Here is a 68600-nt window from a genome sequence, read left to right as displayed (position 1 = left end):
TTGTTGGTGAACGCCGGGAGCCGGATGCCGAAGTAGCGTAGGTAAAACCACCCTCAGGTCCACCCGGCGTTGTTCGTCGTCATCATGTTGGGGATGTACAAATTCTTCCGGGATGGGCGCAAGTGGAGCATCATTCCGCCGGCGCGGGCGAACCTCTTCGGCTGGCCCCGCACGTTCTCGATGTAGAGCTCGCCATGGAACAAATGGATCCATAGATCCCAGTGCGCCTCGATTCTCAAATACCCCTCGCAGACGTTGACAAAGATCGCCGCCTGCGAGATGGAGTTGGGGCTGAAGTTGTGCAGCTCCACTCCATAGTATTCGCACAGCGCCCGCATGAATCTGCCAATGGGGACGCCGAATCACCGCTCATGGAGCCGCACGAGGCTCACGACGTAGCGCTGGGGGAGATTCGGCTCGGTCTCCTCCGGCCGCGGGGGAATCCACACCGGACGCTCCGAGTTAATGTTCACTGGCAGCAGCCTGTCGGTGACCAGCTGCTCCAAGACCGCCGCGGTGGCAGTGGACCTCCCCCACGACAACGGCTCCTGGACATTTGACATCGCTCCGAACTGCCGGGGGACGCGAGGAAGCAAGATCCACGATGGCTAGGGTGCGCTCTCGCTCTCTCCTTCTTCCTCCTCTCACTCTCGGCTCTGGGCTCAAGATGCAGGGGAAGCGGAGAAGGCAGGGGAGATGAAGGCAAAGTGGCCAGGTGAGCCCAAACAATCCCCCTTTCCCACTTTTATCCATCAAGACGGGCGGATTCGCCGCCGCAGCCCGAATGCGGTAGATTTTGCTGTCACCGATAGCTGGGCCCCATGACCGTGGAGTCTCCCACGCATGCACTCGGCGATAATTATGGCGCGATAACCGACGGGTGCGGCGCGACTATAGCACTGTTCGATCCGTCAGCCGCCGCCCACGCCTCTTCGCCTACCCGAGGCAGCCGCCTGAAAAGGCGCGCCCCGCAACGCGCTACGCGTACTTGGCCACATAGCCCACGACTAGTGGGAGACTGGCGCACGCAACCAGTGACTCCGCGTCGTATAGCGAACTGTTACGGAATAGTCCCCCCGGGGATTCCTTACCGTCGAAGGAAATCAATTTTGAGGCCTTACTGATCAGGGGTTCGAAGCCTGGCCCGTCGAGGGTTCGACAGGCACCCCAGATCACCAGAGTCAGGGACTGCATGGATGTGTCGTACAAACTACCCTCGAACGCGGAGTTCGAGACATCCTACATAGTGTTCAAGGCCGGTCGAGGGTGCCTAGCAGGGGGATCCCATCGAGGGAGAGCATCGAGCCCTCAGACCCTATCGAACGGTTCCGAGCCCCGCCTAGCGAACCTTTGCGAGCGCTTTATGTGACGTGTCCACGGACTACGAGCCGACCCTTATAGAATGGGGCACGGACGTCCACTTGAACCACCTGATAACAGCTCACTGAAGCAGCCATAGCTCGCGGCCCGGGCATGGGTAGCATGGTGCGCTTCACCCCTCCTCCCTACGGAAGGGCGACGAGGATCGTAATAAAAGACGAGGGTCCCCTGAACGTCTTCACGAGGGCCAGGGCTCGGGGGCTCCTCGCACACCGCGGCTCAGGCCGCACCCTCGAATGGATCGACAACCGTCGATTGTGAAGCTCCACGTGTTTAGCCAAAACCCCCACTCTTAACGCACGCCCGCCAGATGGTTCAACAGGACCCCGAGTCACTACGCCAGCACGAAAAACACCGAGGCCAGCTGAATGGAATGTCGATGCCGGCTGGAAAGGAAGCTGAGCAGCCTCCCCAGTAAAGCAACCATGCAGGGCGACGTCTATAGCCCTTGGACGAGTGCAAACACTCCTCCAAGGCCTCGGGGGCTACACCCGTGGGTGCACTGATGCGCCCCCACGGAGGAAACTTCACACATTCGAGGATCGAAAACCTCTACAGGCCTGCTCGAACGCCCTCAGCAGCACGGCGTCGACGTGCCCAGCGGCGGCACCATGGTGCTCGAGGCGACTATGATCTGCATGGGCAACTCGGAGTGGCCACCTCACTGCTTCTCCAGCGACAAACCTTGACCCTAGATCAGGCTCCTCCAACAATGCTCCCCAGAGCACTATTGTGCCCCCGCCGGGCAAACCAAGACTACCGCGGTCAGTTCCCGAGTCACACCCTCGGAGGGTTAAGCCTCTACAGGGCTGATGCTCACCTTTACACCCTCGGTCATCCTCTCCGCGAAGAAGAAGGAGACACCATTGCTCTTTACAAACAAAGATTACAAAGGGTTACTGGCTCGAAGCCATCGAAAAGTACAAACGCATTGCCACCTACGTGGCAATTTTCCCTGTCTTAGGGAGGAGCGAGCGCCGATGAAGAGCACCGAGTCCTTGGCCGACATTACGACCAAGCTGCTCGGGATTGCGAGGAGCAGCCCCAAGACCGCACGGGTCCGAAGGGATGCCCTTCTCGCAAGATTTCTTCTAGCGTCTCCTCCACCGAAGACCTTGCGGGGGGCCAAGCTGGCGGACAGCACCCTCTGCACCACCTCCCCGAGAGCGACATTGTCGCCAAGAGGGACGATGCAAAGAACGGCCACCAAACCTAGCGCTGACGCCATGGTCAGGCGTCTCAACGACCCTTCAGGCTGAGGGACATCGCAGAAGCAGGGCCCCACAGGCCCAATGTTCTTCTGCTAATCCCACTGAAGCCGAGGGACGGTGAGCACACCCTCTCCAGTTTTCCCCCGCCGCTCGCAAGCATTCTTCTAGCATCAAAGCCTAAAGAAGCCAGGCCACCCCATCCAGGGGACGGCCGTGAAAGGCAAAGGGACACATTACGAGACTTAGGCGAAGCTAGAAGTAAGAGCAGGGAAGTTGGAGAGGAAAAGGAGTCCGATGTCCCCTATTCATAGCTGTGTCGGGTGCCAAGCCTTAAGCCTGTCGCAGGGGGGAGGCTTGGACCACCCGTGATGGTGGGGCACCCCACGAGCGAAAGATGCCCTCGGTTACCGTGCCGAGATGTGACCAGACACGGCAAAGCCGAGCCCATGGACGCTGAGCAGCGCAGCATTTGCGCTGGCCGACTGCCCTCGAACGGTGCATCGCAAGGCAACCACGAAAAGCAGGGCTGAGGCCCTGAACGCGGGACAGCGCGGCATTAGCACCGGCTGCAGAGCAACAGGCACCATCATAACCCTGGCCTGCTCAGCACGCTGACGCGTCTCATCACCAAAACAAGACAAGAAGGGGCGCGCGCCTCGGAGTACTTTTTCTACAGGCGCACTACCCCGACCGACGAGTTGTCATGTCCACCAGGCAAGTGACTGGACGCGCCCGGCGGGAACGCGACAAGGAGAAAATTGCCAAATACCCTTTGGCCGAATCCCCTGACTCGACCAAAGGCTCGGGGGCTACTGTCGGGTACCATGATTAGGGGTACCCTAATCAGGGGACTAAAATCGCCCTAAAAATGCAAACACATGTTAGGCAACCGGGCCCACGAAGGACTACAGCCTGCTTCCAATCTGGAAGAAAGGAAAGGACTCAAAAAAGCCCAATATGCAGTCCACATACACAGTACGGCCCATCTGCACCCCCTTGAACCCGCGGGGCAATCTCCGCCTTGCTCGAGGACTCCCCATCGAGGCCCTCGACCGCGCCCCGCGTCTCCGCCTTGCTCGAGGGTATCGACCCTACCCTCGGGGGAGCAGAGCGTCTCCGCCTCGCTCGAGGGTAGCGACCCTACCCTCGAGAGAGCAGATTGACTCTGCCTCGCTCGAGGCCACCCCTCGACAGGAAGGACAAACGGCCCTTCCGCTCACCCGCCCGCCGTACGGAGGCATTAAATGCCAACCACTCCTCCACATCGCCTGGGTCAGATGGCGTCAGGCTGCCATTCCCCACAGTGGTTGTGACCGGAGTCCTGTCCGCCAACTCCGGTCACTGCTCCGCCATTCTGGACACTGTGGCGATACTGTGGGAACCTGCGATGCAGAGCAAGACGTGCTCGGCACTGCTCCAGCCACTGTGCTGCCAACTCCCCATACCTCCTTCAAACTTTCCCCTCCGCGGAGCCCTCGAACGGCATGGGCACGACCCTCGAAAGCGGCTCCGGCCTTGACCAGTACAAGACCCTGGCCTGCAGGACCCTCGGAACGTCGCCACGCCATGCCACGCCTGGAGGACGGTACCCTCTACAGCAACGACCACGCCGCCCACTGGAGCTACAAGGATGTCGGTGCGATCTCCGCAAGGCCAAGGACGACGCCCAGGACTACTGCCACGCCAGACGCCATACCCCACAGTATACTTTCCACAGTGCTCGACCACTGCACCCCCACGATTCGGGGAGAAGACGACGACTTCCACGATCTCCTGTGCATGTACACCGCCCCTCCTTGTGTCTATAAAAGGAGGAGGCGGGCCTTGTCTTGGGGGTCGGTCCATCCGGTAGAAAACAACACTCAGCACTGCTCATAGAGCCCAAACGCTCTTCTGAGCCCCGATATTGGCACTCGTCTCAATCAACTCCTCCTCTAGCAGAGACTTGGGAGCTTCCCTCCCTCTCTCGCCTCGCTTGTACCCCCTACTACAGGCACCCCCGGTGCAAGACAGTACAGTGCTCTTGCACACCCCTTTGCTGGACGTACGGCCCCACGGCCAGAACCAGGATAAACCCGTGCGTTACTGTGTTGCCTCTTGCATCAACATCTGGGACGAGGAACACGCAGCATCATCACTAGTTGGGTCCGGACCGCCGGGTCAGGACGCCGACAGTACCGGGTGAAGGTTTCACCCGGTCCCAAAGTATTGTTGGTCAAAATATATGAAACCTGGGAAGAGGCGCGCGTGCCATGGTTAGGATTCAAACCCACGACCTCTTGCCTCATGGGTAGCTCCTTTACCATCTCACCTACACAACAGTTGTGGTTGAGAAAGAGATATTTTCTTTTGAAGTAACCCGTGGAGCACCTCTAGGTACTGGGTGGTTACACCACCCAGTACCAAAGGCTAGACAAAGATATCGGGTGGTGTTATTACCCGGTACTAAAGGATTAGTACCTATGTCTAGCTTTTGGCACAGGGTGGTGTTATCACCTGGTGCTAAAAGATCTCCTTAGGCTTCCATCCACTCCGGTCTTCTTCAAACTAGTACTTTTGAGGCGGACCTATGACTTGTTTTCTACTAGTGTAAACGACTTTTGTTTATGTACGAGTATGAGCATACTAGCAGCGGCATTATTGTACTAGCAGCCATGCTAACCATAATGTTCATTCAAGAAGACTCATCTACGATTGATCCACCTTTGTTGCTGCCAATGTTTTCTCCATCACCATCCATTTCCTCATCTGTTTTCCGAGTATCTGTGTTTGAAATCAGAAAAATGCATCTTAGCTTCTTAAGCTATCTCAACACATCTTTCAAACATTAGCTTGTCCTATCATTCTAGAACAGAAGACACATGCATACCAAGATAACAAATCTGAACTGATGGTTTATAATCAATGTAAAGATGAACATATATATGGTTTCAAAAATACTATAAACAGACAACCCATTATTACAACAAAACAAATAAGAACAATAATCACAATATATGAATATTTAATAGACAGAGCACATTCATAAATATACCACAAAAGAAAATTTACCTTGAACAACAAGGACAATTCAAGCCTCCTTGTGTGTAAGCATTTGGTTGACGGCAACACAAATCCTCGGTACACGAGCAATTAAACCTGTACCACGCAAATAATTCACTATCAGTTGTAGTGATGCTCATCTATACAAAACCAGAAACTGACAATATTTTTTATTGACTAAATCTGAGTTGGTTTAAGAAGCTTAGCAATTTCATGTGTTACAGTAGTGCACACACAAGTCAGTGTGCAAAATAGTAAACTGGCAATCTCACATGCACATAAATAAGAAAGAAATTAAGGCATGGCATCTTAATAAAGGTTAAAAGTACTTGTCTACCTGCATTCTCATTCATATTAAAGCTGACGAAAAAGAACTAAAGGCTCTTTCTAAATCAGATTCTCCATCTTTGCCCAGCAGCTGCTCCATTTCCTTTTACGCCGTCACAACTGAAATTAGCACGGGGAAGAAATATCAGTTCAATAACTTTGCTGTGGTGAAATAAAAGCCAATATACAGAAGTTACTACTATGCACAATACTACCTGATCACATCTCATGTGTTGGCTAGACAACAGCTTCACACAGGCCAGCCAGATCTAGAAAAGAAAGAAAAATAATAAGAAGCTACAGAAAATTAAGTCATATCAGTACCAATTAGCTATAGAAAATGCCGTGCTTTTAGGAGAGGAGATGGAAAAAAACTGCTAGATTAAGCGTCAGAAAATGACCATTCTTCATATTTTCAGATTTCCTATTCACTCTGTTCTGTTGGCTGCTCCACCAGCCATCCAACAGTAGTTTTCTCTCAAAAAAACCAGCACCGGCCACCAGCCGCAGTTAGCCGAACGGAGTGATTGAATCCTTTCGATCTCAGTATGAAAGCACACAAGGAAATTTCCATGTGAGGCTTCATGGTACCATAAAAAAAATTCTCGGCACACAGAAATATTTCAGTTTCCAGCAGTGATTACTCCAGGCCAAACGGCAGACACGAGCCGGACGATGTGCCGGCAGCCGAGGGAAGCCAGGCTGTGTTCGGCTAGCTATGACTGGTGGCTCGTGTTGATTGGATGCGAGAGAAAAATAATGTTTGTTGACTAATACTGATTTGGTGTGAGAGAAAAATATTGTTGGCCGGATGCAGGTGAACACAGGCTGATCAGTACAGGCGCGCCGGACGCAATACAAGTGCTGCGCGCCGGAATTAATGACGAGGCTACCCTGGCTCCTCGCCAGATCCTGCATGCCACACCCACACGCCGAGGGCATTACGGGCAGCGCGTGGGGAGGTTTCCACGCCCACACAAGAAGTTCGCACCCGCACCCGCACCCGCACCTCCACCGCAACCACGACGGCCGGCCGGCCGGGACGGGGCGGGGCGGCGCACGGCCTCGAGCTCGGCTCGACGTGGCACCGGCGGCGCGCCGTCGCGGTAGGTGGCAGTACGGTTGCGGATTGCCCTCCTCCTCGGCTGCTCCTGCCTGCCCGATGTGAAGTGGACTGGCCGCTGGCGGCGGGTGGGTGCCGAATCATTCTCGCTTTCGACGTGGGGCCCGGGCCGGATGACGTATCCGACCTGCGAGTTCTGCTCCGGGACGGCCGCGTGCGTCCCCGTAGGCCGTAACGTTTTGCTGTTGTAGTAGCCAACGCAAAAATTTTTTTGCTGTAGCCACCTCCTCGTGGCGCCAGTGGACCAGGAACTCATCGTTTCGGTCCTCAGAATTCCGGGGATTTTCGCGCACCTCCCGTGGCATTGCCGAAGGACAGCAGCGTGCGCTTTGCGTCAACGATGTTTCCCCTTCTCCAACGTTGATCTCTAGTATTCCCCTTCTCCCACGTTGATCTCTAGTAGTTCTCTGCCTTTGAGTCTTTGACTAGTGCTATCGGATGTGTGCTCGCACTGCTCTTATATGCTGCCTCCTTAGTTTCACGAGATGGTCCAAGTCCAATGGAATCAAAATCTTGCCCTCGTTGGGCCATGTGAGTTCGGCCCGGTACATTGATTTTTTTTTTCATTTTTTCACCTCTACTGTCTTCAACAATATACGAAGGCATGAGAAGTGAAAGTTCCGACGCACTTGATCTTTAGTGTGATACTTGCAATTCAGTTCGAGCTCATTCTATACGGTACACATTCATTTGATTGAAGATAACCGATGAACCCGTTTTTCAATCCTAATATTGCTTTCTCCTTCCCGATGTTTCTCCTCCCGCACGGTGGCGAGCTCCACCTCCCCCAGACACCTTTGAGTTCCGGCCTGCAACTAAAGTTTCATGAAATCAGGAATGGGACGGGGCAATTTCTTCCTGATGTCTCAAGGACTAACCGTTCGCCGTCGTATGCACTAACCGTTCGTCGTGCATGCATCGTATTAGTGGTGATATCGCTTCCCCCTCCATTCATGGACAACATCCTTATCGTAACCTTTTTTTTAAACATGAAATCGATCCTTATCGTAACCATGAGCAACCTAGTAGACCGAAAGCGAATATCCAACACCAGAACCCAAAACGTCGCCATTAGCTTAAAGCCCTAGACACGACATGAGCAAGATCAACACCACCTACCACACCTAGTACGCGGTATCCTCCTCGTCTCTTTGTTTGCGGCGCGCATGTGCGGCGAGATGGCCAAACAGCAAAACTTCAAGGGCTAAGGCCGTTTGTTTAGTTCCAACGCAAAAAATTTTTGCGATGGAATCTTACTAATTTGAAATAGTAAATAAAATCTATTTACAAAACTTTTTGTATAGATGGGTTGTAAATCGCGAGACGAATCTAATGATGCTAATTAATTTATGATTAATTCATAATTAGTGGATGGTTACTGTAGCATCGCTGCTACAAATCATGAATTAAGTAGACTCATTAGATTCATCTCGAGATTTACAGCCTATCCATGAAAAAAGTTTTGTAAATAAACTTCATTTAATACTACCTGCATGTATCAAAACATTCGATGTGACATATTTTTTCGTTTACAAATAAAGATCTAAACAATACCTAAACTACAAAAGCAAATAACCAAGGAATGCCACGAGAGAGAGAAAAAAAAGAAACAAATGCATTTTAAACCCCCCGCATTTATTATTCTTCCTGCTCCTCCTCCGCTAGGCTCCACCGCCGCCCGCGGCCTCGCCTACTCCTACTCGTTAACGCTCACATTTCCCACGCCACACTGCGCCTGCTACTACTCCGTAGTGCCGTCCCGTCCCGTCCCAGCCGCCTCGCTCCTCCGGCTCCGTGCCCCCACCTCGCCCCGCCGCCGCCGCCCGGGGAGGCTTCCGCGACCACCCTGCTCCGTCCCCGCTGTGCGGGCCCTGCGGCTCGCGGCGAGCATTCCGGGCTCCGGGTCGCCGGGGCCCGAGGGTTGCCGCGCGGATCTGAGCCCGCCGGGTCGGAATTCGGGCGAATAGCTGGCAGCGGGCGTTGGGTCGGGTTGGGTTGGCGAGTTTAGGCGGGTTTGCGCGGTGGGAGGAGTTTGGGGGAGGAAGAGTTGGTGAGGTCGTCGCTGGGTACATGCGCATGCGCCCCGGAGGCCTCTGCCGCCGCCGCCGCGCCGTCGTGAGGAAGCGATGATCGAGCAGTTCGTCAACTTCGTCATCCGGCCGCCTCGGTAATCACCCTATCCCCCCTCGCGTGTGGCGGGAATTTGGTCTGCTCTAAGATGCAACTGCAGGTTGGTTGAACTTTTGGCGGCCGTTACGCCATAGTCAGCGACGGTTTGTAGATGCAAACGGATGGATTTTGATTTTCTAACTATGTCTACGCAGCGCTTATGAAATTCTGTTCTTCTTTTCCACCAAGGGCCGCACCCGAACTTCATTACTTCAAGAAGTAACGAAATTACAGAAGTATCAGTTCATAGGTTCTGCAAAGAAAAGGAACGGAGTAACCAGCAGTTTGCTGGCCCGACCAAGAGGCTGAGGAGCCAGAGTCTACAAAGCGGGGGACACAGCCACCCAAACCGAAACAAGACCAAAAACTAAGCCAACAAAGACTACCACCAGCCGGGAATGCAGAGGGCAAAAAGTACTGAAACTATCTCCTGCAGAAAGAGGGAAGCCAGCTCGCGTCTACCGAAGAAGAACCAAGCCCGCGTCTTCAGGGGGAGCTTCCTGTGGGTGGAAGGACAGAGCAGTGTTCTTTAGAGCTTCAGCACCCATCATCAGCTCCAACTTGCCTTGGGGCTTTTGCAATCCTGCCCAATAAGAGAGAAAAGATGATGCCAAGCAGATGATCTCAGTAGGAGATCGACATTTCTTATCTTCAAAACAAATAGAGTTTCTTGTTCTCCATAAAGCCCAACAAATGGCTGCCAGACCGACCATGAAAATCTTTTTATGATGAGGCATGTATTTAGCAGCCCACACCCAAAATTGTGAGAAGGATGGTCTACAGTCAGCTCCAATTACAATAGAAACTAGACTCCAACAGTATCTGGCCATTGCACAACCAAAGAAAAGATGCTCAATAGTTTCTGGAGTACTGCAAAAGGAGCAAGTTTGATCTCCCTGCCACCCTTTTTTGGACAAATTGTCCTTAGTGAGAATAGCATTAGACTTCACTAGCCACATAAATACTTTAATTTTCAGAGGGATTTTTGCCTTCCAAAGATTTTTATTTTTATCTTCAGTATCAGCTGCCCATAGAGAAGCATATTGGGATTTGACTGAGAATTGACCATCTCTTTCACCCAGCCACTTGGGATAGTCTCTTTCATTTGACAACGCACAGGGAGCCAACATATCCCTCAGCTTTCTCACGCTCTCCTGTTGTCTCTCATCTAGCCATCTTCTAAATGTCAGGTTCCAACCTCTATTTGCAAAAAGGGCTACTGATCCTGTAGTCTCATTACATGTCAAATAAATCTGGGAATTTCTCTTTGAGAGAGATCATGCCACACCAAGAATCCCTCCAAAAATCAGTAAACTGTCCATTTCCCACACACATTACTCTTCCTTTCAGATAAATGTCCTTTATTTTCAACAGATCGTTCCAGACCGGCGAGTTCACTGGTTTTACTTTCAGCTGTGCTATATTTTTATCCTTCACATATTTTTTCATAACAATTGTCTGCCAAATTCCCTGGCAAGCCTCCAACTTCCACCACCACTTACACAGAAGGCTGACATTCAATTTCCAGTGATCTTGGATGCCCAACCCGGCTTTATTTTTTGGCCTGGCTGCTTTTGTCCATTTCACTAGATAGTATTTCTTTTTTATTCCACCTCCCTGCCAAAAGAAACATTTTCTTGTTTTGTCTAACCTCTTGTGAATTGTTTTTGGTAGCATATACAAGGACATACTATAAATTGGTATACTGCTAAGACAAGAATTCAGCAGGGTTAACCTCCCCCCAAAGGACAGTGAATTCCCCTGCCAACCTCCCAATCTTTTAGTAAGTTTTTCATCAAGATTCAGCCAATCCTTAATGTGAAGGCGAGAACCACAAACCGGTACCCCCAGGTATTTCATAGACCACTGTCCAACTGCACAGTTGAATAGTTCTGCATATCTCAAGGATTTTCCTTCATCTTGCGATATCATAAGCACTTCACTTTTTTCAAAGTTGATCTTAAGACCAGACAACTGTTCATAGAGATAAAGCAAAAGTTTCATATTTTGAGCTGTGTCGTCCTCATCTTGCAGACATAGAATTGTATCGTCCGCATATTGGAGAATTGCAATGCCTTTATCAACGTAATCAGGTACCAGGCCTTGGATTAGATCGTTTTTTTGGGCCTGTTGTATCATTTTTGCTAATGCATCAGCTGCAAGGTTAAACAGTAAGGGAGACAGAGGATCCCCTTGTCTCACACCTTTGCCACTTTGAAAGTAACTTCCCACAAGATCATTTGCTTTTACACTCAGAGTACCCCCAGTAACCACCAACTTAATCCAACGACACCACTTTTCACAAAAACCTCTCTGCCGCAGGAAGCTAAACAGGAAGTCCCAATTTAATTTATCATAAGCTTTCTCGAAGTCTAACTTCAAAATAAGCCCATCTTTCTTTTTAATTTTGGTATCATGCAACACCTCATTAAGTGCCATTACTCCATCCATAATGTTTCTTCCTTTAATAAACGCTGATTGGCAGACGTTTGTAATTCTGCTCATACAATTTTCAAACCGAAGCATCAAGGCTTTGGTAAAGATCTTGAAACTCACATTTAGTAAACAAATGGGTCTATACTGTTGAATTTTGGTTGCTTCTTTCAGCTTGGGTATGACCGTATGAGGGTGATAACTCCATAATTGAGTCTCCCCAAATCTAAATTGTGAATTTCAAACTCCAAGAACATATCCATAGTATCCTCTTTGATAATCTCCCAGCAGTTTTGATAAAACTCCACTGGAATATGATCTGATCCAGGTGCAGAATTTTTTTCCAAAGAGAAAATGACTGTTTGTATCTCATCTAAAGTGAAAGGTCTACAGAGGAGATCATTCTCTTCCTGTGTCACTTTATCTTGTTCATCCCAACATGATGAGTCTAGCTTAAAGGTAGGATTTTCTGAGGGACCAAAGAGATCTTTATAGTACATAGTAGCATGTTCCAAAATCTTTTCATCTTCCACTATGGATTCCTCATCTTTTTGTAAGCAAAAAATTGTATTTTTCCTCTTTTTTCCATTAGCCACTTTCTGAAAGAAGGCCATATTGTTATCACCTTGAAGCAGCCAATTCAGATTGGACCTCTTATGCCAGTATTCTTCCTCTTCTTCCAATAATTTTTGCAACTCCGTTTGAATAAAAGTTTTCTTGTCTAATAAATCTGCAGGTAAACTGGAACTTTCCTCCATCTTCTCTAGTTTGGTTAATTCATCTTGTAAGAGATGTTAAATGTTTGTATCGTCGGACTTGTCCTTTCAAATTCAGTCCCCACCCTTTGAGGAATTTTTTAACTCTATTTATTTTTATGTACCATCTCTCTACTGCAGAGCTAGCTGTGACTTTTCTCCCCCAAATTTCCTATATTTTTGGTAGAAAGTCCTGTTTAAACCAGGAATTCTCAAAACTGAAGGTTTTGTTCTTGATTTTGTCTTGATCTGTACACAACAACAGAGGGTTGTGATCAGAAAGGTATCTTGGGATCTTTCTCAGATTGGACAGAGGGAAGAGAGATTCCCAGTTCTCGCTCATCAAACATCTATCAAGTTTTTCCAGAGTAGGATCCTCATGATTGTTGCTCCAAGTATATAACCCACCATTCAAAGTCAAGTCCCTTAAAGCATAGGAGTTGATAATTAAATTAAACATGTCAGAGTACCTGTTGGGTCGAAAGTTTTTATTTTTCTCATCACTGAATCTTAAAATGTTAAAAGTCTCCCCCTAGCAACATAGGGTCTTTGTTTTCAGAACAAATTTGAGCCAATTCAGTCAAAAAAACTTCCTTTCCTTCATCTTGAGCTGGTCCATAGACATTTACCAGACAAAGGTTTTTCCTCAGTTTTTTGTCAAAAACTTTCACCATTATAAAATAAGTGCCTGTTTTAGAGGAGAGAATATCAAATCTTTCTGTTTTTATTCCACTTAAGATTCCTCCAGATCTACCTCTAGATGGAATCCAGTGCCAGACATATTTTTGTTGAGGATCAATTTTTCTAAAAAAAGCTCAGAGGGTATCTTTTTTGATGGTCTCCTGGAAGCCCACAAAATCAGCCTGGAATTCCCATAGTAAATCTTTTACAAAAGTCTGCATACCTTTTTTTGCCACCCCCCTACAATTCCACATAATGCCTATCACAAAAGTCTGCATATTCGTTCTCCATAAAGCCTCTAGATGAAACTCTGTTCTTCAAGTACTTGAATCCGTGGAGTTAATTGCAACCACTGATGTTACATTAGGATTGGAGCAAACAGTCTTTTCTTCTGCCTTGCTATTGCGAATTCTGTACCGGGTGTTAGTTGAGCAACTGGCTCATCATAATCGCATGTACTTTAGTGGCAGAACCAAACTGGCCTGCGTTAGTAACCGAAAATGGCTTTTGCATCTGGTTAACATGTGCATTCATACCAACTGCACCTTTCTGAAACAACTTTGTGCCTTTTCATTAAAATGCAAGATAAAATATATAAGATCGAAAGCTTTCAGGTTTTGGTATCTTCCAAATTGTTTTGTCTCTGTTTCCTGGTCTGTGGAGATTAACTGGCAATGCATTTACAGTGCAGAGTACAACCCAGACCAGTATTTATGGGAGACGGAGTTTACTCTTGCCGGAAGGAAGTACAAAAGGCTAGATTTGGAGGCAAGTAAGGGACACAATTATGTGGATTTTTTAGTGTCATTCATTTGTGAAGACTTGGTGCTGACTATCGATATCATTGCATGCTAGCCTTATTCTTGTACTTGTATGTTGCAGCTTACTAATGAAAGAGGTCAGACATTAAAATGCAGCCACTATGTTCCTGCTGTCATACCGGAAGACACTGCCCTTCCGTGTGTTATCTACTGTCATGGGAATAGGTACGTACATTTCTTGACTTTGGCTCGTGCTATTAATTTATTTATTCATAAACTGCTCTGCTGATCAGACATTTTAATCATTCTGATCAAATGGACTTTGAAGCTTTTACTTGTCAACAGTAGTTAACGCTTAAAGCCCAGTCACTATTTTGGGTTTATGTGCTAGCTATAACTTATGAGCTATCAAGATAAATGCTATTTCTGTTTACTCTCATCAATAGCCATTTTGACTCATTTAACAAATTTCTTCATTAATTTGATGCAGTGGATGCAGGGCAGATGCAAATGAAGCCGCTGTAATACTTCTTCCGTCAAACATCACCCTCTTTACGCTTGACTTTGCGGGATCAGGGCTATCAAGTGGAGAGTATGTCAGCCTAGGTTGGCATGAGGTGCATAGTCATTATATTTATATAATTATTGCAGCATTCATAGTATATTTTAATTGCTGTGTTCTGAAAAACATTACTATTCCGGTACTCCCAGAAGCAGGATCTCAAATGTGCGGTGTCCTTTCTACGTAATAATAAGCAAGTTTCTTGTATAGGCCTTTGGGGGCGCTCAATGGGTGCTGTTACAAGGTAGCTACAATGCTTTTTTCTCTACTTTGTCTCAACATTATGTTGGATTATAGAAGAATATCTTTCTTACAAATTGTGCATCTTAAAGACTTTGTACCGGCCATTAAATTGTTTCCCTCTTGGCCTTTCATCTTGATACTTGCATTCAATTAAGAAAGTATCTTTAATATTTAGCTCTTCTGGTATAGTTCTGTTTTGGTAATTCATCACGATATGTGTCCATATATTTGATGCAGCCTGCTGTATGGAGCAGAAGACCCCTCAATTTCTGGCATGGTTTTGGACAGTGCTTTCTCCAACTTATATGACTTAATGATGGAGCTTGTAGAAGTTTACAAAATACGAGCCCCTAAGTTCACGGTATGATTATCTTGTGCGGAATGTTTGGTTCTCTGTTTTCATTAAAGTTGCATTTTATTGCTGCAATTTATGTGTTTTTTATGATGTAATCATAGGCACAGACATGTATTTTAATATAACAAATGTTCATAGTAGGCTTGTTTGTGTAACCAGAAAATTATACTGTTTAGCCTTTTGGGATGTCCTGCAGCTCTGTATATTCTCTGTAGTGTAGACCACTAGGGTGCATGATCCTAGTGTTGATGTCCCATGCAGTATTTTTTCTAATCCTGGCACTATGAATTTGCTACCTGATTTCTGTTCACTGCTGCTGGTGTTCCATGACATAATGTTTGCTTGTTGTAGGTTAGAAATGATTCACCAAATAGGAAAAGTGCTGCTGTTAATTCGTAAATATCCATAGTATAGTCTTTCCTGCTTCGTCTTATGTTCAACTGCTCACTGTCTGTTGCTATATTATCATTTGATGGTTGTTGTGATACATATATTTTCAGGTTAAGATGGCTGTTCAGTACATGCGACGCGTCATTCAGAGAAGAGCTAAATTTGACATAATGGATCTTAATGTTGTCCAGGTTCGTTTCTATAATAGAATTTCAATCACTGAAGAGCCTGGTAAATTTTTTTTAATAAACTGGACTGGAACAATTTGTTATAGCTATGGTCATTGATTAGGACAATAGTATGGACTATGTATGTCCTATGAATGAATGCTAAGGAATAGTTAGAAAATGTTTATGGTTAGCTTAGACCTGACTTGATTAGATTTCAATTGGATGACTTGAATGCAATACAAAAAGAAAATGAATGTTTCATTGTATGCGTCTTTTTTTTTTGCCCAAGTTAAGCTTCACAATTGCCTTCGCTGTGAATACTAACATTAGACAAGTAGAGCATCTACATGAGATTGATTGAGAGTTGAGACACATTGTTTGTAGCATAAAATCTCGTGTTGTACTTGCAATCTTTCTTAGTTCTTTTAAATCTACATGCATAATCAATTTCACCTTTCAGTCGAACCCATAGGATCTGATTAGCCTCTCTTTCTGGGATTATTTTTGGCTTCACCAGTTTGCACCAAAGACGTTTATTCCTGCATTATTTGGACATGCATCGAATGATATGTTTATCCAGCCACATCACACAGAACGTATTCACCAGGCATATGCAGTAAGTGTCTCTCTAGCTTGCTTTAGGAAGGCTGACCAGTACATACATATCTCATATCTTATAAATACATTCTCATCAGTGGTGATTGCTCCTGCTGAAGGGCTTTGTCTTGCTGCCCATTTTGTTGACATTTTGTATTTCTCTGCAGGGGGATAAAAATTTAATCAAATTTGAGGGTGATCACAATTCCCCAAGGCCTCAATTTTATTATGACTCTGTTTCAATATTCTTCTATAACGTTCTTCACCCACCTCAATTTCCTTCAACATGCTCTGATAAATTTGACAAGTATTACAACCTTGGTGCTTTTAAGGGTGGTCCTGGTACAAATGAGGTATTTTTTCTCTTCATTTCTGTGTGAAATCTTCTGCCTTGTGTTGTACGAAGCTCTCCTAGTAGGTTACCTATACATCTACTCGAATTTTCAGAGCTTATTGTATGAGATCATCAATGGTCTACGGGCAGCCGGCACTGATGCAGGCAGTTCATCAGCTGCTACAACTAATTTTACAAATGGTGTGGCTCTTCTTCCTTAATTATCATGCGTAATACTTCTAAGTAGCTGTTTCTTCCCTGCTGACTTCTTTTTCATTGTTTCAGCTACAAAATCAGTAGTTGAGTTGCTGACAGAGAGGGTAAATCAGCTATCTGTCAAAAATGATAATGACTTGGTAAGTCAATTGTTGGTTGTTTTCCCTCTGTTACTTGAGATCTTAACTTAGATATCTCCACTTAAGTGCAGGATTTCCTTTTGGATGAAAATCATAACCTCACTCAGATGGACAGCAACACAACTGAGTGTCATTTAGAGGTAAAAGCAGATCCTGCATAGTTTATTTGCCCAAAAGATAATCACCTTCATGATTTCTTTACTTGAACTTAAGAAATTTCTTTACATGTTAGGATAAAGCAAACAGACAAACTGAGGAGTGCTGCTCATACACCAGCTCAAACAGAGAGAGCTGGGGAAGATGTTCTTCCTTGGGCGCAGCTAGTGATGGATCATCTTCAGGCGAGCAGCCTGGGATACCCAATCATAAGCATAAGGTACATTTCTTAAGTTTGTACCATTTGGGTGCAAGCAACTTTTCTGTTTATTTGCTACTCAAATTAATATGCTATTTTTCAAACTCGTGGTGTCCTTTGACTTGATCTGTGATCCAGTAATCATAATGATCTTGAATCTCATCATCTTCTCCCAAAATGTAGAGCATGACTCTAAGGGCTTTAGCAACACCACTGAGACGGATACGAAGGAAGCCTCTCACGATCCCAAAGGAGAAGAAGAACCGGTCCCTATGGAAGAGGCTAAAAAAAGAGAGGCAAGAGATGGGGGAGAACTTATCCCAGCGTCTCCGGCTGTGTCTCCAAGGCCAGGCTCGACACAAGAGAACCAAGTCGTCTTGACTACTGTGAATACACAATTAACTCGGGCAAATCTGCTATGAACTCACTGATGATTCACCAACAAGACTGCACCCCGACTTAGTTCCTGACATTCAGCACTGATCATGCTGTGTACATTGGTTGAACATTGCTTAGAATCTTCTGTCAGGTCATGGATTGTCCCAGCCCCAGTGTGTGTTAACTGCCAATCTTCCACATTCGTTCCAATTTAATCCTGTAAATTCCATGGCTGTAGAATTGTGCTGTGTGACTTGTGGTTGGGGAAGGGGCGTCAGTGCATGGCTTTCAGGATTTGTGTAGGGTTTGAAGGTCGAGTTGTATCGATAGAATCTCTCATTTCGATGCTGCTCGGTGACTCGTACTGTTGTACCTGGCGTGAAATGGTCGGTGAACTGCTCATTCTTCGCATTTGCCTTTTGTCACTAAACCATTCTCTCTGATTGTGCGAGTGAAGATAAACGTACCTTTCCCTGTTTTGCAAACTTGAATCACCAATCTTTGAATATCACTTGAAAGTTCTCTTTTTTTTTCTTTAACTCGAAACATCCGTGATGCTCTCCCAAAATTAAACTCAGCATAGTACGCTGTTCGCTGTTCCAGTACTTTAGACCATCGCGTTTGTGTTGTTTGCGAGTGTCGTTCCTCTCGGCCATGTTCACATACAAATTGCAATGCATCCGTTGCCTTTGTCGATGCATGATGAGAGACAGCGACATGGCCCTGAATTCCCTTCATGCTGGACTCCAAAAGCGTACTAGTTCGGCGTCTCGTCACCAGACAATTTTGACCCTCGAGTCTCCAGGAGCCGAGGGTGTCACCGTCCACAGCGTCCACGCCGGCAGGCGGCAGCGTGTTTGTCTCGGCAACGGCAAGTGAAGTCATCGCCCCGTTGGTCATCCCAACGCCCAAGCGACAGCGGACGCTCGTGTCGCCGCAGCGAGCCAGCGACGCCTCCCCCAACCGCCCTCGGCGCCGGCGGGCCCAGCATGTCAGTGGTGCGGAGCCACTTGTGGACCCCACCTGTCGGCGAGGCAGTGGCCCACCGTCCCGCACGCAGCACGCTGCTCAGTGCTCTCCGCACCGGACCCTCTCCTCTCGTGCTCCGTTTCTCCTGCTGCTGCTGACTTGCTGTCTTGCTGAGCCCAGCCGCGGCTGGAATCGAATAACCAGCCTGCGAATTCCCTCCCCCCGAAGGCCAAAGCTCCCACCTTTCCCCCTCGATTCCGAGCGCCAGCCCGCGGGACTCCGCGCGGGAACCACGTCGCCGATCCTTCCTGCTCTCCCCGAAACCGGATTCTCCTGGTGCCGCGAGGCGGCGGCGGCGGCGTCCCAGGCAAGCGCTCCTCGTCTTGCAATCTTTTTCTTTTCCCCCCACCTTCCCGCCGCCGTTTGATTCCACGCTAGCTCGTGTCGATCTTCTTGAGCGTACGCAGCTTCCTGCTTCTTGATTTACTTTTGATGGAATATTGTTGTGGTGCTCTGAGAACCAAGTGGCTAGGATTCCCCTTTCCTCAGGTGGAATCGGGAACACCTGATATCCTTTTTTTAAGATACTCTGTTGTTTCTTGTTGATGTATATGTTATCCGATTCCATGCTTGCATATGGATATGGTGTGTGATTACGATGGTGAAATCCTGTTCTAGTGATTCAATCAGTTTGTTCGGAGTTCAGAGTTTCAGACAGCCTCTTGTTCTTGTTCAGTGTCTTGATTGCTTCCACTACTTGCGTTATAGTATTGTGCTACCTGGAACAGCTGCCATGCCTGAGCGATGATGCTTAACTCGGTTGCTATTCATTTTCAGATTTCAGCTGCTCTGTGTGTAGCAGATTGGGGACTTCTTTTACTGTTTTTTTTTTGGGGGTCAGTATCTGAACTGATAGCATGGGGGCTGTACTTGGACGGCAAGACACCAGCAAGCGGAGTTTCCATGGTTCAAAGCTGGAGGCGAGGATGGTGGGTGCCATGCAGCAGAGAGCGTTGCATGGAACTACACTGAAATCGTTCGATGGTATCGTCATGAAGTTTCCCAGAATCGATGAGAGTTTTAGGAAATGCAAGACTATCTTCGAGCAATTTGGTGAGTCCTACACCTTTGCCTGTGCTCTGGACCACCAGTCACTCTTTAATATCCTTTCATGCATATAGTTTGTGAAATTTCAATGGGGGCAATCCTGTGATGGGGGTGATGGAGCATATCTTATCAACAGTATTCTCAATATTCAGAACCAGACCTGACAGTTTGAGTAACCCATTAAATGCTGTTTTACATATAAGTTTCTATTTATTCATTTAATAAATCATTGTACGCATAGCTCCTAAGCATTTAAATATATAATACATGTTTGTAGCTTGGAAGGTAGAGTTATAGAGAGCTAGAGATATCCAGTCTCTACTTTGTACTTCAAAAGAAAGCATGTATGACAGGCAGTAATCAAAACGAGCCATGTGGAAGAGAATGTTGTTCTCTGATGAGTACTCACTAACTGGTGCTAATTAATTTGGGCTTTATCTGTTTTTTTCATATTCTCACTCATGTGTCAAGAAGTGGATTGCCTTTTCATTTGCAGATGAAGATTCCAATGGTGAAATAGATAAAGAAGAACTGAAGCATTGTTTTCAGAAGCTGGAAATCTCATTCACAGAGGAAGAGATATGTGATCTCTTTGAAGCTTGTGATATAAATGAAGATATGGGCATGAGTTTCAATGAGTTCATTGTCTTTCTGTGCCTTGTTTATCTTCTTAATGAACCAGCTGTCACAGAAGCAGTATCCTTCATAATTCATATAATAGCAATCTGAATGTTTCCTTAGATTTATTGTTCACATCGTGTAGTGTTGCTACGGAGGCATGCAAATGTTATTTTAGTTGGTAGTTCGTTTATAGAATTAAATATGCCTCTTACTGGCACACTTTAAGATACCACTGCACTGTATCAACAGAAAACTGTTTTCCATGAAATTCTCATCACACTGTAAGTCTAATTGGGTTATATAATTTTCAGCACATTAAAAAAAGGGCGTACCCAGTGCCGTAGGCTTCCCGCACTGTGCGGGGTCTGGGGAAGGGTTGTTTTTAAGCCCCAAATTTTCAGCACATTGTACATGTGAAAATTCCTGCATTCAGGTTCTACTTTAGATCTTTTATGCCGTTTCTGTCAGGCGCTTTCCTGTTCCCTTGACCTACTTCACAGAAAATAAAAATGGGACTAGGAAATCTTGAGGCAACTTTTGAGACCTTGGTTGATGCATTTGTCTTCCTGGATAAGAACAAAGATGGGTACGTGAGCAAAGATGAGATGATCGAAGCAATAAATGAGACTACAACTGGAGAGCGCTCATCTGGGCGTATAGCCATGAAAAGATTTGGTGAGTTTTCCATTTCTTGGTAGCTCCATACCATGACCTACTAGTCTTTGTCAAAGTTCCTTTTCGTGAAGTGAACCACCATGTTTTCTTCTGGTTTGGACGAGTCTCTGGTACCTGCCCGTCTTTGCTGAGAGAGAAAAGAGGTAGAATTGGGGGGAAAGTGTCTTTAAATCAAAATGCTTCTTGCAAAAGAAAGGCATCTACTCATGAAAATGACAAACTTCCTAATGTTTGTTCAACACCTCTAGTCATTTAAAGTTGTACTTTACCTGTTACCAAATGGTTTGCAGCAATCGTCCCTTATTATAAAAATACAGTTTTATAATTTCAGTTGGTGTTGTGAAACTCATTGTCGTTTCCCAATCCTAACATTTACTGATTTACCCTTTTTAAATGGCACCAGAAGAAATGGATTGGGACAAGAACGGCATGGTGAGCTTCAAGGAATTTCTGTTTGCATTCACTCGCTGGGTAGGGATTGATGAAAATGAGGATGGCGATGAATGAGGACCGAGTGCAAAGACTGGTTATTGTTCAATTGTTAGGACCAGATCAGCCCTGAAGTGGCTGGAAATGAATGACAGAGGAAAGGAGTAGTCGGTGTTCATTGATTGCTTGTTCATCTTTATGTTTATGTTTATGTTCTTAATAGAATGCCTTGTATGTCCGAACACTGGTATCATGGTACAGTTGCTATCTGTTGCATCGTTTGTTACAGTATATACGTATTAACGGGACAGGAAATGAAAACCTCAATATGCCAGTCTCCTTTGCTAGAATGATTGTCTATAGAGTGGGCTGGACTTGTGCTGATGAAATGAGTCCATTTCTATAATATTTCTTCCTTTTAATCCAGGTATGGTTGTACTGACAGAACAGAGGATTTGCACTAAAAAGTTCTGGAATTCTTTTTTCCCCATTTGAGTTTTGGAGCACTGCCCAAACTGAATCACATTGTTCCATTGAATGAATAAATACATGACATACAACATAATACCACATAATGCACGGCAAACATGGCAGAGTTTAGAACATCCGTCTTCAAAGCCGGAGTCTTCGGGCTCAGTTTTCCTCATAAACCAGATCAATTGTTTCCTTTTAAGTGAAATGAGCTCCATGTCCTCTTCGAAGAGGTTCTTTGAAAAAACATCCACCTCAGAAGAACATGAGACCAACAGCTCTACCAGAGATCTACAGACACTTTTTTCACCATCCAGCCTGGCACGTTTTTCGTTAGAGGGAGAAAAAATAGTAGCCAGTACAAACAAGAGCTTTGGAACAGGGGTCCAGAGCTCTAAACACAAGATCTACAAAGACTTGCAAACAGGAACTAAAAATTGTGCAGACTCAATATGGAGACCAGTGTCACAACCATTCTTCTGGCCTCTAAAAAACCCTACTCTTCCAGCAACATCTCAATTACTGGTTGGGTGCAAATGGGAACCAATTTAAACCAGAATTTTCTCCAGTAGCGAAGTTAGTGTTGTTAGCTGCTGACCCCACAACACAGCAATATGTGATCACATAAATCAACAAATGGTCAAATATTGTATAGTTTATACATATAAGCTATAGAGCTCAGCAATAGATGTAATGTCAACATAAACAAAGCCCTTCCTTGAGAAGTCATTACCTCTGGAGTCCTGACACTCCAGGCAAGGCACCCTTTCTATTGTGCTGAAACCTACAACACACAGTGCGTGTGTGTATACTATAAGTTGGACACCTCTCTGGTATGTCAACGGTCTTGTTGGGTCAAACCTATACACATGCTTCGACTCATAGCATTCATGCTAATTGATGCTTATTTTCAATACTGCAATTATTAGTTATGAGGTCTTTTAACGCCCTTAGAAGTTGCTCCTCCTATATAAGATTTCATTTCATCCAAACAATTTTTTGTTCAAAAGTCACATGTAGACTGGGAGTAAAAGTCTATCTTTAGTCCCGGGTGGTAACACCAACTGGGACTAAAGATAGACTTTTAATTTCGGTTAGTGGCTCCAACCGGGCTAAAAAGCCCTTTGTTCCTAGGCGTTGGAACCAGGACTAATGTTCATATTAGTCCAGAGCCCAATATCAGCTGTGACACATGTAGAGGATTAAAGATTCGCTATGTAGTAGTGCATATATACAATAATTATTTTAGAGTACTTTATTATTAAAAGACACATGTTTAACACACATAGGTCCAGTTTGGAACACGCTAGCGCTCTAGCGCGCACATTTCCCAAAAAAACTCAAATGAATGGAGTACTAAATGAAGTCTATTTGTAAAACCTTTTAGGGATGGGTATAACTTTTCGTGATGAATCTAATGACGGTAATTAATTGATAATTGACTACAGTAAATGCTACAGTAACTATCCTCTAATCATGCAGTTAGAGGCCTCATTAGATTATTCAGGATTCCTAGCGCATGGGTTCTGAAATTGATTTTGTAAACTAACTTTATTTAATATCGTAATTAGCGGTCAAAGTTTCTTAGCACTCACTAGCGCACAAAACCAAACAGGACCATCATACTCTTGCCATGCATGGGTCAAGCAAGTTATAAGATAGGTGGACACTGACACGAGTCTAGGACTCGGTCACTCGAACCATGTGACCACGTGGCAGCTTCCACTGTAGACAGCTTAGGGACATTACTAGCGTTGAAGTCGCCCAGTCCTATGGCCGGCTTGATACGACGCTCCATCCCGTGGGTGCTTCAGTTCATTATCACACGCGTAACAGTGCTCCAGGTGTACACCTTTGGCTTCCGTGTCCATCCTCATACGCCCACCTGCCACCATCTCATGTACATGTTAGTTAGACAACAACTATAGTATATAGAAAGCAAATAAACAAAATCAAATGAGCAAGGAGAGACTAACCAACTCGATCTTCCTTCCCTTCTAAGGAACGAAAGCACGTCAAAGTTTTCAAGCCTCGCAGATTCAGCTCTGCAAAGAACAGCTGCTCCTCTGAACAACCATCTTGCTTTGCCCTGGCGGTGAAGTTGACATGGCCGTAATTACCACTACCTTCAAACATGTAACTGCTCACTGTGGCCTTTACAAGTTCATACTTCACCTGATAATTAGATGCACATTAATGTTCAGCAGCATGTTAATTGAAAGGCGCAAAATTGTGTAATGATCAATAATTGGTGGGGTTTATATACACACACATACCTCGTTGCTTGGATCATCGTTATGACACTGCAGCGCGATCTCTGCAAACTCAGTTGCCTGACGAACGGCGAACCGAGGCTCTACGCTGTAGTCAGATGAGTACATACCGTAACCCAAGTCACCGGAAATAGGAGGCTCGTCGCCTTCTTGAATTGGTTGGAATGATGCATCCATACACGGACTTGCTGTGGAGCTGCTCTTAGCATTGTTGTAGCATGCAGCCAGCTCTCGATTCACAGGATGTGGCGGTGGCCCATATTCGCCGAAAGAAAAGGTTCTGGAAAAAAAAACAGAGAGAGAGAGATCTAGTACGTCAGTTTTGCCACTATCTATCCCATTGCTAAATCACTGCGAACCTGACACTAGCCTGATAATAAGCGATAGCGGGATTCAGTTACTGACCTAACGAGTGGAGGGTAACCATCGGGTGGAATACTGCATGACCCGGGAGATGTTGGCGAATCAGGCTCCTCATCATCCACCAGTAGCGTACCAGCAGTACTGTTGCTCTGCCTGCAGAGATGCATCAATCATGACGTGCAAATTAAAAATATCATCAACAATTTGAAAACAATGAAAGTCTAAACTTTTCACTTACAGAGAAAGAGTGAGAGGAGATGGAGCAGCAGGTGGTGGCGAGAGCGATGAGCCGCCGCCGCCGGCGGCGGCACCATGGCCTGATGGCAGAATCTTCATAGCCGCCATCCTCTCTTGCACGAGGGCACCCTCCTGCCCCGACTCGGCGCTGTGGTCTCTCCGGCCAACAAGTGCGGAAGCAGCAGCAGCCGGGGTCGATGCCTTTGGCTTGTCCATCAATCAGACAATCACGGCGACTGGTCCAACGCGAACACGGAATACCCCAATTAACAAGCTGAAGAACGTAATTAACTGGGAGCGGCAGTCAGTCCATGACACTCCCATCGTATTTAGGGGACAATTAGTTAAGTACTGGAACAGGCCAGACTACCAATGTAGGAGAAAAAAAAGACCATGGAGTTCAAGCTATGTTTGTTTTACCTAAATGCATGATCAGTAACTGATCGAATCCCATCCCCTACAGGTACGACGAGAGTCGCTCGCTCATGTATTTGGCACTCTAAAGGCTAGCTAGTAGCTGACTTGTCCGAAATAAAGAAATGCAAAAATAATCTAAGGGCAGATAATGATCGTAGTTGAACTTCTCCACCAGTAGCCGTACATGCATGAATCCCCTGTTTTTCAACTGATCGCTGGCCGTTCACGCGGAAAAGCAGCTAGCTGCATGCGTGTGTGTGTGTCTATATATATATATATATATATATATATATATATATATATATATATATATATATATATATATATAAACACACCTATGTATATATGTATATAACTATATATATATTTATATATATTATTAGGAGCAGCTAACGATTCTTCGCCGTGCGTCGAGCAGGGCATCGCGACGCTCTCGGACATCAACGGCATCGGCACCCACGCCCTGGACCGCACGGTGCTGGACGAGGGCGACAGAAGGATCTACTTCCACGTCACCTACAGCGGTAAGATGCCGGACAAGACCAAGAGGTTCTTCTTCGCGGAGCTCGTCGGAAACCGCGGGGCCCAGAGCGGGTCGTCACCATGGTCACCGAGCTGCGCCGAGGGAGTGCGCATCACTATCACTACTAAATACTGCTGCAGCTACAATCACTACGTGAAAAAAATGGGCTAATTCTTTCTTCTTTTATTTATTTCGTTCTGTTGATTGATCTGGCCAGATCACACAGTCAGTAACTGCACCTTCTGCACGGGGATGTGGCACCCGACTGCCGGCGGCTTTACCGGATACACGGCCTAGCTAGCTACCGACTATGTGTTGCTCCAGTAGCTAGGTACTACGTCGTCCACAAATTGTTAGCATGTTTAGCACAAATATTAATCTAAGCTATATGTTAATCACACATCGATCGATCTTAATTAATCGTGTGTGTTTTTGTTGGATTGATAAACAGGACCAGCTAATAAAGTGCTTGTGGATCGGCGAACAGCTATATATGACTAGCTAGGGACGGTAAATGGACAAGAGTGGTAGAAAGTTTAAGAATCAGGCTCAGAAAAGGACCGCACACCGAAATTTTATTAAGGGCTGAGTTGAATTATGAAAATGTATCATTAGGGTTATGGTCATTGCCACCAGATACGACTCGGATTAGGATTACAGTAAGCTTTTTATTTATTTAAATTCACCACATGCATAGTGTTCTCTGTTCTATCCAGTCCATATGACCATAATGTTAGTCTCAGTTTGTTACTCCCTCCGTTTCTAATTGTAGATTGTTTTACCAAATTTAGATGCATAATTTTTGCTATATATTTAGACATAGTGTTTATCTAGATGCATAATTCGAAGAATAAGTATTAGCAGAGACACGGTGCGTGAGAGGGGAAGCAGGGTGTGGGGCCGAGGCCTGCGAAGATGGGCCGGCCCAATTGAGTTCGTGGCTTCAACCCATGGAGCAAGACTTTTTTTTCTTTTATTTCAAAAAAAAATGCCCGTTTCAAGAGATTTGCAAATGAAGGTGGCGTGGGCACCTACACCAAGGATAGGCGGGACTCGTCGGCTGGCTATTGGTGACCCATGGATCTTCCTCCACGCACTAGCCTTGCCCTTGAGCCTTTGTACCCTTTTCGTCAAGATCTAAGGTCCACTTCTAGTTCCAGTGGTGGTGGATATATTCTTTTGTATGATCTTGGATGGATAGTTCCCACTTCGTGAAAAGTGACGGTTTACTTCATCAAGGTAATAGCGCAAATGTGGTTAATGTTAGGCTTCGTAAAAAAGTTTGAGTTTTGATATTGTAGCACATTTCATTATTATTCGATAATTAATGTCTAATCATTGACTAATTAGACTTAAAAAAATCATCTCGTATGAAACAGTTATACTGTGTAATTAGTTATTTTTTCAACTGTATTTAATGCTTCATGTATGTGTGTGAAGATGCGATGTGACAGAAAATTTTTTGAGAACTAAACATGGCTTTAATCGACAGTCGTATAAAATGATGGAGCAAGAAACATCAAGGCAATACTGCAGTGTTACACATGGGCCACACTCCCCCCTCCGGTTATTATAAGGCCTTCTTAGCTGGAAGGAAGGAATCCAATGGGCCCAAAACTCTCACGGGCAATAATGGGCCGATTGATGTCCTCCGCCACAACGCCTGGTCTCTTTCGCTCTCCGCCTAAACCCTCAGTCCCTCACCGCTCCCAGATCGACGACCTCGCCGACTCCCGCCATGAGCGCCGCCGAGGCCGCCCCAGCCGCGGCGGACGGCGGCAAGGAGCTCGTCCACCCGCACCCGGACGCCGCGCTCACGCCCGACCAAGGAGACCCTGCCCTCGTCTCCTCTCGGGGCAAGGTCAGGAACAATCTGGAACGACAACGCGATCTTCATTCCATACTTCCATGCTTCTTGTGTCGCCCTTTCTCCCATTTGCTCCTCTTGCTCTTTCGGTCCGGCTGATCTGATCTGGGGCTCTACAACGCGAACGTGCACGACGGGGACAAAGAAAAATCTGAAGATGATTCTATTAATAGATCTAGTTAAGGTACCAGTTTTGAGTTTTGTACAATCCACGGATGGCGGTGTTTCACACTTTCACTTCTGTCTAGTTGTGATAATGGGAAAAAGGGAAGGCCCAATGGAGTTTCTTGTTTTGCTCCTAAACAAATACTTAGTTCTGTTCAAGAATATACTAGAGCGCTGATTTGTTGCTGCAATGTATACTGAATAAACAATTCGAAAATTTAAATACATCAAACAAAATATCACCGAGTCATTTTGTATTCATGATGATTAGGCTTTTCCGTTGTCCATGCCTGCAATGGAAAATCACTGTTTGCACCAAATTTTGTTACTAAAAAAACAATGAGAACTCTACGCGCTAATGTCATCATCAGGCACATTTATTAACCCTAAATTTTAACTGATTATGATATTCACTAACATTTCTGGAAGCAAAGTACTAAAGCTAACATAAACCCTTAACTAACACTTTTCTTCATTTCATATGCGTAGGGGGCTAGCTTGTTGTGAAGCAGGAGGAGAACTCCCTGAAGATCTTCCTTTCAGGCAGGAGGTCGTTGCAAACCAGTTGGAAGATCTACAAATTTCCTCACCTCTCGATCATGACATACTGTAAGTTCATGTCAAATTCTCATGCAGCAATCCCTGTTTTCTTGCCTTCGCAATGACATCGCGTCACTTAATATTTGAAATGCAAGTACTTTGTCTGACAATCTGAAGAAATTTCAAATAGTACTCCTTAATTGAATGATATGCATCATTTTTTTCATACTCATAATGCAAATAGAATTGGAGTTTGAACCACTAATTAAACACTTGCTTGGTGATATCCCAGTAATTTAGTAAATTCACCAAGATACCTACATTCCATCCATCTTTATTGTTTCATTCTCTGTAAACATTTTTCTTAAGGCAAAAAAAATCAAGAGAAGGCACACGATGTACGCAGAGAAAAGGGTGAAGACACGCTCTAACAATACATTTACGTAAAATCATGGTCGTCCAACACTCATGGGGCTCAGTTTGCTTTTATCGGTATTGTGTTTAGAGCTCATTCAGTGACTAGCTGACCACTCTGTGTTGTTAAAAGGAAAATTCAAGCTAATACTCTTGTTGGCCAGGAAGAGGGAAAGTGAGCTCTGGCACTCTTGGACTTCTTGATAATACATTTAACAGCCAGTTACCAATCGTGCATCAATGTGTTACAATAATCCACACCACAAAGAAGTTCCCACTTTATTATAATTTTTAAAACTCATGTTATTCCTAGTACAAATTTTAATGTGCCACATTGTTAAATGAGGTTAGGGTTGCCTATATAGTTACAAGCATACCATTGTTAGAGAAATCAACCCTATCCTGCCCCGATCACTTCAACTTGCAACCTGCACTATTTGACCAGATCTTCCCTAATTGATAACTGACAAGCAATTGTGGTTCATGATTGGTGTAACAAGCCAGAAAACACTAGCATACCCAGCATCTCCATCATCATGTCCCCCACCTGCTGTGTACTTCTCTCCACTAAGGTTGGTAATTGAACATGCTTTTCCTATTCTTGTATTATCATTTCTCAGCTTGAAGCCTTGAACCCGTTTAATTTGTATCTCTATGGTCTAGTGAGCTCTATAATGGAACCTGTTTACTTAAGGATTTTATCTGTCTTTTTCTGCATCCTCAACTTTTCAGCACCTATAAGCCACCGCTCACAATGCCTGGACATTGAGAGTTGTACTATGATGATCTCATTGTCAAATTCACAAGTCGTGCTATGGAAGCATTCAAATTAATTCAAGAAAAGGAGCCTAATTTGGTGTTTATTTTTCGAAAGATCCTGAACCTTGCGGTTCGGCGTATATTAATAAGAAGAGAATTGATCCTGTTTATAGGTAAACCAGGCCCAAAAACCGCACAAACGAATTACAAAACCTACAACTACAGCACCTACAACTAGCAACACCGGCCGGTTGGATTGGGACATCAACCGGGACTCACTCGACTTTGGCTCGTCGGATTGGGACATCGACATGAGCCACAAGGTCGGATTGGGACACCGACCCGAGCTACCACAACCTACACTCCGCCTGGTCGGATTGGGACATAGACACGAGCCACCACAACCTACACTCCGCCTGGTCGGATTGGGACATAGACACGAGCCACCACAACCTACACTCCGCCCAGTCGGATTAGGACATCGACCCGAGCCACCACAACCCTAAAGAAAAGAGAAAGGAAGGAAAAGAAGAAGAAAGCCCTTTTGGAAGCCGCCAACGCCGAGGCACCTCTATGCCGGAAAAGCTTGACATTGCCTTTAAGAAGGTCAGGACGACGAAGACGTCGTCGATGCCAGCCCAAGAAGGGTTGGGCTTTCACCCGCCACATCCGACATGGAAAACTGACGCCCAAAACATTGGCCACAGACGAGAGCAAGGTCCGAGCCAAAGATGCTCGACGTCGCCTTCAGGAAGGAAATGACGCCAATGGCGCCATCAACGCCGTCCCAAGAAGGGATGGGTTTTCACCCGCATCGTCATCACGATGATAAGGCGGCCGGCGTCACCAACCAACTACGATGGTGTTGTTAGCGAGCCTCCGCACAGCTGCAGCCAACGACGCCACCACGGCGACACTAGCAAACATCCGAGCAAAACCGTTGTCAGCACACGCCACCACGGCGCCGCCAACACACCGCGGCGCAGGTAGACCAGACACCGCCGAGAGCGGGGCGCCGAGCGCGGCCGTCGCTCGCCCTTCGGCCGCCAAGGCCGCGGACGTCGTCGTCCACACCCTCGCCAGCAACGCACCGCCGCACGCCAGCTGCAGCGAGCGCCGCCGCGGCCGGCCCCGCAGTGCCGTGCCCTGTCGCGCCAAGCCGTGACCGCCGCCACCGCCGCACCTAGCAGCGCCAAGCCGCGCAAGGCCACGCCCCGCGCCCCACCACGCTAGGTCGCGAGCGCCGCCACCAACGCACCTCCACACCAGGCCACGAGCCACGCCGCCGCTGCCGCACCCCGCCCCAGGGAGGGCAGATCCGTTGACCGGGAGTGCGGATCTGGCCGCGGGCTGCCGGGAACGGCCGCCGCCGCCACGGACAGGCAGCCACCAAGAGAGGGCGAGAGGGAGGAAAAGAGAGGAGGAGGGAGGTTGGAGCCCCGCCGCCGCCTTCCTCACGGCCGGCGGCGAGACATGGGAGCCGGGGTTTGGGAGGCGGTGGCGCCCGGGGTAGGGTTCCGCCCGAGCCGTCCCTGGAAGGAGCGACTCGGGGGTCGTAATTTGGAGTATCAATCGATTAAGTTTGCAGAAAGCTCGGTAGAACATCATAACAATGATCCAAACAATGAAGTATGTCATAATGACGAACCTTGCACTTTGTCTTATGTTGAATTTATTTAGAATTTCTACACCCAATTGTCAGGTGAAGTACAAGCTTATCAAGGCGATGGAGAGCAGATACATGTTTGAGTCTGACAGTGCCTATGGCCATGTCAGCTTCATGGCAAGGCCAATGAAAGATGGTTCCAAGGAACAGCTATTCTTTGCATAGCTGCGTCTACATGGAGAGATGACATTTTTGACGTGCTTTTGCTTCTTAAAAGAAGAAGATCAAGTTGGTTAGTTTTGTTCTCTGTACCTAATCTCCTCTTGTATTCAGTTTGTGTATGATTTTTTCACGTGAAATTTGAGAATGGTTATTTCACTTCTTTCCTTTTGAAGCCATTAATCAATCTGTATGTTAAATGGTGGAAGGTGGCCGTATGGAGATGTGTAGGGAAGGCAAAGGTATAAACCTAGAGCACTGCTACGCCTGTGGAGATGCACTGAAACACCCAAGAGATGGAGCATCGTATCGCGCTGGCCATCGTATGAAGCTTAGATGCTATTAGTGTCCGTGATCAGTGTGCGTTTGATAGCTGGGGTATCGCCTGATCAGCCGATGTTCAATTAATGTGTCAATTCTTCCTTTTGTTTATCAACTTGCAACATTTAGCAAACAACAGTGTGTACATGAACAGTTGGATGTGAATATTAGAGAGAATCATGGTGCAGTTTTCATTTTCTTCCTTTTTTTGGAAGTCGGGAGGTGAGACCCCTACCTAACTTGTTGTAATCATGCAGAAAACTGTGCAGATGCACATAAAAGAGCTGGAACCAAAAATGAGACCCCAAAGAGTACAAAATAATACAGACAAACATTTGTCTGTATTGTAGTTCTATTTCAGCTTGCTGTCTTCTTTCTTTCAATGCAGGAGATTATCACTTCCCATATTTTTCTTGCCGTGTTCTTCCATAGCACCAACGTTGCAATGCAGTTTTGTTTGCTAACTGGTTCTGGTGTGGTGATCCCACCAAAAGTCCTCCTGTTCCTTGCTAACCAAATACTCCAAGCTATTGCTATGTCTCTATTGGTCAGTGCTCGGCTTGGAGACGACAATGCTGTATTCATTTCAATTTGTGGGATCGTTGGCAATTGTAATCGTGTCCAGAATTGATTTACATGCAGGCATCTGAATAACTTGTGGTGTATCATTCTGACATTGTCCGCGCTGGTGTGAGCTTATTCATTTTACCATGACATACATGTTGTATTGATCCATCTTACCCAACGGAAGTTTGGTTGTGTGCCAATCTTGTTTTGCTGCTCGATATTTTTTATCCCTAATAAACCACCTTCAGTTAGCGCCGGTCACACGCAGGTTCCCATGCTACCATACAGATACAGACAATCCCAAGATACTGTGTCAAAAGTCTAGTTTCGTTTTTTTTAAACAAAGGCGGGAACTCTCGGTTACGATGAAAGAGTTTAGGTACAAGAAAGGTCAGCCCAACTAGAAGCCAAACAATGACTTCGTGACGCGGTGGCGAGGCTGAGGGGAGGAAGGAGCGGTTTGTTTAGCTTTCAAAATGCAATCTGTGCAACAAACAAGCTTAGTGTAGTGCTCAGCATTATGCACTGACTTAAAGTCAGCTAAACGCGCTCTCACCAAAAACTTTGATTTTTCATAACAGTTTGGCAGTGTAGTGCATCTCAAGAGCTATGACAATTGATACTTAGCGAATTTAAAACCAGACTGCACTATTTAATTCCCTATGTAAAAGTCAGACCTCTTCATACTGAATTGAGCCTGAAATTATTGCTAAATCCTGACTGCTTTCAAACATAGCAAAGCACACATCAATTGGTACCAAGTGACGTGATAGCTCAATTTAGTGAACTATGCAGTACTTCAAGTTAGTTTTCATGATAATAGCCTTTTTTTTCAGGTTTACTGTGACTCTTGGTGCGGGGCGATGCATGCTCTTGTGGAGCCTATTGAAGATGCATTACAGACTTGCAGCCTATTGAAGATGCTTTACCACCTGGGCCAATGCTTTACAGACTTGCAGCCTATTGAAGATCTACAATCTGATCAAACATACGGCATGAAGTCAGGCATTGCCTTCTCACCTGCCAATTTACGTTGGGGATTTTGTGATTCTCTATAACAGGTCATCATTTGTTTGCATATTCCAGTTCATGCTTAAAGTACTTAATTACATGAAGGCCAGTTGAAGCCACCGGAAACTAAAAGCCAGATATTGGTGGCTTTCATTTGTTTGCACGTTGCAACTCTGTGTAACTATAATGACCAGAACAAAGTTACTATTAGAATGGATAGATGATACTATAACAGGAAACTTTATGAATTGGAAACAATTAGTACAAAGCTGGAATGGGTTATAACTATATTTTACTAGTTTTTGTTTAACTGTGTGCCCATATCTCTGTTCAAGCACATTAATTTATTGTTATGGTTATGAAAGGGCGAGCGAAGAATGTTCTAGTTCTACTGATTGAGAGGTATCCACTCCAGCTCCAGGTCCACCTCCCCGGACTCCACGTTCTGTAGCTTCAACGAGACCTCCTGCTTCACCTTGCCATTGACGACATTGACAGGGCTGTCCCTGGCAAGCGCATTGTCCGGGGACTTGAGCCATTTGCCGATCTGCATGTCTGCGAGCAGGTCAGCATCACCGAACGCAGTAGCTGCACTGATCATCGGCTGCAGGTCAATTTCAGCCTCACCCATTTTGTCGTCCTTCGATAGCATGTCATAGTCAAACACTTGCTGGTTGCAAAAGGGATAAATAGAGTTTATGAGATGTCTATATCAATGTAATTTTGAATCCAAAGTTTATTTGTGGCAAAGAGTCTAACAAGCTTGAGAGGTCCATATTGCTGAGGAACTGACAGCTTAAGTTCTTCATTCCAAACAGGATTTAGATTACGCTTAACCACTGATGTCTTTGCTTTCTGCAGAGAGCAATACTGTTATCAGTTAACATGAATACATGATCTGAAAGAGATGAGGGTAAACAATCAGGAATCTATCTGACGAGGATTGTTCAAATTGGTGAAATGCAATACCTGCTGCCCTAGGGTCAGTACAACATAGGGGTCACTACTTATCAGGTCTCTTACAGCTAATTTAGTCCCTCTTATTACTTTAACTTTTAGTATTCCAATAAACTCAACCATGCCAGCCTGCAAAATATATAAACCTAAGAACGTTAAAATAGCATCATGACATTAAATGTAAAAAATTGGCAATCTTATATGGTTAAATTTGTAATTCCAGATCAAGTCAGACTTACCTCACTGTTGAAACTTGCAGAATGTGAAGCATTGCTGACCGTATGTTTTCGAGAGTAGGTAGCCTCCAAAGAGCTGTTACTAGAAACTATCCTTAGTCTTGGCTTCAGAAATTCTTGCGACTCATACTTGGACCTGAGAGGTTTCAAAAACTAACAGTGTTCGCGGTCCCATTACTGTATATCAGGTAAAGGTTCTAATGGCATAGGAAGTCTCTAATTTATACTTTCGTTGGATGGCAAGATCTTTAATGAAGTGTAAATTAGCTATTCCATATTTGAAACTGAATAACTAGGTAAGGTTGTCATTTACCTGATAAAATCAGCTCTCTCTTCCTGGCTAGAATCTGGATGCGGTTTGTGATAGCCCTCTGGAAGAAATGCTTCATATATAGCATTAGCGTAAGAGTTTCCACCAACTTCTATCATTGAGTTAATTTCATCATCAGTCCATTGATCTAGAGTGACTGACAGAACCTGTCTCAAGCAGATGTTTGTTTCAGTCAGAATTCCTTCATGCTGTTATAATGCATAACAATTATGAAAAAGGAGTGATGCATTTGCTATTGTGATTTTAAATGCATAGCAATCATCTAAATGTTCTGCTTCTATTAATAAGCCTGCTCCAAAACTTACTGCAATATGAAAACATCACTAACATACTATGACTGAAACAATTAACAATATTCTAGTTGCGATTAAATGACCTTTGAAACATGTGTCCCAAGGCTTCTGTGAACACCAGAGCATTTTAAGCATATGAATACTCCTATATTAGCTGATCTGCAGGTGCAAAGAAAGTTATCATGCAAGGAGTCAACAAATCAAAGATATCAGTATAAGATTGACTAATAAATGTGTAACACTGGCCAATGCAGAATTACACCCAAAAAGATGACAATCAGGTTAACTCTAATTTTCAGATATATGTCCCGGTACTACTTCATATGAAGCCTTGACATGTGAGAAAGCAGTAGCAATTTGAAGTCAAGACTACTTACGCCCATTTGGGATCAGGTGCACTGCAGTCAGCACATATGAGGTTGTCGCTTTTGTGCATCAACTCTCTGAGCTTCCTCATCCCATCTGAATTGGAGAAAGAAAACATGAGCCTATGGCTATGAATTACAGTAAAATGTGGGACAAGCCCGCAATGGATCTGAACAAAGTAACAAACTATCAGAACAAGTAACAAGTAGCAAGTTGCAATGACTCCTTAAGTATTTGTGCCTGGTTAACAATTGATGTTTAGTAACGCACTCAGGTAAGCATCACTGAGCAAGTGAATATTGCTCAGTCCAACTCTGCTTCATCCAAGATATTGCTTTCAGGGGCAGCAAGGGAGAACAGTGCAACTCTGAGGAGTGGCAAGAAAGTCAAATGCAGCTCCGCCCCCGCCTCACCTGAGGCAGTCCTCCTGCTCTTTGCACCGTCTCCGCTGCTCATCTTCGCCGGCGCCGCCACGAAGCTCTGGCCTCCAGCTCGACAAATGGCACTCGACACTGCAAAAGCGATTGGAAACAAGTAAGCAGCCACGAGGCTATCTTTGCGGTTCGCGCAGAATGAAGAGGACTCTGACCAAGAAATCAAGATGCGGCCGAAAGAAGAATTCCCCAATTCCTGAAGCGGCAAGAAGTGGATTTGATGGCGACCTGTAGCTCCCGGTTCCCCTGGCTGCGTGCCGGGGTTTAGATCTCCAGAATTTCTCCCCCGCGTCTTCCCAGGCGATGGTCTGCCATGAGTAGAGCAGAGCACGGCACGGGGGCCTCTGTTGGTCGCCTACCAGCCTTCGGAATTTACGCTTTGGACTTTGGAGGTTAGCCATAGACCAGAAAAAAGCAGTATGAAAGCGCTGCCGGCTTCTTTTCAAAAAAGAAAGAAAGAAAGAAAGAAAGAAAGAAAAGAACGCGCTGCCGACACCGGAATGGATTTTTTGATAAAACTGTTGACACGAACCAATTACTCTTGAAGTTACAGATCTTATTAGTAGTAGAGACCAAAACTTACTAAAGATCCCTCTGTAGTGGGTTGAGAAGATTTTTTTTGTCTAGCAAATAATTTATTGGTTCAAGTAATATTTTTCAAATCTAGGTAGCTCTACTAATTATAAGAATAAAAGAAATTGTTTACCCTTGTATGTATCTGCTAACCACACGTGCTTACTACTTTTCATTCTCATGGACTACCCAGTAGTTTACCATTCATTTGTGGAAAATTTAAATATTTGCCATCATTACGGATGACACTTCTTTAGATGCCATTTTTAAAAATGCTCCTACGTATTTGCCACCGCATGCAGTTGAACTCCTACGCTTTTGCCATTTTAGAGCAACTCCAACAGACTAGCTATTTTTGGCTCTCTATTTGACTCTCCATCTAACTCTTTAAACATATTGCTCTTCATATTAAGAGGTATATTCTAACAGACTCTTCATTTTTCACTCTCTAAAACCCAACGGCACCTTCAATTCTCCCACTCCACACCCACTTACACGTGGGTCCCATATGTCATACTCTTCTTTCTCCTTCCTTATCCTCTTCACGAGCGCGCGAGTTCCTCTGCTCCCCTCCGCCCCCTCTCCCCGGCGGCGGCGCCCTCTGCTCCCCTCCGCCCCCTCCCCCAGCGGCAGCGCCCTCCACTTCTCCTCGCCGCCCCCTCCCCCGACGGCAGCGCCGCCCTCCTCTGCTCCCCTCCGCCCCCTCCTGCAATGGCGGCGCAAAGCTCTGCTCCCCTACACGAGCTCCGGCGATAGCGCGACCTCCATGGGCTGCGCGAACTCCGGCGTCCGCGCGAGCTCCAGTGACAGCGCGACCTCCAAGGGCTGCGCGAACTCCGGCGTCTGCGCGAGCTCCGCGTCCCCCAGGCGGCAGGCGGATGGGCGCGGCGGCGGCGGCTTCACGGCGGCGCGGTGGCAGAGCGGAGCAGGGCATGGGAGGCCGGACGTGGCGCAGGACGTGGGGCCGGGGAGCGACGGCGCGAGCGAGGGGATGGCGAGCCAGCGCCGCGCGGAAAAGAAAGCGGGGTGTGGGGAAGAGATAGCGCGGCTGATAACGAGGGGAGGGGATGAAGAGACTGTTGGAACAAATTTTTTCTCCTCTTTCTTTAAATTTACCTAGCCAAGTCAATATACATCTTCTTTTGGAGTTGCTCTTAGTTGAGCTGGCACACCACGCAGTCAGCCAAGGTGGCCGCGCATCTCCTCCCGCTGCTGGTTCTCCTTCCACCCACTCGCTGACATGTGGGCCATCTTCAACCTTTTGCTTGGGCCACGCAGCGAAGGAATGGGGCCGGAATAAAGAAACGGCGGCGGGCGGCGATGCGGCGCACGCGGTGGCCAGAGCGCCCGGGCGCGCCGGCGTGCCGGGTGCCGAGCCCCAGCTGTGGGGAGGCGCCGGCGCGCGAGGCAACAGCAGATGGACTGCGGCGCCGCATAGGCGAGCGCGGAACCAAGCACGCGCACTTCTCTCCTTCCAGGCTTGCACCGGGAGGGAGAAAGGCAGCACAGTCAAGAAGTCAACGGGCGAGGCTACCTCGCTGCGGCACACCGCGCCATGTCGGAGCTGCTCTTTATTCAAAAAAAAAAGTCGGAGCTGCTCAGCTGCTTGACTGGCTGGCAAAAGCGCAGGAGTTCAACTACATGCGGTGACAAATATATAGGAGCATTTCTAAAAGTGGCATATGTCCTCATTTCTAAAAGTGGCATCTGGAGGACATCTGTAACGATGGCAAATATTTAAATTTCCCTTCATTTGTCCTGCATGCAATGCATGGATTGATTCAGTGGAACATAAATGTAGCTAGAACTCATCTACATGGAATGTTCATCTGCTATTCAGTTTCACTATGAGTAAATAACATCCTTTTATTGCATGGTCTTTATCCCAGAAATAATATGAAGGCAGAAAGTGGGACATGAAATAAAGTTACACACTAGGAACCAATTAGTGTCTGGACAAGCACGCCGAAGAAGCTTACTCTTCTAGCAGATTCACTCTGTTCGCTGGGCTGGAGCTGGAGCTGGTGGCTGGAGTAGTGTGAGAAAAAAATACTGTTGGCTGGCTGGTGGCTGGAAGCTGGTGCTGGAGCGGTGTGAGAGAAAAATACTGTTGTGCTGGAGGCTGCTGGAGCTGCCGAACAGAGTGATTGATAACTTTTTTTCCTTCCCTCTTCTCTCTCTCCTAATCTGCAGAGCTCGAATGTAAACACATCACACTCACCTCAATAAGGCCAGTGTTAATGGAAGTGTTATCGACATAGTTATCAAGGCTGAAAACTTGAGTGTCATAGTGATGACATTCCTCTCACATTTCATGACACTCTTCTCTCCTCTCTCTTTATACTATTAGTACATGTTAGCAAATTTAACACTCATATAATACTTTTACTGAAATTGGCCTAATGCAAGTTTATGTTGACCTAGCACTACTTACCACAACCCGTTCAAGGAGAAAAAACTCATACAACAAAATCCAAGGAGTGCTACATCAATTAAAAAAATGTCATGAAGCTCTCTACTCGTAGATTGACAGTATCTTTTTTGTTTTAAACATAACTCTTTTATTGTAAGTTTAGGTTAACCTAGCCTTTCTTCAAGTTCGCTCGGGGGCTTTAGAGAAACGTGTTGGAGGTGCGCGCTGGGTAGGAAAGGAGCTGGCAAGTACTTAAATGGTGGGAGGAGACAGCAAGGACGGAGCAGATTTAGGTTTGAGAATCAAGGCGGTGGCGCTGGAGCAGAGGAAGGCAAAGGCCAGAGCAGTAAGAGCGAAAGTGTGGGATTTACTTTTAAGTTACCGCACTGTTAAATAATCAACGGAAGGGCAAAATAGCTATTCTATGAAAGCTGAAATGTTTTCTCAGATAAGATTTGTTTTGAACGATAACCTTTTTCAGGGATTTATGCTGAAAAGGGGGTTTTCAAATTTCTGAACGAATAACCCATTTTAACCATCAATTCTATTTCTTACAAATATTCTACAATGCATGCCATGATGTCTTGGATCCTTTTTCTAAATATGGGATTTTGGTTCAAGGCTTGGGGCCGCGGGATACATGTCATCCTCGACTTTTTTTTAAATATATTTGGAAGATAAAAGAAAGAAGATTCAAATTCAAATTGGACATTTAGCCTAATTCTTCGATTCAGCTGAAGGCTCAGAGGCTACTCCATATGGAGTGGGATTTTCATCGCACCCATATATGAAAATTATCTCTGAAGATTTAAAATTTACTTGGGCAAGAGCACCACGCAGTCTCGAAGCAGCCGAAGGTACTCGGAAGACATATTCTAGGTGAAGTTTAGAAGAAATCGAAGATGACATCAAAAAAGAACTCGGAAGTAACTACTCGATCGGCTATGAAGAGCTCAGGGACTTATCAGCTTCGGGTCCGCCGGATAGTTTACATGGCATAGATCTTTAAGGAATAAGGGATGAGGTATGTCCCATACCCTAACATCATGCATGTAATGTACTCGTATTGGAGTGGGACTAGTCGGTATGGAAGGAAACTACTCGGATAGAGTCTAATAGGATTCATAGGCTTGTATCAAGCTAGATTTTCTTGTAACCCTGTCCATCCAGACTATATAAAGACGAGCAGAGACCCCTCCAAAGTATAACATGTAATCTACAATCTCAGTCAATACAAACCACCAAACAAGATAAGTAGGGTGCTACGCAACTTACAGTCTGAACCTGTCTAAATCGCGTGTTGCTTGCACCATCATATTTCTAATCTTGGCGACACTTTACATACAATCTACTACCTCAAAGTATCCCTTCAGTAGGTTGGCGGGAAAACACTGACACCATAGTCCATAGCCCTTTCAAGGAGAAAAAACTCGTGAAACAAATTCCAAGAATCTGATTCTCAGCCAATGACATAAGTTGGACCTAGTAACACACACTGCAGATTCTCAACCAATGACATAAGTTGGACCTAGTAACACACACTGGATCAATTCAAATCTTTTGCGCTGTGTTATTCAACCAGTGGTTAAATTCAAATCCATGCCACATTTTATCCTGTCCTAGTGCTCAAAGCCGCTACCTACCTTCTGCTTTCTCTCCACTAGCTAGATTCCTAGTTCAATCTACCAAGTGATAAAATGTCCAGGTCATTCGTTCCCCATGATCTTCACAACCAGCGGACTTCTCACCTGATGGCTCCCATCAGACCAGACCATGGCGCCAAACGTGTAGCCCGTGACCGGGGCAGGGTTCCCGACCGTGAAGCTCACGGCGAACTCCTTTTCCTCGCCGGCTCCCCTGAACACCAGCATCGGCGGCGTCACCGCCACGCGCACTCCTTCCGGCTCCCTGACGACGGTGGCCGTGTACGTCCCCGGCACGCCGACGTTCTTGACCCTGCGCCGCACCACCGTGGTGGTGCCGGCGTGGAGGCCGTGCGCGGTGATGGACGGGTAGTTGAGGTCCTGGAGTCTCATGGCGGCGGTGGGGCACACGAACGAGCCCCTGTTGAAGGTCTCCATGGCCGTCGCGTTGTACCCGAGCGCGCAGAGGAAGTCGAGGTAGTCGACGATGGACATGTCGTAGACGAGCCCCGGGTCCACCGCCCGGTTCGGGTACACGTGCCCGGCGCCGTAGCTGAACGGCGTCGCCGCCGCGTGGGACGAGTTCTTGATCGGGTTCCGTTCGGCGTCCAGATCCGTGGCTGCGGCGACAACACAAACAGCTTGATTCGTTAGCTACTTCCTCCGTCTCAAATTATTAGTCATTTTGGCTTTTTTAGATGCGTTGATGTCGACGCCCGGATGTTCGCCGTGAGCCTGTTACTTACCGCTAGTCATGATGGCCGACTTGATGGCGGCGGGGCTCCAGTCGCGGTGCAGGGTCTTGATCAGGCCGGCGACGCCGGACACGTGCGGGCACGACATGGACGTGCCGGACAGGACGTTGAACGGCACGCGGCGCAGGTCGTAGGGCCGGTCCGTGGGCGCCGCCGCGCCGGTCCAGGCGGCGATCACGCTCACCCCCGGCGCCGTGACGTCCGGCTGCGAACGTATCGATTCAGTCCAGAGTGACATCAAGCTCGATCAAGGTAGATCGTGAACAAAAAACAAAAAAAAAAGTTACCTTGAGGATCTCGGGGTTCACTATGTTCGGCCCCTGAGACGAGAAATCCGCCATGACCGGCGCCGGCCTGATGCCGATGATCGTCTTCCCCTTGATGACGAAGCCGGACGGGACCCTAGCACAAACACACCCAGCTCAGAATTAAGATCAGCAGCAGTTCCGGCAAAGCAATGGCGCTCTTTGTCACTGAACATTTCTTTTCTTTTGCGGAGAAGAAAGAAAGAAAAAAAATCGATTTTCTGGTCAAGTTTTGCGAGACTGGCTAGTGGCTGCTTACTTGCTGTTCTTGATGTAGTCCGAGAGCGTGAGCCCGTCGGCGTACGAGATGTGCACCGCCGGGAGCACGTGCGGGTCGGCGTGGAGGTCGTTCCCGGAGACCTCGTCGTTGACGAGGATCATGGCGGCGCCGCCGGCGCGGCGCACGGCCTCGCCCTTCTCCACCCTCGTGATGGCCCCTCTCACGCACACCACGATCTTCCCCTTGGTCTTCTCCGGGTCCAGCGACCCCAGCAAGCATGCCTGCCTGCACACGCACACACGTTGTAAATAAAAGGGGAAAATTCTTGCGTTCCAGAGAGCAGCATGATTTATTTGTTCTTACGCGTCTTTCTGCGTGCTGCCAGGAGCTGTGGCCTCAGCGCCATTGATGATGATGTAGAAGCCTTTCCCGTGCAGCCACCTCTCCGAGAGGCTCCGGCCCTGGATCCTCGTGCGGTTGAAGACGGCGAAGGCCGGGAACTCCCTGTCGGTGGAGCTGGCGGCGACGGTGAGGATCCACGGCGCGACGTTGGTGACGGTGCCGGGGTCCGGGCCGGAGTTGCTGGCGGAGCAGACGACGGTGACGCCGGCCTTGACGGCGTGGAGCGAGCCGATGGCGACGGCGTCGTCGAGGTAGTCGGTGGCGTCGCCGCCGACGGAGGCCGAGATGACGTGCACGCCGTCGGCGATGGCGGCCTCGAAGCCCGCGAGGACGTCGGCGTCGAAGCACTCGCTGCCGTTGATGGGGCGGAAGCAGATGCGGTAGGCCGCCACGCGCGCGCGCGGGGCGCCGCCGCGCGCCGTGCCGCCGCCGTACCCGAACGCTGCCGCGCCGCGCACCGCCGCGCCCCCCGCCGTCGACAGGGTGTGCGTGCCGTGCCCGTTCTCGTCCCGCGGCGTCTTCAGCGCGTCGTCCACGGGCTTCCCCGCCGCCGCCTCGTACCCCTTGTTGAAGTAGCGCGCGCCGATGAGCTTGCTGCATGGTGACACCACAGTTGGATCAACTACCAAAAATCTGCTGTTGATCTGACTGCAAAAATCTGTGAGGTGAACCGACCTGTTGCAATGGAAGGTGGCGTCGTGCTCGTTCTGGCAGATGCCCTTCCAGTCGTCGGGGATCGGGCCCATTTCGCCCTCGCCGAAGCTCTTGGACTCGGGCCAGACGCCGGAGTCGAGGTTCCCGATGATGGTGTCCTCGCCGTACCTGGCCGTGGCCCAGGCCGACCACGGCGGGACGTCGCCGTCCCTCTCGAGCCTCAGGAACTGCCACGACCTCGTCGTCTGCAGCTTGCGGCCCCGGTTCGGGAACACCGACACCACTCCGGGGTACTCTGAAACACACACGTTCATGTGAATCATGCAAGAAACCAAAAAAGTTTCAGACCAAGGTCGTGATCATGGCGGCCTGGTGGCGCACTCACTCGCAACCTCGGCGGCGTCGCCGGGATCGAGGGTGGCGGCGAAGCCGTTGATGTGCTTGGTGTACGAGTAGAAGATGGCCTCGCGCGCCTTCTCCCTGCTGCACCGCGTCGACACGATTGGTCAGTGAGTTCCAGACCTCCAGCAATGGAAGCAGGGACGGCGGCGCACTTACTCCCCCAGGACGGCGGCGAGGAGGTTGCGGTGCGCGTCGGCGGCCCTCCGGGACGCCTCCTCCGCCGACAGCACGCCGTCGCGCCGCGGGTGCCCGCCGAGGTACACAACGTAGGCCGCCGCCGCCGCCGCCTTCTTCCCTGAGCCGCCGCCTGTAGCCGCCGCGAGCGCCGCCGCCGCCGCCAGCAGCTGCGAGCACAGCAGGACGAGGAGCACGGCGGCGGGGCGCGTGGATCCGCTGGCCTCCATGTCCGGGCGACAGAGCTAGCCTAGACTGATGGCCAAGTCCAAAGAGCACAGTGGTCGGTGAGCCCCGAGCTCGATCGTGCTATAAAGGAGGGAGGGAGGGAGGGAGGGGGGAGGTGGGGCGAGTGGGGATCGTCGGGGGAGGAGGCACGCGGACTCCGTCATGGCCGCGGCGGCGGTTACGGCCCCGCCGTGGCCGCGGACCGCGTGTGCGTGGCTGCGAGGATCGGTCGGGAGGGGGCGCCGCCGCCCCGCGCGACGGAGGATGCGTTCGGCTGGACACGTCGCGCGCGTAGGGACGACCCGATCACTCGTCTGTGGACTCAGCTCAGGCTTCGAGTCCGCCGACCCGTTGGTGTGCATGGTGCATGTCCGTGTGTCCACGTATATGTCCCAGCAACCGTACCGGACCCGCGCACCGCGCCGGCAATCAAGAAGCTCGCCATGGACGCGGCCAGGGAGGAGGAGGAGGAGGAGGAGGAGGAGGGCTTTCTACCGGCACGAGAACGCCGTCGACGCGAACCGGCCAGTGGAGGTCGAGACATCAAGAGCGACGACGGCGAGGAGGCCGAGGTGTTCTTGGCGGGCTTCCACGAGGGCAGGTCACTACAAAACCATATAACAAAGACCATTCAACTGTTCAGATTTTTTTTCACATTTTTAACAAACGAGTAAAATTTGTTGCGCTGATTTCAGCGTGTTAATTCCTTAGTTTCAATACGCGCATCATCTAAAATGTCCACAAATAAACTGGAACGGAAGGTGTAGATCATGTCGGCATTTCCTTACCTAGCTGGCTAGCTATAGATCGTTTGCAGTTTTCTTGTTACCTCTTCCAATGAAACACATATAACAAAAAGCATCACTTAGTAGACCTCGAATTCTAATGACTACAACCATTGTCATGCGCATTCGTGGTAGTTTGACAAAAAACAAAGCCAGGAGACAGCGTAAGTATGCAGTTTGATGAATATAATCGCCGTCATAGAGTTCATTACCCATGGCTAAAAGCACGCCATAACATTTAGATCTTGTTGACCATGCTGAAATATGCAAAAGGTATACCTTAACTTTTAGCATCCACCCATTCACAAAAAAAAAAACTTTTAGCATTCATTGCACAATGATTTGTACGTTTCTTCTAATAACAAGCAAGAATCTTATATTCCTGTTACTAAGTGGAGGTTCTTTTCAAGGCTCCATATGAAACCGATCCTAGGTGGACATCTAGATCAGAAATTATTTCTTAAACAAAATTTTAAGATGAAATTTGATAGTAGAAACACCAAGATAATTGCATGACAACATTCTATTACAAATGATATTATCCATGTATTTCTACTGTGGAATTTTTTTTAGCATGATACTCACAAAGGCTAATAAATTCCATACATGAATGCTATTAGTCACATAACATCGGTGGAAAGACATAAATAGATGGTCCTAGTGGATGGTGATGTAGTGTCTGATATAGTGGATTCCTATATAACATGAATAGCTTGCATATTGAGAGAATAGAATTAATGACTTTAGTGGAATATAGATAGTTGTCGGACTTACTTTGTTTCTAAAAAGGAACAACTCCACTATACCCCCTGAACTCTTGCCAAAGTTCGATTTTCCCCCCTTGAATTACGAAACCGGACATCCTACACCCTGAACTCTTGAAACTGTTTGATTTACCCCCGCGACCAAAACAACCCTGGTTTTCGCCACAACAGAGCGATGTTTCTTTTTTTTTCTCCTTCCAACTTTCATAGCAAGAAAAAAAATAGTTAAATGGTTCTAAATATTATAAAAATGTTTTATAGAGTTGGAGTAGATTACAGGAAAACTATTTTAACTATTGTTTTTAGTTGGAATACAATTTTTTTTGAAATATAAATATTTGAATATGAGTAAAATTTAAGTTTCATTGAATTTTTAGGGTATTAAAACATGTTCCAGAATTTACCAAATCTTAAACATGAGTTTTATTTTAAATTTAGTTTACCATTTTAATTTTATCCATAGCAATATTTTAAGTTTATTTGTAAAGGGAAAATTTGCACCAAATTTGATTATTTTAATAAAATTTTGAAAATTTCTACAGAACATGAGTGAAATAAAATTGACGTGATAAATAAGTTCAAAATGAACCTTAAGTTTCAAATTTGGTAAATTCTAGAACTCGTTTTGTGCCCTAAAAATTCAATAAAACTTAAATTTTACCCATATCTAAATATTTATATTCCAATTTTTTTGCATTCCAACTAAAAAGAATAGTTAAAGTAGTTTGTTTATCACCTACTCTACCTCTATAAAATAGTTCATAATTTTTAGATCTATTTTTTTTGCTATGAAAGTTGGATGAAGAAAAAAAAGAGACAAAACCGCTCTGCCGGGGAAAACCAGGGTGGTTTTGGTCTGGGTGGGTGGGGGTGGAGGGGGGAGGGTAAAACAAACAGTTTCAAGATTTCGGGGTGTAGGATGTTCGGTTCCTTAGTTCAAGAAGGGAAATTTTAGACTTTGGCAAGAGTTCAGAAGGGCAAAACGGCAAAGTGGATTTATTCTATAAAACTTTCTTGACCGATCGTGTTCTCCTTTGATATCAACTCATCTACTTCCTTCCAAATACTCCATTTGCTATAAAACAAATTTTGGTGTGATCATAACCATAATATATTTGCTCGTGCAGTTTGCACGAGTTGATATGCTAGTACAACAACGTCACACCACGTCAAGATCAAGGGTAGAACATCATGTTGGAAGATATCATGGTACATTAGAAGTTCTTAACATAATACTAGTATCATCAAATCTTACTAAATGATCTTACTTTGAAAAAAGATGTTGTCGTGGCATGAAAAATTGTGATGCAATCAAGGTTAACCTAACCGGTGGGAACCGGTCCGGTTTGACCGGTTACCGGTCAAACCGGTCCGGTTTCGGCCGGTACCCAACCGGCCAAAATTCAAATTTTAAATTTGAATTCAAAAAATAAAAAATTCCCAAAAAATTTCTAAAAATACTTCAAGGTGTGATGAATCTAATGGTGTCAAATTTTCTCAAAAATTCATTCATTTAGTATAGTTTGTGGGAATTTAAAGTTAAATCAAAAAAGAAAAAGAAAAAATGGGCCGGCCCATGAAGGCCCACCGATCAAACCGGTCAAACCGGCCGGTAAACCGGTCAAACCGGTCGGTAAACCGGTCAAACCAGCCGATAAACCAGTTGCACGGGAGCTTTTGAATTTCAAACCGGTCAAACCGACCGGTAAACCGGTCAAATCGGCCGGTAAACCGGTCGGAACCGGTTGCATGGGAGTTTTTGAATTTATTTGAATTTGGATTTGAATTCAACCAATTTCCACCGGTTACCGGCCTAACGGGTCCGGTAAACCGGTACCGGAGGGCGGCGGTTAGGCCGGTCCGGTCGGATTTTAAAACCCTGGATGCAATCGGAAGCTGAATTACAAGGTTTTTTTCTTCAAGTTATTGTCCACGTGCCAAAAACGGCGGAGAGGCTTCTGCCGTTCTGCGGCTTCTTGCCCAAAAGTGGCGCTACGTAAAAATAGCCCCAGATCGCAGGTTGGAAAACAGAAAATTCCCCATCCGTGCCTCGTCAGCGCCGCTCCCCTCCAACCCCGACGGCCGGACCGCGCCTCCCCGACGCCCTCAGCGCCCGCCTCTCCCGCGACACCGTGGCGACTAGTGTTTCCTAGCGCCGCCTCCATCCCCCACCTCCGATCGCGTTCGGACGAGACGTCGGTGTCCTTCGCATTCCTCCGCTCCCCACGTCGTCGGGCCGGCGATCTCTGCTCCCCCGTCGTTGACTCTCTCCCCGAGGGAAATCACGTCTTCACCCGTCCGTCGAGTTCCTCCGGCCGTCCCAGCCGCAGGGAAGCAGGGGCCGACGGCTTCCCCATCTCCCTACCCCTACAACAAACTCCTCTGTTCGCGAGGTGAGGTGAGGCCGCCCTTGGTTCCCCAAATCAATGTGATGATAATAGATTTTGCCGTGCCTTTCTGTTGTTAGTGTGGGTTAATTTGTATCCTATACTTCTATTGAGTTGTTAGGAAGTGATTTCTTTACAAGAATTGCATGCACAACTAGTTGATAGGAAGTGATATTGACACTGGAGGAAGGAGAGTTCAGCTGCCATTTGTAGCAACACAGCCTCCTTCTGGATAATTTATTCAGGCCGTGAAGTGGAATCCTTTCTACAATTTATTCAGGAGTATGTTAAATTAGGCGACCTCATAAAAGTGATGAAGAAACATTAGTTCCTCTGTTGATGTTAAGTTGGCCATGTTCTCCTGTGCAAATAGAAGTCAACTGGCTTAGTGGTGATTAGCTCATGTGATGTTGGGAAATGCGCAGGTGGTTTACAAATACAGGGAGCCGCAAAGTATGCAAAAGTTGCGTCTCGGTTTTGTATATTTGCAGCATAGCTTCTAGTTGCTGCATGCTGGGAATAATTTTAGCCAATCCTGATCGGAACTGGTTCTGTGCCTCTAGTCTGGGTTCTCGTTTCTGAAAAGTTAGCAAAACTAACCTGCATCTTTGTCAATAGCCAAGAGAGGATATTTAAAACAATGTCTTATTTCAATTGCACATAGCTGTAACTATCTATATGAAATTTTGTGATTTGTTGCGCCATCGCAACGTATGGGCAAAATGAGAACATGTAGATAGTTACTGTTGTGTGCAAATGAAATAAGACAACAAATAAAATCCCAATAATGACACTTAGGGGCAAGGGTGGGTAAAAAAGACAAAGTATAGGGGCAGAGTGATGGTGAACTGGTGATGGCAGGCACCATGACAACCAACTCCATTGTTTAAGGTAGTACGGATAAACGAATTTCACAAAAGCAGACATACACACATTACTTCTTTGTCTTCTTGTCCCCACAATGCCATTGTATTAGCGGTGATTTTGTGGGATTATCCTACCTGAGGACATGAGGGTGTAATTATCAAATGGCCAAGACTACCTATTACCACCAAAATAAGCAGTATTGCAGCTTTTATCTTTGTTCAGTGGTTGCATATAGTGAATTTCTGAGCCCCTTAATAGTTTTCAGGAGTACCTAGTCTCTCCTCCGCCATAGCCAATTGTGTCAGCTCATGCTCCATCTCTGCAAGCGGAACCAAATACTATATACTCTCAACTAAGATCATATGAGTAACAAATGAAGTTGTGATCTGCACATAATGTACCAGTTCAGAAACTCACCTGTTCTAATTGTTTTTACATTTCAGGGGAAGCTAGCACATGTGACACATCAGTGACAGATAGAAGACTGTCTCCACTGGATGTGAATTGTAAATTTCATTCGATTTGAGTTTTCCTTGAGATGGCGGTTGGATTGACATCCCAGGTGTTCCTAAGGCTGCCTGCTTCTTACATATTTTGCCAAAGGAACAAATTTAGGGTACATATTGCTCGCTGATTTTCTTGTTACTCAGTCTTTTTTGTTATTGTTTTGTGAATCTCTCTCTCGCTCTCTCTTTTGTTTTGCTCAGAGCCATCAGATGAGGAGTTCTCTTTCCTTGTCATCCACTTCGTTTCCTTCAATTGCTGATGTATGCTTTCTTTCTTTTCAATTGTTAAGCTAACAGCACAGTTCATTCATTCTAAGATCAATTTGGAAGGGGGTAGTGACTAGGGATTCTTCTTTTCTCATGCACTGTCATAAGACATGTAACTGTTCATTTACCATTTTTTTGTCACCTTTCTTTTGTTTCAAAATTTGAAGTACAATCAGTTTAGCTGTAGCAAATGGTTCTTTCAAGTGTGTGTATGTTTTGACAGAAGAATTTGAAAGCAAATATGGCTCGGGAAATTGGTGATTGATTATTGAGAGTACAAGGGTAAATTATATAGGCAAGGATCGGTATCTAGGGTTTATAGAATACACCCAATCAACGGAGATCTTTGGCTAATCATGATCAACTACCATAAACCCAAAGGGCAACCCTAGCCGCCTAGGCTGGGCGCCATGACCCATGGGCCAGCCCACTAATAGCTCGCTAACACGCCCCCGCAGTCTGATCGTCAGCCACCGCGCACGTTCAGACTGTTCCTGAACTCCGTGAACACAGAAGAGGGGAGCCCTTTGGTGAAGATGTCTGCATACTGCGAAGAGGTAGGCACAGGAAGAACACGAAGATCACCAATGGAGACTCGTTCCCGGATGAAGTGGAGATCAATCTCAATATGCTTAGTTCACTGATGCTGAACCGGGTTGGAGGACATGTAGACGGCGCTGATGTTGTCACAATACACCAGTGTAGCTCAGCGAAGAGGGGCGTGAAGCTCATGTACCAATTGGCGCAACCATGTGGCCTCAGCGACACCATTAGCCACGGCGCGGTACTCGGCCTTGGCGCTGGATCTGGAAACAGTGTTCTGACGCTTGGAGGACCCGGAGATGAGGTTGTCACCGAGAAACACAGCATAGCCCGAGGTGGACTTGCGCGTATCTGGACAACCGGCCCAATCAGCATCAGTATACACCACAAGATCTGTCGAGGAAGACGGTCGCAACAGAAGGCTGAGATGAAGGGTGCCACGGACATAGCAAAGGATACGCTTCAAAGCCGCCAGGTGAGGTGCGGGTCATGCATGTGGAGGCCGACCTGCTGAACAACATATGCAATATCTGGCCGGGTGAAGGTCAAGTACTGTAGAGCTCCAACAAGACTGCGAAAATCAGAGGCATCGTCCACAGGAGCACCATCAGCTGCTGCCATCTTGGGATTTGTATCAACCGGGGTAGAGCACGGCTTGCAATCAGCCATTCTAGCACAATCTAGAATATCCGACATATACTGCCGCTGAGAGAGAAGGAGGTCATCACTGCAACGCTAACCATGCATACCAAGAAAGTGATGCAGTTCGCCTAAATCCTTCATGGAAAACTCCTGCTGCAAGGCTGAGATGATCCGGTGAAGGAATGTCTGGGAGGAAGCTGTGAGGACAATGTCATCAACGTACAGCAATAAGTAGGTAGTGTCGAGACTCCGCTGGTAGACAAAGAGCGAAGTGTCGGTCTTGGCTTCAACAAACCCCAATGACAGAAGAAAGGTGGCAAACCGACTGTACCAAGCACGAGGAGCCTGCTTCAACCCATATAGTGACTTGTTGAGACGACAAACAAAATCTGGATGGGCGGGATCCTCGAAACCAGACGGCTGAGCGCAGAACACTGTCTCTGACAAGGTGCCATGCAAGAAAGCATTCTTCACATCCAACTGATGAATAGGCCAGTGCCGGGCGAGTGCCAGAGAGAGAACAGTACGGACGGTGGCAGGCTTGACCACTGGACTGAAAGTCTCTGCAAAGTCCACACCAGGACGCTGAGTGAAACCTCGAAGTACCCAGCGCGCTTTGTACCGCTCCGAAGTCCCGTCAGCATTGAACTTGTGCTTGAAAATCCACTTGCCAGTGACGACGTTGGCTCGCGAGGGGCGAGGCACAAGATCCCAGGTGTGGTTTTTCAGCAAGGCATCATGTTCTTCTACCATAGCAGCTCGCCAATTAGGATTAGCGAGAGCACTACGGTAGGTCTTCGGGATGGCAGAGAGCGGCGTAGCGTGGTACAGTGCTGGTACCCGAAAGCCACTCTTGGCCCTCGTACGCATAGCATGCTGGTTGGACGGTGGAGGCACTGCAACAGCACCCTCTGGAAGCTGTGGATCCTCAGAGGAAGCTGGCGGTTGCAGCGCCGGAGAAGGAGCCTGTTGTCGCGGCCGGCGCGTGTACACCTGAGTGATCACGCGCTGGGCAGGGACGAAGGGCGCTAGCGGCGGCGACGGGATGGCCGGCGCGGGGCCGACTGGAGATCCGAGCGACTCAAAGCCCGGTGGAGGGCCGCGTGTCGGGGAAGCCGAGACCGCACGTGGCTGTGCAGGCGCAGTCGAAGGCGAAGAAGCCGAGGCCGCACGTGGCTGTGCAGCGACGAAGGGGGCCGCACATGGCAGCGACAAAGGGGGCCACACGTGGCAGTGCAGGCGCGTCCAGGGGCAACGAAGAGGACGGGACCTCGGCTGGGAGCGCAGGATGCGCTACCGAACCAGCCATGGTGGTGTCGAGCGGCACCGAAGGCGCAGCCGCACGTGGCTGTGCGGGAAGGAGGTCGCCAAGTCCTGCAAGGAGAAGCCGATGCACAGGTCCAATGGGAGCTGGCACAGAGTCAGTAGCATCCAAAAACTCAAGGTCCGCCCGGGAGGGAGAGGAGCCGCAATCAGCAAATGGAAAGGCTGACTCGTCGAAGATGACATGACGGGTGATGATCACTCTATTGGAAGAGAGATCGAGACAGTGGTATCCTTTATGGTGAGCAGAGTATCCCAGGAAGACATAGGGTGGATCGAGGAGAGAGTTTGTGGGTGGCTGTGGCAGACAGGTTGGGATAACATTTGCAACTAAAGACACAGAGGTGGTCGTAGGAGGGCGCAGCACCAAAAAGGGCTGCGTGCGGTGTAGAGGACCGAAGTGTCTTGGTAGGCAAAATGTTGAGGAGGTAGGTAGCTGTCTGGAGGGTTTCACCCCAGTAGGAGGACGGAAGGGAGGCCTGAAACAGAAGTCAATGCACAACATTGTTGAGAGAACGAATGAGGCGCTCAGTCTTACCGTTTTGAGGCGAAGTGTAAGGACAGGACATGCGGAGATGCATCCCATGAGTGAGGAAGAACGTGCGAGAGCTGGAGTTGTCGAACTCCTTGCCATTGTCGCACTGAACGGCCTTCACTGTGGAACCAAACTAAGTAGTCATGTAGGCAAAAAAGTGAGTGAGCGTAGAAAAGGCGTCAGATTTCATTTCAGCTTTAGCAGGAACGTCCAGGTATAATGAGAGCAATCGTCAAGTATAATAGTATTTGTAACCAGAAATACTAAGAACAGGAGATGTCCACAGGTCACAATGTATAAGTTCAAAATTACTGGACGCTCTAGACACTGAAGTACTGAAAGGAAGACGCATATGACGGCCTAGCTGACAAGCGTGACAGAGTGAGGAGCTTGTGTCATGGCGGCAGGGCAGGTAGGCCGGACGACGCTAACTTGGAGAGGGCCTCGTGCCCAGGATGACCGAGGCGGCGATGCCGTGATGACTCAGAGGAAGCAACTAGGGAGTGCGCAGCCAGAAGGCGAAGGGGGTACAGCGGCCCAGAGCTATTGCACCTGATGATCACGTTCCGAGACTGAAGGTCCTTCACAGAACAACCAGACGGGTCAAACTCAACAGAACAATTATTGTCGGTAGTGAACTGGCGAACAGAAATAAGATTCTTAATAAGTTGTGGGGAAACCAAAACATTATTAAGATGCAAGGAGGGATGAAGAACAGTAGCGCCGGTAGAAGTGACAGGTAACAAGGAACCATTACCGACAATAATAGAAGTGGGAGTAGGATACCGCATGGGAGAAGAATGTGAAAGAATATCGGAATGAGAAGCCCTGTGAGAGGTAGCACTTGAGTCGAAGTACCACTCGTTGGTTGGCTACGGCTGGTTCAACGTCATGGTGCTGAAGGCGGAGGCGAGGGACTGCTGATCCCAGGAGGGCGTTCCGACCATGGGATGGTAGAATCCCGGGGCCGGGGGGAGGGGGGAACCCACTGGCCGGTGGTGTCCTGGACCGGTGCAGCGGCCTGAGGCTGGTGCTGTGCCTACTGGAACTGCTGGAGCTGCTGCGCCAGCAAGGCCTGCTGCTGCTGCGGACTCGGTTGGGCCAGCAAGGCCTGTTGCTGCGGTCGTGGAGGAAGCGGCGCCATGGGAGGCCGCGGACCGGGCCACATCTGGATGGACCCGGACCACGGGGGGTGGACGCCGCTTTGGTGCCAGCGGTCTGGCCACCACCAAATGCAGTGCCGGCGTCAGGCGCCTTGCCGCCGCCGCCGCCGTGCTTGGATCGCCGGTTCTTGGACTTGGGCGCCGCAGGAGGAGCACCAGGGCCGGCGCCCCCGGAGCCCGTGGCCGGCTTGGGAGCGGACGAAGCGACGAATGCCGCGGGCGGCGTGGAAGGAGACTGATGCGCCATGTTCATCTCTTCGAGGAGGAGCTCAGCTTGGGCCTACTTGAAGGTCGGGAACGGGCGCCCGCGACGAAGATGGATGCCGATGTTGGTGAAGCGCTCGTTCAGGCCGCGGGCGACGAAGAACGTTGAGGACGAGCGTGCGGTCTAGAACGGGGCCCCCAAGATCGGCGAGCTGATCAGCCATCCTCTTGAAGCGCCGGCAGTAGTCGGTGACGGAGAGATCGCCCTGGGCGAAGCTGTGGAACTCGACATCGAGGAGAAGCGTGCGTGTCTCACGGTTCCCCAGAAACTGTGTCTCCAGTGCGACCCAGAGTTCGCAAGCAGTGGAGCCGCGGCTGGAGATGGCGTCGGCGAGGTCGTCGGAGAGGGTGCCGGCGATCCAGGACTGAACAACGCAGTCCATGCGAGCCCAGTCTGGGGAGGCAGGGGCCCGGGCGTCGAGCAGAACGTGATCCTGAAGGGAGAACTTGCCGGCGGTGAGCAGAAACTGATCACGCCAGCGAGCGTAGTTACCAGAGTTGATGTCGAGGATGGTCGGGATCAAACTCTGGATGTTCTGGATCGAGACGGCCTGGGCGTGGAGATTGAGGACGGTGGCAGCCTCGTGCAGCAGCATGGCGTCGCGGAGACCGTGCTGGGACGGGGCGTCCTCTTCCTTGTCCTCAGGGGGAGGCGGCGGCGGTGGCGTCGCAGGGCCGCCGCCGGCGCGATCCAAGGCGGCCTGGATCAGCGCGGCTGCTGCGTCGCGCTCTGTTGTCGCCTGGAGGAGCTCGTCCTCCGCGGCCTTAAGGAGGGCGAGCGCATCATTGCGTGCCTGCTCGTCGGCTGTGGCGGCATCCGCCTGGGCCTTGGTGGCGGCGGCGGCGGTGGCGGATGGAGAGGTCGGTGGGGTGCTGACCATGGCGAAACACAGAGGAGATCCGGCGCGCGAGGGAGGGAGGGCGCTGCACGGCGAGGCGCCGGCGCGCAAGCACTGCACGGCAAGGAGCCGGCGTGCTAGGGCAGCGGAAGGGGGATCCGAGGAACTGGGACTCTTGATACCATGAAAGCAAATATGGCTCGGGAAATCGGTGATTGATTAATGAGAGTACAATGGTATATTATATAGGCAAGGATCGGTATCTATGGTTTATAGAATACACCCAATCAACGGAGATCCTTGCCTAATCATGATCAACTACCATAAACCCAAAGGGCAACCCTAGCCGCGTAGACTGGGCGCCATGACCCATGGGCCAGCCCACTAATAGCCTCGCTAACAGAATTAACCATTACATCTTTTTCTTTTATGTAGTTGTAATAGATAACTCCTATATCATGATATTATTTTTCAAAACTATTTTTATTTTGAAATATTTTCTGACCAATTTAAACCTATTCCAAATTCCAAAAGAATGTGTTGAGTATATTTGGTAGTATAGGAAATATCTTGGGAGGCATCTTGTGCCCCCCCCCCCCCATGTCTTGTACCCCTATATATTCACCCTCAAGGGCTCAAGGCTCAATGCAATACAACCCACGATTATACACAAGTCTATCCTTCCTACAGAATGAGGCATTTGAGTGTATTTGGTTTGAGTTGTGTAGAGCACACAGCCACTCAGAATATCAAAAGGCATTAGTCATACTCACTAGGAAATAAGGTTAAGCAATATGCTGCTGCTTTTGGATGTAAATGTATTTCTTTGAAGTAAAGGCTTATCTGCGTGCCTTTTGATCAATCATTTACATAAAATATACTTCATCATATTTATTGATAGGTTGAGAAATGAGAACTAACTGATGTTGATAAATGTGTGTATTTATCTTTGCTGCCATCCATCACATATGCTTCACTAAGCAACAATGCTGTTTATTCATACTCCACTATGTCTCTCCAAACATAGACTTGTGGGGAGTGTGGAGTCAAAATTTGTTGGCCTTATGAAAACGACATTTGCACTTTCATTGCTAAAACTACTTTACAGCATTGTATTTTACAGTTTTATCAACAACATTATTTTCCGATGTGTGCCTTGGAGACTGAAACCATAAAACTTAGAAGTAGGTATCAAAGACTGTAGAACCGAAACTTGACATACTTTACCCCTTATAATATAATGTGTAATTGACAGCCTTCTCATCCTAACTTGAGTGCTGCCATTGTTTCCAAGATTTATTCCATGATATTATTGTTGTATAGAAATAATTCTATTTTTTCTTATAATTTGTGCCAGTACAGTGATTAGAAACAGTGTTGCTTGGACATAGCTTTGGGTGTCAGAGTCTGATTCGGGTGTGGGTGTCTGACTCAGCAAAGGGGTTGGGATTCAACAATGGTGTGGTGTCCAGCTGGACAAATCTTTTTTAGAATGATGGTGTCCAAGTTATACCAATTAAAAAGTGCACTGATTTTGCCCCACTGTTGTAGATCTTACATAATAACTCATGTTTTTATTTTATTTGTTTCTGTTTTTGCAGCGACAAGACTATTGGGGTCATTATGCGTTGGAGAGTAACTACAGGCTCATGCCTTATATTCCTAATAGATATAGATCTTTGGGCTTTAGGTCTTTTGCCTTGCCAGTTCCTTCTCAGGAAAATCCTCTTATCAAGAGCGCATCATTAGCACTGACTAGGTAGTTATCATTGTACCATTCTTTACATATGAAGTTTCTGAATGCTTAGATAGTTCCTGGCATCCAAAGATGGTAATTTGGATCCTACCAGTTTCTTGTGAGTACCATGCATTGGTAACTATTTTCCATTATGTTGGTAAGGTGAACATAGGAAAATTTGCATCCAGTAGGGTGATAAAGTAAACCTCTTGTTGCTATTGCTGAGGTCTTCAGGCTTTAGTAACCTGTTGAAGTTAGATGATAAAACAGCACTGGTACTAAATTTGATGTTTTGGCATATGTGGCACATATATGATATATGTCATGGTATTGGGGTATCTCTTTAATTTTTCTTTTCTAAAGTAAGTTATGGATTAGTCAATAACTCTACCCATTTGTTAGGTTATATAGTTGGTACTCCCTCCATTCCAAATTATAGGTCGTTTGACTTTTTTATCCCTAGTTTGACCACACGTCTTATTAAAAAATTTGTTCAAAATATCACTTCTTTGTTGTGACTTGCTTTATCAACACATATTCTTCAAGAATGACTTAAATTTGGCTATGTTTGCACAACTTTTTTGAATAAGACGAGTGGTCAAAATTGAGATTAAAAAGTCAAACGACCTATAATTTGGAACGGAGGGAGTAGCTAATTTAATAGAACTACAGTTTTAAACCTTATCGTGCTCTTACGCTACATTTCTTAGGCAGTTTAAATTGACTTTTGTTTCTGACTTATTCTTTCTTAAGATTATTACCATGACACTATGCAAATCCATTAGGTTAACGCTTGAAATTGTCTCCTTTAGTTTTAATCAAAATGCAAATATGCCCATGGCAATGATACGGTGGTACCATTGTACCCCATTTCTACAGAAGCATTCTGTACTTTATAAAAAATCTAAAAGTTTCAGAGATGTGAAACATTTTATTTACTTGAAAACTGTTTATTGCTATACCGTGTTTGCAGTTCATATCTTTTTATTAATTACTTTTATTTTTCTCGACAGGTCATGTGATACTTTACTTGCAAATCCTGCTACTTCGCTTGTGCTCCCTGCAGTTGGAATTATTGTGTTTGCTCTATGGGGTTTTTTGCCTCTAATGCGGGATATTAGAAACCGTTTTGATGTATGCTTCTGTTACTTGCAGCTATATTTATATGATTATATACTGGGCTAGCTAAATATATGGCAACATATAATGGACCTTGCAGCATGGAGGCAACTGGAAGAAGAGCCGTACTTATTTAGTTTCTTCGTCCTACCTTCAACCTCTACTTCTCTGGACAGGAGCAACACTAATCTGCAGGTATAGCTCCACCATATTATAATAGTTGCTTTCTGCTGTGGTAACCCTATCTGCTTGATATTTCATTGTTGTAATGCTTTGGACTCTTTGTAATGTTGGAATTCTTCCTGTTTCCCATAGGAATTGCACTACCTACAATTCCTGCAAAATTTATGTGGTCCAAATGGGATTTAACACTTTTTCTTAGTTTTTGTTTTCTGTTATTTATCTTTCTTTGTCAATGCAACATCTTACAGGGGTTTGGATCCAGTTGTGTTGCCTTCAGCACCAAGCCAAGCTGTGAAAACGCGGCTGATAACTTTCGTGAGATCATTATCAACTGTCCTGGCTGTTGCTTATATTCTCACAAGGTGCAGATACTACATTCTATGAAAAACTTCAGGTGTTGTTTGTAAGTTGCAACTTTATCGATTGAATCATGCTCATGTAAGTTACTAGTTCAAGCTAATAACAACATATCTAGATAGTTTGTGGTCAAGTGCTCAAGAGTCAAGATAGCTGTGATTGCAAAAGCACATGCTGGAGACTACAATTTAAACCATTGTGAATCTAGTAGCATCAACCTTATGTTGCAAAACTATTTATATTTTTAGCTATTGATGCTGAAAGCTACAAAACAGTTTGACTTGGGCAAACCTAAAACTACTTATATTTGTTATTTGAGGGAGTAATTTCAACATTGTTTAGCAATGAACCAAGGAATTAGTTAGGTTACAATGGTCTTTCATGTGTAATGTGTTGCAATAGAAAGATCTGCAGATCAACGCTAGTAATTGCTACCCCGATTTGCATTATCTTAAAGGTTCCATTATTTTTTATGTTCTCTTGCCTATGATTGAGTTGGTTTATTTGTGTTCAGTTTTTTTTTCATTTTTAAAACTGACATAATTTTTCTTCTTTTAGCTTGATTCAGCAGGTACAAAAATTTCTCGTGGATATGCGTAATCCCAACGATACAAGAAATGTAATATCCTTGTATCATAATAAGTAAATTTCGGTATCTACCATAGTTCTTTGAACCATACGTTTGCGTCGCTAGCAATTTACTTCTCTTTATTCACTAGGGGCCTCCCCCTCCACCAACCATTCACTAAAAAACAAACATAGGAATGCATGGCTAATTAATTGTAGAATGTAGAACTCTCTTTATGGCTTGAATCCTATCTCTTGATCTCCAAATAAGGGTTCCAGAGCTGCAGGATCGAACATTGCTTCTTTTGAAACAATTACTTCTAATAGTTCACCGAGGCCACCATCCCCTAAATTCTACTGGCAGGAACCCTCTTCCCCAATGAGTTGCTTTACTGCCTCAACTTTGAGTGCCTTATCAGATTTGAGCCATCATCAAGAACCAACAAGATGACAGATTCCATGGTAGGCTCACTGCCTTTGACAAAGACAGCAAAAACAAAAAAGAATAAAAAAGAGGCAATATTGTGAATATTTGGGAAAAAATGGCATAAACCCAAGATCCTAAGCACACAGCTACCTTCTTTTGTAACACTAAGGCACTAAAATGTTTAAGATGCAGCTTAAGCGAACCAACAAAAGCCATAAGTGGGAAATCCACCATCAAAATCATACTGCTCGCTGTGGAGCACTTCTGACTTGCGCTAGCAGGTTCCTTTTTGAGCCGTGAGCAATTAGAGAAGCGGAGAGAGTTCCATGTGCACGTGATATCAGAAATTAATAATTTAGCAAATTTAGTTGCCACCTTAAACTGACTGGTCATCATCTGACCTTGTTAGTCAATACCAATTGTGAGAAAGTATACTAACATATTAGCAAGTCCAGGATCTGATAGTTTAATGTTTAAGTTGAGGTAGCTAGTTGGAATCATGCTAGTTTATGGACCTACAGTGCAGTTTCTCTTGGTGATTGTCTAAATGCCCCAAGGCCAGAAGATAAGGGTGAATGCAAGGGGTGTATGTGCATTTCTGTACCTGCCCAGGTACATAGTCAGAATGACTTATTTTGGGACAGAGGTAGTACAATGCAAGATGCTCAGACATAAGTGCTTGGAGGGAGGGAGGGAGCTGGGAGGGAGGGAGGGAGGGAGGAGGGAGACTGTTGTTACACAGTTAGCCCATATATAAAAGTTAATCCCTACAATGCAAACCTGTCTTAAATAAGCTTTGCCAACCAGTTAGCACAGCTTAAGCATCTCATTCATCATATAAGCACCTGGTGCATATGACATGGCAAAAATCAAAAATGGTTTTTGTCATCGAAGCACCTTCATTGTGCATGCCCTAAGTGAAACTACCTTCCTCCGGTGCAGTATTTTGCTCTTCATACTCTTCTCGATTTATTAACAAGGGCTATGTCTTGCATGAGAGTATGAGACATCACTACCCTCTCTTTCAGCCCTAACTCTCCTACCTCATCTCATTTCATCCTAAGGGGTAACCTATAAGCTATCATGGATTTATCCTAGATTTAATGCAAGGTTTGTTTGGGATTGACAGAAATATGGATGTGAGTATACAAGGACAATATGAAGAAGTAGAAGAAGTGGTCCACAAACGGAGCTCAAGGAAACACCAAAAACAGAGAAGAGAAGAGAAACAAGAAACAAAACAGGCCTTCTGGCTGAAACACAAAAGAAAACAGAAAAGACACTAAGAACCCAGGGAAAAACCCTGGCCTGCACATTGGCCCAGAGTGTTGCCTCATCCCACATAGCTAGCTGTTGTTCATCCGGCACCTGGCCCTCAAAGGCACATCTGTTTTGATGTTTCCATATAAACCCTGTGAGGATGATCAAGGAGTTTAGACTGCGGCGCTCATCCTACCCGTTTTCTCTTCAGTTTCCAGAATTCTGTATCAGAAGTGGGAGGAAAGGAGTGGAGGCTAAATCAGTGGAGTTATAATAATATAGAAAATGACACTCTGATTCATTTTTAATAATAATATAGAATTAATTATTGAAACTTTTGCTGAATGACTTGTGTGTTTGAATCACAAAAATTCCATGCCAACATTTACTTGCTAGCAGCCCACACTCTATTTGCTATACTTCTGAGTGTCTGATATGAGTATATGACATGTACATTACCAAATCTACAAATAAGTAATAGAGTCAAGATATTCTTCTGATTTTTAATATTTTTACCACATAATACATTTTTATAAAAAAAATTCATGTTTCTGTATCACTTATGCAAAAAAATTTTTGCGGCAGATGGGATTTGATTTTATCACAAAAGCTCTTTATACTGGTATTTGGATTGCTGCTGTTTCTCTCTTTATGGAATTGCTGGGTTTCAATACCCAGAAGTGGATAACTGCTGGAGGTTTTGGAACAGTATTGCTTACACTTGCTGGTCGTGAGGTACCACAAAACATGCTGCTCATAGGATCAGTTTATTTTCTGCTATTGTGTTAATAGCTATCATAATTCATTGCAGATTTTCACTAACTTCCTCTCAAGTGTAATGATCAATGCCACACGACCATTTGTAGTCAATGAATGGATCAATGCAAAGATAGATGGTGTTGAAATCTCTGGCATTGTCGAGGTCAGGATTATCATGCCTTATTTTAGGTTTCAACTATCGTTGGTTCTGTTTCTTGCATTTTATGGTCTAAAACTACACCATCTAGTTATGATAATATTTGTAGCATTACATAAGGCTTTATTTGAATGTACTATAATATCAGTTGGATCCCCATTAAAGATCTGGTTAATTCTTCTTTTCATCATTTCACTAACTTAAAGTGATTTGATTTCAGCATGTTGGTTGGTGGTCTCCAACAATTATTAGAGGTGATGATCGAGAAGCGATATACATTCCTAACCATAAGTTTACAGTATCTATAGTAAGGAATAACACCAGGAGAACCCATTGGCGTATTAAGACCTATCTTGCTATAAGCCACATGGATGCTGGAAAAATTGGGGTAAGCACCACTATGAAGTACGTAACATAACCTAAATCTCTGTTTAACCTTATCGATGCTTCATTTTTCGTTGGCAGATTATTGTTGCAGACATGAGGAAAGTGTTGGCAAAAAATCCACACATAGAACAACAGAAGCTGCACAGGAGAGTATTTTTTGAGAAAATTGATCCAAAAAATCAAGCACTTATGGTAATTATACATTGAGTAATTCCGTCTTTTGGTTGAAATACTATCATACTAACCCAAAGATAACAATCAGTCCGTATTTTTTTATGTAAATTTGGCCTTTTTACTTACCTTAGCCATCTCATTGTGTTTGTCCTTTCAGAAATTGTTGTGGAGAGATTGCTAGTTTATTTTTTTCTCTCGAATACGCAGGAGAGCTGCGTATCTTTGTATTAAGGAGAATTTCTAGAACAGTGGATATTTATCTGGTTTTGAGTTGATAGCAGTGCTTACTTTCGAGCAGCTACCTACTGGGTTAACATAACCGTATGAATACATGATGATTTTCTTACTTTCGAGCAGTGTGTATTTATCTTATTTTCTTCATGGTTTAGATGTGGCTGATTTCTAATGCATGTTAAAACTGAATTCCAAGGATTTGGGCCCCCTGTCCAAACAGGTCCTTCGCTTTTTCAGAAAACATTTTGCATTGCCAAAATTGCACCATGAAATCCTTACGTTCTGATGTTTAATTTGGCCTACTTTATTATATCCTCCTAGTCCAAATAGGTCCCTATCTTTTCCAGAGAATATTTTGCATTGCCAAATCTAAGCATGAAGTCCAGTCTGCATTGATGTTTAAGTTGGCCTGCTTTATGGAATGCTGGCACTAAAATCACGAAATCGTAGGGTTTTTTTTTCTTTTGTTTCCCATAAAATGGTCCACTTATTTGCATGCAACTGGTGTCAGCATTCTAGTTTGATGCACATTTATCTATTTGTATACATTCTTAGAATATTACACTTTTCTCCATTCTATTGCTTTGGGTTTATTATTGGCCACCAATTCATTTTATTTATGATGTGTTTCTTGTAGATTTACATATCCTGTTTTGTGAAGACATCACATGTCGAGGAGTATCTCAATGTCCAGGTATAATGTCTATCCATTTCTACATATTCATCTTTCAAGAACTAGTTATATGTTCTATGAACATAGGCTTATGGTATCTGCTGAACAAATATGTTCTGTCAGACTATTATTATCTAGCATGTATTCTTCAAATAATTAATCAGGCATGTATGGCTAAAATAATTCTTGCACCCAAAATAAAATTATAAATGCATAAAACTGTATGGCTACATTAGCATGCCCTAATGTTTTAATCTTTGAACCCAATGTTTTAGGTTTTTGCTTGAATTCTGTTATTGATGTAACTTCAGAGGGTTTCTGAACTGTTCTCTTTGCTTTGGAATCGTATGTGTTGTGCTTCAGTATATTTGACACTTTCTTACATGATAAAGTTATTCAAGAGTTCTGCCCTTTTTCTATCTTGACAAGATTTCACTGGAGAAGCTTAGGATGCCATTTCGGCATGCCACACATTTTAATCAATTATTTCAGCTGGATTAGGTTAGTATGAACTAGGAGGTGTCACGGCATAATAAAGCATAATTAATACAATTTTTCTATGTTCTGAATAACACAGGAAGCTGTTATGTTGGATCTTCTTAGAATAGTTGGCCATCACAAAGCAAGGCTTGCTACCCAAATTCGAACGGTTCAGAAATCATATGGCAATGCAGACTTTGATAACATTCCTTTTGGAGAGGACATGTATAGTCGCACCCGTGGCCGTCCACTTCTGATCGATACATCTGCAAGGATCAGTGATGACAAAGCCAAACCTCGACAGGTATCGTCACGTGAGGACCAGAAAGGGAGGACAAATGGTTCGGTACAGACCAAATCCGCTTCACCTGAAAATGGTAATGTAAGCAACTCTGAAAAGCCGGAACAGAAAAAAATGGTAACTGAAGATGCTAGGATGAAGAACAGCAAGAGTGATAACGTGACACCAGTAAAACCGTCTTCAGATGCTGTTACTTCAACTTCTAAGACTGGTAAAGGGAAGGCACAGGAACCTGAGGCCACTGAACGTCAAGAAGATGGTTCCGTGTCGGTGCCGAATCCAAAGAAAGAATCTAGCCCTGCTTTTGAAGACAACATTGTTCTGGGCGTTGCTCTTGAGGGCTCCAAGAGGACGCTGCCTATTGAAGAAGGAAACCCTTATCCATCACACACAGAGACTGAGACGGACACCGTAGAGGCTTCTTCATCACCGAAGGAAAAGATAGCTCAAAGACCGAAAATTTCAGGTCAGGAGAAGACTGACCAGAGGAACGTTGATAGGTGATCCGAGTTCAGATCGAACCCTTGTGAAGATTTGTCACCAAGCCTACCTTTTTTGTGCGCTGGTGCAAATGCGATGACCCACATCATTCATGTGTGTTCAAGGTGTAAATTGCTGCAGCTACTGAAATATATCTATCAGTCATATTGTATAGGCTGTAAATCTTTCAAGGGTACACAAACTTTTTGTACATGCACTGCAGCTACTGATTTTAGTTGGTTTTTGCATGGGCATGCATGCGCTTCAGCAGCTGGCGTTTCCTGGGCAGCCTTGCCCTGGATCTGGAAGCATTTCCTGTGGAACCGTCAACGGGCCCACACGAAATTGGTAACAAGATCCAGGGCTCCATCTGGACCTGGCTAAGCAGCCAGTCTCGTGCTGACAAAGGTGAAATGCCTAGCGAAGCACAGTAGTAGTAATGAACGAGTGGTTAAATATGTAATAGTATTGAGCTGAATCGCTACGGAAAGGTGACAAGGGGACGATTTTATGGTATCTTTAATTTTACTCCCTGGAAAGGTTAAGATGAAACTCAGAAACTCTGATTCTGTGTCTGCTGATAATCAGTAGGGCCCTGCTGTTCTCCTAAAAAAAAATCGAAACTCTGCACATCAGATACCTAGGTTGCCATCCTGAAAATCATGGTATTTGCGGTTGAACAAACAATACTGCAGTTTCTTTGTTATTAATTATTATATTATCCTTTAGTATTGTTCTAAATCAAACTTAATCAATAAAAGGTAAAACTCATCTAATTAATTAGTATACCAAGATCGATATAGATGACACTATTAGTCTAAGTGAAAAAAAATTATATAATTACATTTTTTATGGGATGTCGGTGGGAGAAATTTCCAAGAGGAACATGCAGCTAGCTAGTCCAAGTAGCGGACAAGTCCATCCCTTCCGAGGCGCCGCTTGCTTTCGTTTTCCTCGCAACCTTCCGGCCGGAGCACGGAGGAGTCCAAGTAATCGAACCGTTCCGGATCGAGGTCGTCGTAGGGCTCCAGATCGTCCGGCGCCGGGGTGATCCTCCCGAGCTTCGCCTGCCACTCATGGATCAGCGCCAGTTGCTCGTCCGCCGCGGCGGCCATCCACCACTCCGCGAGCTCCCTGCTGTCCTCGTCGTCGCCCTCGTCCTCTTCCGCCGTGGCGGCCATCCTGATCCACTCCGCAAGCTCCCTGTCCTCCTCGTCCACGTCCATCACCACCGGCGGCGGGATGCTCTGCGGCCGGTTGGCGGCGGCGGCGGCGGACGAGAGGCTCTCCGCCAGCAGGTACGCTTCGTCTTGGCGGTCTGGCTCCGGCTCCGGCTCCTTCCGCTTGGTGCCGAGCTTGGGCGCGCCCGGCGCAGCATCAGGTGCAGGCACGGGAGCTGCAAGGTGCCTGCTGGCCATGGTTGCAATCTGATCGGCGGGGATCTTGATCGGCAAATCTGATCTGGATGCAGCTCCCTCCTGCAGGCTTCCTCCTACTAATGTACTATGGACTGGATCGAAGGTACGCAGCCGGCCGGCCGGCCGTGGCGATAGATCGAGTCCGACACGAACGCGTACCACGATCTCCACGGACTCCGATCCAGCACGGATTCGCCGCCACAGTGGAGAGAGCAAAGGAAGAAGGAGAAAATCTAAATATGTGAGGGATGACGCATTGTAGACAGTAAATATGTGAGGGATGTGGGAATCGAGAAGGAGGAGGAGCAAATTTGCTCTTGTCGTTGTGGACAGCCTTAGCGCGAGGGGCTGCAGCTTCCTGTCTCCTTCGCGTGTACCCATCCGTATCCCCGCACACGTGGAACCCATCCGCTTCCTCCAGGAGCTTAGCGATTCGTTTTTTTTTACGATCTCTAGTCCCACGCCGCGAGATAACGGAAACCGCGGCCGTCATCCCGTCCGGCTGTCCCAGTTCTAATATTTTCCTTTCTGTGCTTGAAGTTGGGATTATTCCCCGTCTCCGTTCTAATCTCGCCGAATCTCCATTATCTGCTTGTGTGCCCTATGGAGTAGCTCGATTTTGCGGCAATAAGCTAAGGCTTGGACCTTGGAGCTGGAGGCACGAAGCCAGATTCAGTTTGCGGTGAGCTTCACATTCGGCAAGAGATTCGATTTCGGCAGCAGCATGCCCAAGCTCGGTGGTGAAGCTGATTTTGGAGGGTGGCTAGGACCTTTGATTCCGGCGGCGGGATTTCAATTTGAGAGGCCACGATCCTGGTTATGTGGGTTCTTGTTTTGGACGGCGAGAAGTTCGATTGTTGCTGCATCTGCATGAGATCTCAATTATTTTGGGGGCGGGGAGATCAATTTCAGCATTTGCTTGTCACTTGCGTCGAACTGAGATCACCTGTTACATAACTAGTCAATTTTCGATATATTTTAATTTCAAATATTACTAGCAATTTCATGGCATAAATAAGCGATAATGTGTGAATAAGATATGTGCATGTGTTCATGTTATTCTTACTAATAAGCATGAACAAAAGGTTAAACCAGAATAGGTTTAGAGTGTACCCCAAAGCGGGACCAGTGCCGGAGGCACCGGTTGCGCCGTTACCAGCTGGAATAGACATGCTATTCGACTGGCCTTGCCTAAAGTAGCCGAACGATGTCGATGCAGGAAGAGGTTCGCAGTGCAGTCCCACGAACGGTCACCAGGAAGCAGACGAAGTAGTCGTTCGTTTATGCCGGAAAGTAGACGAAGTAGTCGTTCGTTCACGCCGGGAAGTAGACGAAGTAGTCGTTCGAAGAGGCATATTTATCTCCTGATGCTGACTATTGGAAGGAAGCAGTGAGGAGTGACATGGATTCTATTATGTCTAATGGAACCTAGGAGGTCGTTGAACGTTCTTATGGATGTAAACCGGTTGGATGCAAGTGAGGAGGTCGTTGAACGTTCTTATGGATGTAAACCGGTTGGATGCAAGTGGGTGTTCAAGAAAAAGCTTAGGCCAGATGGTACTATTAAAAAGTACAAGGCTAGACTTGTGGCCAAGGGTTATACCAAAAAAGAAGGAGAAGATTTCTTTGACACTTATTCACCAGTTGCCCGATTGACCACAATTCGAGTGCTATTTTCCCTGGCAGCCTCTTATGGTCTTCTCGTTCATCAGATGGACGTTAAGACGGTTTTCCTCAATGGAGAATTAGAACAGGAGATCTATATGAATCAGCCGGATGAGTTTGTATCAAAGGGTTAAGAAGAAATGGTTTGTAAGTTGTTGAAATCTTTATATGGTCTCAAGCAAGCGCCTAAGCAGTGGCATGAAAAGTTCGACAGAACTTTGACGTCTGCTGGCTTTGTTTTGAACGAATCTGAAAAATGTGTGTACTATCGCTATGGTGGGGCTGAAGGAGTGATTTTGTGCTTGTATGTGGATGACATACTGATCTTTGGCACTAGCCTTAATGTGATTAAGGAAGTCAAAGAGTTTTTATCTCAAAGTTTTGAGATGAAGGATCTGGAAGAAGCTGATGCTATCATTAATATAAAGCTGGTAAAAGAGAGCAATAGTGGGGTGATTCTTATACAGTCTCACTATGTGGAGAAGGTGTTAAGTCGCTTTGGTTATAACGACTATAAACATGTCTCAACACCATATGATGCTAGTTTAATTCTTAGGAAGAACAAAAGGATAATGCGAGATCAGCTGAGATATTCTCATATCATTGGTTCATTGATGTATTTAGCTAGTGCTACAAGGCCTGACATCTCGTTTGCTGTAAGCAAACTGAGCCGGTTTGTTTCAAACCTGGGAGATGATCATTAGAAGGCTCTTGAAAGAGTAATGCGCTATCTAAAGGAGACAATGAACTATGGAATTCACTACACCGGGTACCCAAGGGTACTAGAAGGGTATAGTGATTCAAACTGTATTTCTGATGCTGATGAGATAAAGACCACAAGTGGATATGTGTGTTACACTTGGTGATGGAGCTGTTTCCTGGAAGTCTTGCAAGCAAATCATCTTAACGAGGTCAACTATGGAAGCAGAACTCACAGCATTAGATACCGCCACTGTTGAGGCTGAGTGGCTTCGTGAGTAGGGCTGGAAACGAGCCGAGCCGAGCTGAGCTCGGCTCGGCTCGGTTCGGCTCGGCAAGTGAACGAGCCGAGCTCGGCTCGGCTCGCTATTTTTGCGAGCCAGAAAATCAGGCTCGGCTCGGCTCGGTGGAGGCTCGCGAGCCGGCTCGAGCCGGCTCGCGAGCCACACTAAACAATGTGAACTAAACTCAAAATAAATTAATTTACTTTTTTTTGAATGATAACAATAATTATGTGGCATATATTTTTTATGTACATACAAATTGCTATGTTATGTGTATAAATATTAATTTATATCACTAATGATGAAGAATTAATTCATCAATCATCGTGAAATTATTCTTAAACTGTATTGGGTCGAGCTCGCGAGCCGGCTCGCGAGCCTGAACGAGCCGGCTCGGCTCGGCTCGCTATTTTTGCGAGCCAAAAAATCTGGCTCGGCTCGGCTCGTTTGAGGCTCGCGAGCTGCTCCGAGCCGAGCCGAGCCGTTCCGAGCCCGAGCCGAGCTACGAGCCACGAGCTATTTTTCCAGCCCTATTCGTGAGCTCCTTATGAACTTGCCGATAGTTGAAAAACCGATACCGGCAATTCTAATGAACTATGACAATCAAACGGTGATTGTCAAGGTGAACAGTTCAAAGGATAACATGAAGTCATCTAGACATGTGAAAAGGCGGTTGAAATCTGTCAGAAAATTGAGAAACTCCGGAGTTATAGCCCTGGACTATGTTCAGACGGCTAAAAATCTGGCAGATCAGTTTACAAAGGGCTTTTTACGAAATGTGATAGACAATG

General features: G+C 46.3%; 6 protein-coding genes and 1 long non-coding RNA gene across 12 annotated transcripts; 4 read left to right on the top strand and 3 right to left on the bottom strand.

The window, feature by feature from the left end:
• The first annotated feature begins 8789 nt into the window (after positions 1 to 8789).
• On the top strand, positions 8790 to 18055 carry LOC120703891. The gene is made up of 14 exons (XM_039988096.1): positions 8790 to 9250; positions 13808 to 13889; positions 14004 to 14107; positions 14373 to 14499; positions 14594 to 14688; positions 14925 to 15048; positions 15543 to 15623; positions 16120 to 16218; positions 16367 to 16552; positions 16647 to 16734; positions 16819 to 16889; positions 16961 to 17029; positions 17122 to 17265; positions 17428 to 18055. The coding sequence occupies exons 1-14, from the start codon at positions 9210 to 9212 to the stop codon at positions 17623 to 17625; spliced, it is 1509 nt and encodes a 502-aa protein (XP_039844030.1). The 5' UTR covers positions 8790 to 9209; the 3' UTR covers positions 17626 to 18055.
• A 680-nt stretch (positions 18056 to 18735) lies between these two features.
• Positions 18736 to 21773, top strand: LOC120703893 (probable calcium-binding protein CML21). 2 transcript variants are annotated; one of them, XM_039988098.1, is made up of 5 exons: positions 18736 to 18958; positions 19429 to 19704; positions 20195 to 20394; positions 20820 to 20994; positions 21398 to 21773. In XM_039988098.1, exons 2-5 carry the CDS (start codon positions 19509 to 19511, stop codon positions 21499 to 21501), a joined length of 675 nt encoding a protein of 224 aa, XP_039844032.1. In that variant the 5' UTR covers positions 18736 to 18958; positions 19429 to 19508; the 3' UTR covers positions 21502 to 21773. The 2 variants fall into 2 exon arrangements, with proteins under 2 accessions (XP_039844032.1, XP_039844033.1); XM_039988099.1 differs by having other exon boundaries at positions 18740 to 18958; positions 21401 to 21773.
• Positions 21774 to 23426: 1653 nt separating this feature from the next.
• On the bottom strand, positions 23427 to 25397 carry LOC120703892. Its single transcript, XM_039988097.1, has 5 exons — positions 24769 to 25397; positions 24573 to 24683; positions 24171 to 24447; positions 23871 to 24069; positions 23427 to 23779 (listed from the first exon to the last, which is right to left on the bottom strand). Exons 1-5 carry the CDS (start codon positions 24981 to 24983, stop codon positions 23643 to 23645), a joined length of 939 nt encoding a protein of 312 aa, XP_039844031.1. The 5' UTR covers positions 24984 to 25397; the 3' UTR covers positions 23427 to 23642.
• A 1962-nt stretch (positions 25398 to 27359) lies between these two features.
• LOC120703889 lies at positions 27360 to 31958 on the top strand. Of its 2 annotated transcripts, none has more exons than XR_005687299.1 (3): positions 27360 to 27568; positions 28229 to 31350; positions 31487 to 31958. It is a non-coding gene; the product is annotated as an uncharacterized LOC120703889 (long non-coding RNA). The 2 variants fall into 2 exon arrangements; XR_005687300.1 differs by having other exon boundaries at positions 27360 to 27758.
• A 1405-nt stretch (positions 31959 to 33363) lies between these two features.
• On the bottom strand, positions 33364 to 36191 carry LOC120703888 (ADP-ribosylation factor GTPase-activating protein AGD12-like). 2 transcript variants are annotated; one of them, XM_039988094.1, is made up of 9 exons: positions 35949 to 36191; positions 35773 to 35871; positions 35371 to 35455; positions 35077 to 35152; positions 34683 to 34846; positions 34373 to 34505; positions 34146 to 34262; positions 33936 to 34031; positions 33364 to 33846 (listed from the first exon to the last, which is right to left on the bottom strand). In XM_039988094.1, the coding sequence occupies exons 2-9, from the start codon at positions 35813 to 35815 to the stop codon at positions 33565 to 33567; spliced, it is 996 nt and encodes a 331-aa protein (XP_039844028.1). In that variant the 5' UTR covers positions 35816 to 35871; positions 35949 to 36191; the 3' UTR covers positions 33364 to 33564. The 2 variants fall into 2 exon arrangements, with proteins under 2 accessions (XP_039844028.1, XP_039844029.1); XM_039988095.1 differs by lacking the exons at positions 35773 to 35871; positions 35949 to 36191 and adding an exon at positions 35630 to 35701.
• Positions 36192 to 40193: 4002 nt separating this feature from the next.
• LOC120702191 (subtilisin-like protease SBT5.3) lies at positions 40194 to 43564 on the bottom strand. Its single transcript, XM_039985931.1, has 7 exons — positions 43317 to 43564; positions 43144 to 43241; positions 42066 to 43053; positions 41742 to 41987; positions 41465 to 41579; positions 41169 to 41382; positions 40194 to 41042 (listed from the first exon to the last, which is right to left on the bottom strand). The coding sequence occupies exons 1-7, from the start codon at positions 43562 to 43564 to the stop codon at positions 40486 to 40488; spliced, it is 2466 nt and encodes an 821-aa protein (XP_039841865.1). The 3' UTR covers positions 40194 to 40485.
• Positions 43565 to 47126: 3562 nt separating this feature from the next.
• Positions 47127 to 64290, top strand: LOC120703887 (mechanosensitive ion channel protein 2, chloroplastic-like). 3 transcript variants are annotated; one of them, XM_039988091.1, is made up of 14 exons: positions 47127 to 47509; positions 48809 to 48981; positions 49073 to 49132; positions 56049 to 56206; positions 57199 to 57319; positions 57405 to 57499; positions 57736 to 57849; positions 58403 to 58463; positions 60684 to 60833; positions 60910 to 61020; positions 61235 to 61402; positions 61480 to 61593; positions 62447 to 62503; positions 63060 to 64290. In XM_039988091.1, the coding sequence occupies exons 2-14, from the start codon at positions 48904 to 48906 to the stop codon at positions 63765 to 63767; spliced, it is 1995 nt and encodes a 664-aa protein (XP_039844025.1). In that variant the 5' UTR covers positions 47127 to 47509; positions 48809 to 48903; the 3' UTR covers positions 63768 to 64290. The 3 variants fall into 3 exon arrangements, with proteins under 3 accessions (XP_039844025.1, XP_039844026.1, XP_039844027.1); XM_039988092.1 differs by having other exon boundaries at positions 47134 to 47504; XM_039988093.1 differs by lacking the exon at positions 49073 to 49132 and having other exon boundaries at positions 47134 to 47509.
• The last annotated feature ends 4310 nt before the right edge of the window (positions 64291 to 68600 follow it).

Source organism: Panicum virgatum, chromosome 4K (assembly GCF_016808335.1).
Source record: "Panicum virgatum strain AP13 chromosome 4K, P.virgatum_v5, whole genome shotgun sequence".
In the NCBI taxonomy this organism is placed as follows: domain Eukaryota; kingdom Viridiplantae; phylum Streptophyta; class Magnoliopsida; order Poales; family Poaceae; genus Panicum; species Panicum virgatum.
The sequence above is the reverse complement of the archived record's forward strand: the minus strand, read 5'-3'. Positions and strand labels throughout refer to the sequence as shown.

Excerpts from the sequence above, each read along its gene's own strand:
- LOC120703891 (XM_039988096.1), top strand. The coding sequence starts at position 9,210 with ATGATCGAGCAGTTCGTCAACTTCGTCATCCGGCCGCCTCG. Across the intron at positions 17,030-17,121 it reads CAACTGAGTGTCATTTAGAG|GATAAAGCAAACAGACAAAC; the intron begins GTAAAAGCAGAT and ends TTTACATGTTAG. Across the intron at positions 17,266-17,427 it reads TACCCAATCATAAGCATAAG|AGCATGACTCTAAGGGCTTT; the intron begins GTACATTTCTTA and ends CCCAAAATGTAG.
- LOC120703893 (XM_039988098.1), top strand. The coding sequence starts at position 19,509 with ATGGGGGCTGTACTTGGACGGCAAGACACCAGCAAGCGGAGTTTCCAT. Across the intron at positions 19,705-20,194 it reads GACTATCTTCGAGCAATTTG|ATGAAGATTCCAATGGTGAA; the intron begins GTGAGTCCTACA and ends TTTCATTTGCAG. Across the intron at positions 20,395-20,819 it reads AACCAGCTGTCACAGAAGCA|AAAATAAAAATGGGACTAGG; the intron begins GTATCCTTCATA and ends CCTACTTCACAG.
- LOC120703892 (XM_039988097.1), bottom strand. The coding sequence starts at position 24,983 with ATGGACAAGCCAAAGGCATCGACCCCGGCTGCTGCTGCTTCCGCACTT. Across the intron at positions 24,684-24,768 it reads TCTCCTCTCACTCTTTCTCT|GCAGAGCAACAGTACTGCTG; the intron begins GTAAGTGAAAAG and ends GCATCTCTGCAG. Across the intron at positions 24,070-24,170 it reads ACGATGATCCAAGCAACGAG|GTGAAGTATGAACTTGTAAA; the intron begins GTATGTGTGTGT and ends TCTAATTATCAG.
- LOC120703888 (XM_039988094.1), bottom strand. The coding sequence starts at position 35,815 with ATGAGCAGCGGAGACGGTGCAAAGAGCAGGAGGACTGCCTCAG. Across the intron at positions 35,456-35,772 it reads GAGCAGGAGGACTGCCTCAG|ATGGGATGAGGAAGCTCAGA; the intron begins GTGAGGCGGGGG and ends TCTCCAATTCAG. Across the intron at positions 34,847-35,076 it reads TTGGGACACATGTTTCAAAG|GTTCTGTCAGTCACTCTAGA; the intron begins GTCATTTAATCG and ends TGCTTGAGACAG.
- LOC120702191 (XM_039985931.1), bottom strand. The coding sequence starts at position 43,564 with ATGGAGGCCAGCGGATCCACGCGCCCCGCCGCCGTGCTCCTCGTCCTG. Across the intron at positions 41,580-41,741 it reads GACTACATCAAGAACAGCAA|GGTCCCGTCCGGCTTCGTCA; the intron begins GTAAGCAGCCAC and ends TGTTTGTGCTAG. Across the intron at positions 41,383-41,464 it reads TGAACCCCGAGATCCTCAAG|CCGGACGTCACGGCGCCGGG; the intron begins GTAACTTTTTTT and ends ATACGTTCGCAG.
- LOC120703887 (XM_039988091.1), top strand. The coding sequence starts at position 48,904 with ATGGCGGTTGGATTGACATCCCAGGTGTTCCTAAGGCTGCCTGCTTCT. Across the intron at positions 56,207-57,198 it reads GCATCATTAGCACTGACTAG|GTCATGTGATACTTTACTTG; the intron begins GTAGTTATCATT and ends TTTTCTCGACAG. Across the intron at positions 57,850-58,402 it reads GTTGCTTATATTCTCACAAG|CTTGATTCAGCAGGTACAAA; the intron begins GTGCAGATACTA and ends TTCTTCTTTTAG.